This window comes from Nicotiana attenuata, unplaced genomic scaffold (genome assembly GCF_001879085.1).
Source record: "Nicotiana attenuata strain UT unplaced genomic scaffold, NIATTr2, whole genome shotgun sequence".
NCBI lineage: Eukaryota > Viridiplantae > Streptophyta > Magnoliopsida > Solanales > Solanaceae > Nicotiana > Nicotiana attenuata.
Window position 1 is genome coordinate 630,096 of NW_017670437.1, and position 68,078 is coordinate 698,173.

Genomic DNA, 68,078 nt, shown 5'->3' on the forward strand with positions numbered 1-68,078 from the left:
CTTCCACCTCACAGAACTTACAGTTTTTCTTTGAGCACAGGCACATTTGACGTAGAGATAGCATTCGCAGATACGTATACACAAAGCAAAGTCACTATTAACCCGACATCAGACACCGAATATATCTCCTGCTAAGAAATACACTACTCTTATTCTCTCTCTGCATGAGGCTAATCTCTGCCTCCACATTTGCATGAGGTCAATCCTTGCCTCCATATTTGCATGAGGCTAATGCTTGCCTCCATATCTGCATGAGGCCAATCCTTGCCTCCATAACTGCATGAGGCTAATCCTTGCCTCCCTATTTGCATGAGGCTAATCCTTGCCTCCCATACGCATGAGGCTAATCCTTGCCTCCATACCCGCATGAGGCTAATCCCTGCCTCCCTCCTTGCATGAGTCTAATCCTTGACTCCATACCTGCATGAGGCTAATCCCTGCCTCCCTCCTTGCATGAGTCTAATCCTTGACTCCGTACTTGCACGGGGCTAATCCCTGCCTTCCTACTTGCATGAGTCTAATCCTTGACTCCATAACTGCATTAGGCTAATCCCTGCCTCCCCATTTGCATGAGTCTAATCCCTGACTCCATGAGGCTAATCCTTGCCTCCATACTTGCATGAGTCTAATCCTTGACTCCCCATTTGCATGAGGCTAATCCTGCCTCCCTATTTGCATGAGGCTAATCCTTGCCTCCATATTTGCATGAGGCTAATCCTTGACTCCNAAACTGCCTGTCTTCTGTATACTTCACGTAGACATCATGCCTTAGGATACTGCTTAACAAAAGGCCCTTATTTGTGCTTGAGTTGTGCTGCCTATGTGTATTGTTTGAGGAGGTAAACTTTGACTCCGTACCTGCATGAGGCTAATCCCTGCCTCCCTACTTGAATGAGTCTAATCCTTGACTCCGTACTTGCACGAGGCTAATCCCTGCCTTCCTACTTGCATGAGTCTAATCCTTGACTCCATAACTGCATGAGGCTAATCCCTGCCTCCCCATTTGCATGAGTCTAATCCCTGACTCCCCGCTGGCATGAGTCTAATCCCTGACTCCACATTTGCATAAGGCTAATCCTTGCCTCCACATTTACATGAGGCTAATCCTTGCCTCCCCATCTGCATGGGACTAAGCATCGTCCCTCTTTGCACAAATATTGCTCTATTGCTAATACTATCTATTTGCTTTTCAATCGGGCTAAGCTCTGCCCTCCATTTCACAAGACTAAGCCTTGTCTTGTTAACATCATATTACTGCATATCATGGGATGAAATATCGCCTATCTATCCGAAGGCGTCATAGTCTAAAGGCATCATCCTCATAGCCGGAAGACACCATGCCATGGCCTGGGGATCTCTCAAACTTGCATATTATTATTCAAAGGCGTCATGCTTCGGAGGCACCATTGTCATGGCCCGAGAACATCATTTCATGGCATGCGAATCCCTAACTAAACAATTCATGGCCCAGGACATCATGGTCCAAGGACGTCGTCTTTAACCGTCCGAAGACAACCTTCATGGTCCAAAGGGAATTTGCATCATGTTTAAAATTTTCGCAAATACATGTTTGTAGCATCTTTTATCTGCAGGTAACCAGTAAGCAACCGCTATCCTAGCAGGAGCAATCTCGCACCAGTTCCCTCAACCGTCCCAAGTTTTAACCGCTCACCGTAGCCGCTTCCGCATCGCGTGTCCGTTCTTGCAGTAATTTCATTGGCATATTCCGCAGATGAATCTAGAACTACACATGGACTGATTCCTGTAAAACCAAGGATATGTAGGCAACTCGAAGACCAGAGTCCGACCTCTATCTTTCAAAGCATCCCGCCCGGTCAAAATTGGCCATCATTTCTTTACCCGAAAACTCTTTCACCCTTCCCGGGTAAAGAGGGGCAGCTATTGATACCCAATTTTTCCCTATATTTTTTATATGCACAAATACCTTCAAAATAGCATATATATCGATATATAAGCATGCACAAGATTTTATAATTTTTCCCATAATTTTAAGGATTTAATTGATTTATTTCCTTCCCTTTTATTCATAAAATCCCCAATAATTATCCCTCAAATTATTGTTGCGATGATTTGGTCATTTAATTTCTATATTTATGCCAAAATATGGTTAAAATATTTTTATGCATTTTTATAATTGCAATTTTGTATTTTTAAAACTAAATTGCATATAATTGCAATATTAGCCCATTTAATGTATAATTACGTTTATATGCATAAAATCGAACTTCTACATTTTTAAAATATTAAATATATATATATTTTTTAAATAATTTTAGTATACAAAATTATTTTCCAGAAATTAGCTGTTCTTTATTATAAATTATATAGGGGAAAATTGGCTATTGAAAATATAGCCAGATTTGCATTTCAATTGTAGCCCAATTTAAACGCAACCACAACCCAATTTCATATTAAACTACCCGACCCAAACCCTGAACCTGCCTACCCGACCCAGCATCAATTAAATCCTGGCCGTCGATCTCTCAGATTGACGGCCCGTATTAATCCCTTCCTTTTTTATTCCAAACGACCCCCTAACCCTATCTCATTTTCTAAATCTGCCGCCCCTGTATTCTCTCATCTCCTCTCCTCTCTCAACCACTCAACCTAACCCTAGCTCCTTCAACCGCCGACCTCCCTTTCTCCGGTCTTCTCCGCTGATCTCCCATCAAATCCTAAGCCTCCAATGGCTCCTCTATTGCCACGCTTGCCTTCTCTAAGGTCTTCAAGGGCCCTGGGCCACGCCAACCTGCATCTAGGGTTTGCTACTTGCCTGTTCTTGGCTACTCCGATGTGATTTCAAGCAAAATCACGCTGTATTTGGCACGATCCTTGAGATTCTATACAGGTTCTTTCATCTCTATATGGATTTCTTCTGAAACCCTAATTTCTTCCTGTATCTCCCAGATCTGTACAGGTCTAGGACGATTCGAGTTGGTTTCTTTAGTATTTTACACTGTTCTTGAAACTCTTTTACAAGAATCCTCGATTTCAAAGTGTTTTCACCTTTTTCTAAAATTAGGGTTTTCGGAACTTCTTCTAAAACCCTTGTTTAAACTGATTTTTTATGTTTAAACTTCTACCTCTTGCATATTCGACAGATTCTATGATTCTACTACCTTTTCAACTCGCCTATGTTGAAAGCCCTAAATTTCTAAGATTTCTTTGTTTGGTTCTGTGTGTTAGCATCACTACTCGATTCTTGTTTAAGTTTATGCGATTATCTTGCCTCGAACATGTTCTACTGAGTTTTCTTATGCCTAACTTATATCGCCTCTTTATGTTTGTGTTCATCTTGACTGGTCAATACTTGCCTCTTTGCATGATGTGTTTGGTTACTCCCATTCCACTCCTTTTATATGCTAAAACTCTCTCTTTGATTGACTCTGAACTCCTTGTTTCTTTGCCTGATTTGAAAACTTCCCTGTAAACTCTTGATTCCCCTGTTAACTTGTTTACTTGTTACTCCCTTTAAATCAGTGATTTCGAATCCCTGATTCCCTGATTTACTATGTGCTGATTGTCGATGATTTCCATACTCTGCAACTTTATTTTGTTTTATTACCTTATTTGGTGAACCGAGTACTTTACTGATTCTTCATTAGTTGTTTCCTTAATTAAACCCCTATATACTTACCCCTAACTGTCTATTTTATACCTTATACTCTATTTGATTTCTTTCCTTAATCATTTCTGCCTATTACCGTTGGTTGATTACCCCCTTAATTAAAGGGGTACTTACATTGATTTGATTCTGATTAGTTCAATAATTACTATGCTACTATGATTCTTGCCTTATCTTACCTAATTTTCGAACTACTATATATACACACTCTCTCATTAACACAGACACATGAACACTTTGGTTCAAAAAGCTCTCTCTCTCACACTTGAACTTTCTGCTCTCTCTTTGTGCTACTTGCTACTATTCTGAGTTAGCCGGCTGCAAGCCAAGGCTAACTATTGTGCTCCTGCTCCTTCACTTTTGTTCATTGTCTTCTTTACTGGTATGTTCTAATTTCAGTTTAAGTTCCAAAAATAATATGGTTCTTTTATTCCTTCAGTTCATCCTATTTATGGTTTGCTTTTACTTATGGTTTTGCTGTGAAACTTGCAATTAATATGATTGCATGATTAGCATGTCATCCCCTTCCTTAGAATCAGTACAAACATGTTACCCCCCCCCCCCCCCCGTGAAGTCTGTCTCCATGTGATTCTGCTCTATCTGGTTTCTGTATGAGTCTCCTTGTGAAGTAGTCATCACTCCTAAACTTGTATGGTTCTAGGATTGACCTAAAATCATGTGGATCCTATACTGAACCCCCTTAAGCGTTGCTGGTTCTGTGACTATGTCTGATCAGTTGTGTCTGAGCATGTCTGTACCAGTTTCCTAAGGCCTTTGCCTGTTATGTGTTTACAATCATGTGTTCTATGTATCCCCAATCCCCATCACCCTTGTATGTAGGTTCTTTCCTCCTGTTTTGGTCCTGTGAGTATTGCTGATGTGTTTTTAGACTCCATGTTTGATTTGCTGTTGTCTGATCATGTAATTCTCTCTTTTTAAAGTTGTTTTACTGCATGACTCCCTCTTTTGCTCCACAAATTATTTCAAAAAACAAACCCCCTTTTTAATACTGTTTTCCTACTAAAATCTTTCAAATTGTGTCAAGCACTCCCACTCTACTCCTAAGTCAATAGGTTCTGCCCCCTCTAGTATGTGTACTGCCTTGGGATCCTCTTGAGAACCCTCTGAACTCTGGCATACTGAGGTAGGCCCTTCCACACTGCACTCATTCAATTTTGGCTACCAAGTCTAGGTGTAAGCACTGCTCGGGATCCTTGAGATCCTTAGGGAACTTTGATGCACCTAGACTATGACATTGTCTATGGAATTTGGGCATTTGAGGCTATTGGAGGCTTTGGAAACCTGGGCCTAATTGAAGGCTCCCTATAGAATAACTTCTTATTTTCTTATTTACTTATGTAATTCATTCATATGGTCTGTAATAATTTGTAAACGAATATTGGGGTAATTAGTGAAAAGGGGTGGACAGCTACATGTTTGTGGAGTAATACGGGTAGCAACCATGCCTATTTGACTTTACGTTTTGATATGATTGCCTTACCAAGTAGAAAACATGCCTATAGGACTTTTACATCTTGCCATGTTTGTCTCACCATGTTAGAAATCATGCCTATAGGTTTCAGGTGATTCCACAATAGAAATCATGTCTATAAGTCTTAAAAATCAGTTTCACAAGTAGATGTCATGCCTATAGGATATAATTTAATCCAGCTTCTCTTATAACAAGTGTTTACATGTTTTTTTATTTGTCATCATGCCTGCAAAGTTTCTGAAATCAGTGTTAAACAACTAGATACCATGCCTATAAGGAACGCCACCAGAAATTCTGCCTACAGATCTCAACTAGTTTAGTTTGAATAAATCCATTCGATTAACGATTAGCTCGCTTTGAAACTAGTTAATTAATGGGTCTATTTTCCCTAAAACAAGTTCTTTCAAAAAACTGCCTAAATCTATCATTAGACAGCATGCCTATAGGGATCAAAAGAGTCCTTTTTAAAGACCTGCCTTGTTTCACCATGTAAAATGTAGTCATCAGTATTCCGCGTATAGGCAAGCCTATAGGACGTTTTCAATCTTGCAACTCTGAAACTATTTCTGTGACTTAATGTTGTTCTGGTTTAACAGGTCTTAAAAATAATTCAGTAGGCAACATGCTAGGGTCATTACTTCTGAGTTTACAAAATAAACTGCCTGTCTTCTATATATTTCACTTAGGCATAATGCCTTAGGATACTGCTTAACAAAAGGCCCTTATTTGTGCTTGAGTCGTGTTGCCTGTGTGTATTGTTTGAGGAGGTAAACCTGAGCCTCTAATTGCTCCCCTTTTATCTTATGTGCTAAAGTCCTAATTGTTCTTGCTTGTCGCCATAGTATTTTCACCTTTAAAACCTTAGGGGTATATCTAGAACCACCTATAGGTAAAGGTCCTAAATCCCTCCAGGACCATTAAGAAGGGACGGGTAACAGCACACAATAGAAATAGTTGTCCTACACTCACTTTGAATGACCACTAAAGGGATGGTAAGGGTAGATATGGGATATGATGACTACGCGCTAATGTCACGTGTAGCCCCTCATTGAGGAGTGTTTACCGGACATTGTGTGGGGTGATCCTATAGGCTAATCAACCTAGGACTCCTCCTTTTCAAAAATTCCTTTTTGTTTTATAATACAACTTGTCCAAAACCTATGTCTTATTATTTGAGTTATACAAACATGCCTTATTCGTAATTATTTGTTTTCAAGTATATGTTTGGACTAATTCGTAAATATAAGTTCGGCCGGGACCCACAGTTGTGGACCAGAGGGGTGCCTAACACCTTCCCCTCGAGGTTATTTCGAGCCCTTACCCTAAGTCTCTGGTAATGCAAACAAATCCAAGAGTTAATCTCTCTAGGTGCCCTAATGCACCATAACTCGTTAGGTGGCGACTCTTCAGAAACCCAATTCCCAAAAGGAAAAGAGTTATTTCCACCATGAAATGTCGAAACCCGGATCTCTCTCCGCGGAGGAGGAAAAAGGGGGCGCGACACATGGGGTCGGTTGTACTGATACTGCACTCTGCACTTTTTGTGCAGATTTCGGTGCCGGACCTTGTTAGTAGATTCGAGGTTGTTGCCTTCACTCCAGGGAGACCAAGGTAGATCTGCTGACGTTCGCAGAGCCTGAAGTCCCCTTTCCCTGTTTTAGTTTCTTCTGTCTCTTCTATTTTGAGAACAATTGTACTTCTTTCAGACTTATATTTGTAGTAAATCTTAGTTGTTCGTGAATTGTGACACCAGATTAGTTGGGGTAGTTATGTATTAGAATTGTTGGATTGTTATATCACTTCCGCATTTCATGATTATTTTGTTTTAGTTATTATCTGTTCCTGTTTGAGTTAATAATAATGGTGGTAAAACTGTAACTGTTGGCTTGCCTAACTTTCACGAGTAGGCGCCATCACAATTCCCGAAGGTGGGAAATTCGGGTCGTGACATGCAAACACAAGGTACCACTGCTGAAGCTCTTCTCTTTTTAGATTCGTATCATGTACTTCTTCTGTGATTCCGCCATTGAGAGAAAATTGATTTTGATCGCATGCACATGCAGTAACCTAACACAACCCTAGCTATATAGTTTTAGTTTTACTCCCTCTGTTTCAAGGCCGATTAGATAGTCGAAATAGTCTTATTGGGCTAGGCTTAGTTTTGGTCCTTATTATATATACTCCGCACAAATACAATTTATGTAAACCAAAATCTATTTGGGATCAAATAAGGTTTTTTTTATCTTGTTTTTGTAAATATTCTTTTTTAAAATATTTTGAATGGTTAACTATTGTGATTTGTAGTGCTTTTTGTTTAGTTCTAAGTAAGCGTTTGACATAAAAATTGTTATTTTTGAAAGAAAAAAGTAACTTTTGGAGTTAAAGTTGATAAAAGGTATTTGGATTTTTTAGAATTATGTTTCGATATGTATTTCACTTGAAAAGATGTTGCAGTTTTGGGAAATAAAATAAAATTTTACATGAACAAAATAGTAAAACCCACTTTTTATAATTTGGAAACTCATTTTTTTCTAAAAAAATTCATTCTAATGTATAACCAAACAAGTTTTGAAAAAAAAATTGTATGAACATATATCAATTTTATTTCAAAGATTTTGAAAATTCTATGTCCGTATTTTCTATCAAAAGTTAGTCAGTTTGACCCTCGTGCTCCAAAAAGGTTCACATAAAATAACTTTGCAAAAAATAGGTCACTTTTAGTTTGGAGCTAACAAAACCTAAGAGAATATAAGAAAAACCTCAAAATAAGGTTAAATCGAATGCCACGGGATAAGTAAACTTCATAAAAACAAAAAACGAAACGAATGAAGAATTTATTTTCTATGGACAGTAGCTGAAGAATTAATTGAAGTTCAATCTTTCTTTTTTCCTATCTCTATCACAATGACACGAAACTAAAGCTCTTATTTTTTGTTGAATAATAGTTCAAGTAAGCCTTGAATAAGTCCCCTAAAATAAATAAATAAAAATTTACATCTCCAGGAGTGTAAGTGTGGATTAAGTGCATAATCACGGGTTTGAATCCTATTCGAAATAGATGAATAATATCCATGAGTTAGGAACCCTTCCACTAAACTACTGCTGAAGAATAAATAGTGCATTATTAGTAGCAATTACTATAAATATACGATTGTGTAGAAGTAGTAATAATAATAAGTAACAAGAGAGGGGACTTCAATCACTTATTTCCTAGCAAAGAAATGGCTCTTCTTGTTACTTCTTTGAGAACATGAAAGCCGTAGCTCTGAAGTATTATTATTTGGCGGCTCCATAATGTTTTCCCTACTACTTATAGGGGTCGTTTGGTAGGAGGTATTAGAAAAAATAATACAAGCATTAGCTCTGTGCATTACTAATATCTTGTTTGGTATATTTTTTCAACTTGTGTATAACTAATACTTGTAATACCATACTTGGTATTATCCTATGTATAAGTAATGCATAGAAAACCATGACATTAGTAATACCAAGGCTATTTGTAACGACCCGACCGATCGTTTTGCCTTTTAGAACCCTGTTCCCCTAAATAAAGCCTCCCGTACTTGCTTCAACTAATTCACGACTTGCGGGGACGAATGGTTCGGAAGTTGGAAAGGTTTAGAGCAAAATATGCTCAATTGCTTCTTTAAGATTTTCTTAAAAGACCAAGTTTGACTTCGGTCAACATTTTGGGAAAACGGACCCGGAATTTTAATCTGACAATTTTTGAGGGTCCGTGGGAAAATATGGGACCTGGGCATATGCCCGGAATCGAATTCTGAGGTCCCTAGCTCGAGTAATGAATTTTTATCCGAAATTGTTTAATTGAAGCTTTAAAGAATTAAAGAAACTAAGAAATCATGATTCCCTAGGTATCGGGCTCGGATTTTGGTTTCGAAGCTTGGTACAGGTCCAAAATGTCATTTAAGACTTGCCCGTAAAATTTGGTGTCAATCCGAGTAGTTTAAGGGTGTTTTGACCCGTTAGAGGAGAATTAAGAACTTAAGGATTCAATAGTTTGATTCATTTGGTTTAGGGGGTGATTTTAAGATTTAGCGTTGTTTTGGGAGTTCCGAGGGTTCGTGTAGGTACGCCTCATGATTTTAGACTTGTCGGTATGTTCGGGCGGGGCTCGGGAGCCCCGAGCGTCAAACAATCGAGGTTCGAGCGAAGTAGAAAACTTAGAAAGGGCTGGAGGTTGCTGCTTCGTCATAACTGCATCTGCGGTTCTTGAGCCGCAGAAGCGGGACCGCAAATGCGAAAAGGGGGAGGCCCAGGGAAAGCCGCAGAAGCGGCCCAGGGACCACAGAAGCGGTCCCGCTTATGCGACCCCCAGACCGCAAATGCGGTCCAGCTATTCAAGGCCCAAGCCGCAGAAGCGGCTAGGTAACCGCAGGAGCGATTCCGCATGTGCGGGCTTCAGACCGCAGAAGCAGTCCAACCCCCCCTCGCCCACTTCCCCAGATGCGACCACCTTTCCGCAGGTGCGGGACCGCATATGCGGTCCTCTAACCGCAGAAGCGGAAATCGCTGGAAGGCAGTGAATGCATTTAATCCTAGTTCAAAGTCATTTACCCCATACCTTACTCCTCACTTGGGCGATTTTGGTGGTTCCAAAGAGAGGGTTTCAACATATTATTGCAAGGTAAGTAATCTCCCTCCATTATAAGTTAAATTACATGAACATTAGGTGGATTAAACACTAAAATTTGGTAAGAATTAAGGGTTAGAGCTAGACCTAGGGTTTTAGCAAAACTAAGATTTAAGCATGGAATTTGTTATGAAATGGACTAGAAATCATATATTATTGATCCTTAGGTTGTAGAGAACAATTTTCTTCGAAAAATATCGGCATCCGGGAGCGTGGGCCCGGGGTCGGAATTTAGGAAACTTGTGGAAAAGGTTGGGAAATTACTTAAATAGATAGAATTCGACCTTTTAAGCCTTTATTGACCAGTTCTTACTTATTTTAACTATTTTGCGATCGTTTGGCTCCGAATTAAGGGCTTGGGCTTGTTCTTGATATTGGAAGTGCGCTTTGGAACGTGGTGAGTCTCCTTTCTAACCTTGTAAGAGGGAATTGTCCCCATAGGTATAATAATTGAATTATTTGTCATTGTATTCGGGGGCTACGTACGTACTAGGTGACGAGGGTCCGTGCGTAGCGACTATTATGCTAAGTTCGGGTAGTTTAGGACCCATGAGCATCTTTACGTGATATTCTAGTATAGTTGAGTATCTGCGATTTAATTAACTCTTGTGATTAAGAAGAATGAAATTAGAGAAAGACCCTTAACCTATATGGTTCTTAAAAGAAAATAATTGGCATTTCTATGCACGGTCACCCTCATATGTGTAGTGATTGTTGTTATTGCGTGGCAATGAGTCATTTCTATTTGACCGCGTCGCACGGTTGATTCGCGAGCGGGGTAATAGATGTATCTATGATTCGCATTTCCCTCTTTTATTCTCTCACAGATGGTGAGAACTCGTGCCGTCGGCGTTCCGGACCTGGGAGGAGCTTTTCCCCCCGTTGCTAGAGGCCGAGGTAGAGGCCGGGGGAGGGCATCGGCCCGTGGTAGGGGACGAGGCATCCCAGAGCCATTCCAGTTGCACCACCGGCAGATCCTGTGGAGGACCCTATTATGGAGGAGCAGGGCGAGTTGCCCGCAGCTGAGCCTACCCCGGCGGATTTCATGACAGCACCGGGATTTCAGGAGGTTATGGGCCGCATGCTACGGTTCATGGACACTATGACTCAGGCTGGTTTATTTCCAGCAGACCCAGCCACTTCACAGGCAGGAGGGGGAGCCCAGACCCCTACTGCTCAGGCTCCAGGCCATGCAGCTGCAGTATATCAGACTCCGGGTGCACTACCCGCAGATGGGGCTCAGCCAGTTGCTGCAGTGGCACCCCAGCCCGGGCCAGCTGTGGATGGTAACCCACAGAAGCTATTAGACAGATGAACTAGGCTCCATCCTCCAGTCTTCGGGGGTGAGCGTCATGAGGATGCTCAGGACTTCATAGACAGGTGCAGGGACAGGCTGCACAACATGAGGATATTAGAGTCGCATGGAGTTGACTTCACTACTTTTCAGCTTGAGGGCAGAGCACGTAGATGGTGGCAGTCCTATGTACTTGGTAGGCCAGCAGGTTCTCCTCCCCTCACTTGGGGTCAGTTCACTCAGTTATTCCTAGATCGATACATTTCGCCCTCTGAGAGGGAAGAGCTGCGGTATCAGTTTGAGCACCTAGAGCAGGGTCAGATGTCAGTGACCGACTATGAGGCGAGGTTCTCTGAGTTGTCTCACCATGCACTTATGATACTTCCCACAGAGGCAGAGAGAGTGCGGAGATTTGTTGCGGGGTTACATCCCACCATCCGGTCTGGTATGGCTCGAGAGGTAGAGATGGGTACCGGCTAGTGGTTGAGATTGCTCGCAGGATAGAGGGTTATCGTTTGAGGGGTAGAGAGCAGATGCAGCATGATAAGAGGGCCAGATTTTCAGGAGAGTTCAGAGGTGCCCCAGCCAGGGGTAGAGGCCACTTCGGGAGGGGTCAGCCCACCAGTTCCTCACACTCAGCACCACCACCCCCTCCCCGAGGTGCCCCAGCAAGGCCTTATTTCAGTGCAATGCCGGAGGGTTCTTACCGCCCATCAGCTACTCAGGGTTCCTCCGGCGGGTATTTTAGATATCAGGATTCTTCTAGTGCCCCTTTCAGCGCCGTGCCAGAGAGTTCCTATCGTCCACCAGCTATCCAGGGTTCTTCCAGTGGGTATTCGGGTCAGCAGACTCAGACTTCAAGGCAGCAGGCTATGGTGCCTAGAGCATGCTACGAGTGCGGAGATCCGGGTCACCTGAAGAGGACCTGCCCCAGACTTCGGGGTAAGGCAGTACAGCAGGGTCAGCAGCCCCAGACTCCGACACCAGCTGCCCAGCCACCTAGAGGTGGAGGGCAGACGGGTAGAGGCCGTCCTAGAGGTGGAGGCCAGATAGGGAGAGGTCAGCCAGCTACTCCCCAGTCAGGTGGAGGCCAGACAATCGGCGCTCCAGCTAGATTTTATGCTCTTCCAGCCAGGCTAGATGCATTGGTCTCAGATGCCGTCATCACAGGTATTATTTCAGTTGGTGGTAGGGATGTTTCGGTATTATTTGATCCAAGGTCTACTTATTCATATGTATCGTCTCTGTCCGCTCGCTCTCTGGTTGCTTCTCCTGAGCCTTTGGGTGTTCCTGTTCATGTGTCCACTCCTGTGGGTGATTCTGTGATCGTGGTTTCGAATTTACCGGTCCTGGACATGATCGATTTTGAGGTCATCTTGGGCATGGATTGGCTGTCTCCATACCACATCGTCCTTGATTGCCATGCCAAGAATGTTTCTCTAGCAATTCCAGGGTTGCCGAGATTGGAGTGGAAGGGGTCCACAGTTGACATGCCTAGCAGGGTTATCTCTTTCCCGAAGGCTCAGCACATGGTTGGAAAAGGGTGTTTGGCTTACTTAGCTTATGTTCGGGACACCACTGCAGAGTCTCCGACGATTGATTCAGTGCCAGTAGTTCGAGAGTTCGCCGATGTATTTCCTTCTGATCTTCCTGGCATGCCTCCGGATCGTGATATTGATTTCTGTATTGATTTGGCTCCAGGCACTCAGCCTATATCTATTCCTCCATACTGTATGGCTCCTAAGGAGTTGAAGGAGCTAAAGGAGCAGTTAGAGGAGTTGTTAGCAAAGGGGTTTGTCAGGCCCAGTGAATCACCTTGGGGCGCACCAGTGCTATTTTGTGAAGAAGAAGGATGGGACCATGCGGATGTGCATTTATTACCGCCAGTTGAACAAGGTCACCATCAAGAACAAGTATCCGTTGCCTCGTATTGATGATTTGTTCGACCAGCTGCAGGGTGCTAGGGTGTTCTCTAAGATCGACCTGAGGTCAGGATATCATCAGCTGAAGATTCGGGACTCGGATGTTCCGAAGACTGCATTCCGGACTAGATATGGCCATTATGAGTTTCTAGTGATGTCCTTTGGCTTGACCAATGCACCATCAGCATTTATGGATCTGATGAACAGGGTATTCAGGCCTTATATTGATTCCTTCGTCATCGTCTTCATTGACGACATATTGATATACTCACATAGCCTGGGGGAGCACGAGCAGCATTTGAGAGTAGTGCTTCAGACCTTGCGAGAGCAGAAGCTGTATGCTAAGTTCTCCAAGTGTGAGTTTTGGCTTGAGTCAGTGGCATTCTTGGGGCATATTGTGTCCGGAGAGGGTATTAAGGTAGATCCCAAGAAGATTGAGGCAGTTCAGAGTTGGCCACGTCCCACTTTAGTGACCGAGATCAGGAGTTTCCTGGGGTTAGCAGGTTATTATCGGCGATTTGTGCAGGGCTTCTCATCTATTGCATCACCTTTGACTAAACTGACCAGAAGGGTACCCCATTCATTTGGTCCGATGATTGCGAGGAGAGCTTTCAGACGCTCAAGATAGCTTTGACTACGGTGCCAGTTCTTGTGTTGCCTTCCGGTATAGGGATGTATACTGTGTATTGCGACGCTTCACGCGTTGGTTTGGGATGTGTGTTGATGTAGGAGGGACGAGTTATTGCATATGCCTCACGTCAGCTGAAGATTCACGAGAAAAATTACCCCGTACACGATCTGGAGTTGGCAGCGATTGTTCATGCTCTTAAGATATGGAGGCACTATTTGTATGGGGTGCCTTGTGAGGTGTACACCGATCAGTGCAGCTTACAGCATTTATTCAAGCAGAGGGATCTCAATTTGAGACAGTGCAGGTGGCTTGAGCTGCTGAAGGATTATGACATTACCATTCTTTATCATCCGGGCAAGGCGAATGTGGTCGCGGATGCCTTGAGCAGAAAGGCGGAGAGTATGGGTAGCTTGGCATTCGTTCCAGCAGAGGAGAGGCCCCTAGCTCTGGACATCCAGTCCTTGGCTAACAGACTTGTGAGGTTAGACATTTCAGAGTCCAGCCGAGTTCTAGCATGTGTGGTTGCTCGATCCTCGCTATTGGGGGAGATTAAGGCTCGACAGCTTGATGATCCACATTTGGCGGTTCTCAGAGAGACGGTACTTCTGGGAGGTAACAAGGAGGTTTCTATTGGCGAGGATGGCGTTTTGCGACTCCAGGGTCGTCTATGTGTTCCTAATGTTGATGGTCTGAGGGAAAGGATTCTAGAGGAGGCACACAGTTCGCGGTATTCTATCCACCTGGGGGTTACGAAGATGTACCGTGATTTGAGGCAGCATTACTGGTGGCGGGGGATGAAGAAGGACATAGTGAGGTATGTGACTAAGTGTTTGAATTGCCAGCAGGTCAAGTATGAACATCAGAGGCCAGGTGGGCTACTTCAGCAGATGCCCATACCGGAGTGGAAGTGGGAACGCATCACCATGGACTTCGTAGTAGGGTTACCGCGGACTTTGAGGAAGGTTGATTCAGTGTGGGTCATTGTGGATAGATTGACCAAGTCGGCCCATTTCATCCCAGTGGCGACTACTTATACAGCAGAGAGGTATGCTCAAATCTATATAGGAGATAGTCCGACTGCATGGTGTGCCGGTGTCCATCATATCAGACAGAGGCCCTCAGTTCACTTCCCATTTCTGGAGAGCCGTGCAGAGTGAGTTGGGGACTCGTGTAGAGCTTAGCACAGCATTCCATCCTCAGACCGACGGATAGTCGGAGCGGACGGTGCAGATTTTGGAGAATATGCTTAGGGCATGTGTGATCGATTTTGGAGGGCAGTGGGATCAGTTCTTGCCTCTAGCAGAGTTCGCATACTACAACAGCTATCACTCCAGCATAGAGATGGCCCCATATGAGGCTTTATATGGTCGACGTTGTCGTTCTCCTATCGGGTGGTTTGAGCCTGGAGAGGCTAAGTTACTTGGCACAGATTTGGTAAAGGATGCCTTGGATAAGGTGAAGTTGATTCAGGAGGGGCTTCGCACAGCTCAGTCCAGGCAAAAGAGCTACGCGGACCAGAAGGTGCGGGATGTATCATTTATGGTTGGCGAGAAGGTTCTCTTGAAAGTCTCGCCCATGAAGGGCATTATGAGGTTCGGGAAGAAGGGCAAGTTGAGCCCAAGGTTTATTGGCCCCTTTGAGGTGTTGAGGCGAGTTGGGGAGGTTGCTTATGAGCTTGCTTTACCCCCTAGTTTATCGGGAGTTCACCCAGTTTTTCATGTTTCAATGCTTCGGAAGTATCATGCCGACCTATCCCACGTGTTAGACTTCAGCACCATTCAGTTAGATGAGAGTTTGGGCTATGAGGAGGAGCCAGTTGCTATTATTGATGGACAGGATCGCCAGCTGAGGTCCAAGAGGATTTCTAGGGTAAGAGTCCAGTGGAGGGACCAACTGGTCGAGGAGGCGACCTGGGAGTCCGAGGAGGACATGCGGAGCAGATATCCCCACTTATTCAGCAGTCCAGGTACTTTTCTATGTCCGTTCGAGGACGAACGTTTGTTTAAGAGGTGGAGAATGTAACGACCCGACCGGTCGTTTTGCCTTTTAGAACCCCGTTTCCCTAAATAAAGCCTCTCGTACTTGCTTCAACTAATTCACGACTTGCGGGGGCGAGTGGTTCGGAAGTTGGAAAGGTTTAGAGCAAAATATGCTCAATTGCTTCTTTAGGATTTTCTTAAAAGACCAAGTTTGACTTCGGTCAACATTTTGGAAAAATGGTCCCGGAATTTTGATCTGGTAATTTCTGAGGGTCCGTGGGAAAATATGGGACCTGGGCGTATGCCCGGAATCGAATTCCGAGGTCCCTAGATCGACTAATGAATTTTTATCCAAAATTGTTTAATTGAAGTTTTAAAGAATTAAAGAAACTAAGAAATCATTGATTCCCTAGGTATCGGGCTCGGATTTTGGTTCCGAAGCTTGGTACAGGTCCGTAATGTCATTTAAGACTTGCCCGTAAAATTTGGTGTCAATCCGAGTAGTTTAAGGGTGTTTTGACCCGTTAGAAGAGAATTAAGAACTTAAGGATTCAATAGTTTGATTCATTTGGTTTAGGGGGTGATTCTAAGATTTAGCGTTGTTTTGGGAGTTCTGAGGGTTCGAGTAGGCTAGCCTCGTGATTTCAGACTTGTCGGTATGTTCGGGCGGAAACAAACGAGGTTCGAGCGAAGTAGAAAACTTAGAAAGGGCTGGAGGTTGCTGCTTCTGTCATAACCGCATCTGCGGTTCTTGAGCCGCAGAAGCGGGACCGCAGATGCGGTCATGTCATCGCAGATGCGAAAAGGGGGAGGCCCAGGGAAAGCCGCAGAAGCGGTCCCGCTTATGCAATCCCCAGACCGCAAATGCGGTCCAGCTATTCAAGGCCCAAGCCGCAGAAGCGGCCAGGTAACCGCATGAGCGGTTCCGCATGTGCGGGCTTCAGACCGCAGAAGCGGTCCAACCCCCCCTCGCCCACTTCTGCAGATGCGGCCACCTTTCCGTAGGTGCGGGACCGCAGATGCGGTCCTCTAACCGCAGAAGCGAAAATCGCTGGAAGGCAGTGAATGCATTTAATCCGAGTTCAAAGTCATTTCCCCCATACCTTACTCCTCACTTGGGCGATTTTGGTGGTTCCAAAGAGAGGGTTTCAACATATTATTGCAAGGTAAGTAATCTCCCTCCATTATAAGTTAAATTACATGAATATTAGGTTGATTAAACACTAAAATTTGGTAAGAATCAAGGGTTAGAGCTAGACCTAGGGTTTTAGCAAAACTAAGATTTACGCATGGAATTTGTTATGAAATGGACTAGAAATTATATATTATTGATCCTTAGGTTATAGAGAACAATTTCCTTCGAAAAATATCGGCATCCGGGCGCGTGGGCCGGGGGTCGGAGTTTAGGAAACTTGTGGAAAAGGTTGGGAAATTACTTAAATAGATAGAATTCGACCTTTTAAGCCTTTATTGACTAGTTCTTACTTATTTTAACTAGTTTGCGATCGTTCGGCTCCGAATTAAGGGCTTGGGCTTGTTCTTGATATTGGAAGTGCGCTTTGGAACGAGGTGAGTCTCCTTTCTAACCTTGTAAGAGGGAATTGTCCCCATAGGTATAATAATTGAATTATTTGTCATTGTATTCGGGGGCTACGTACGTACTAGGTGACGAGGGTCCATGCGTAGCGACTATTATGCTAAGTTCGGGTAGTTTAGGACCCATGAGCATGCTTTACGTGATATTCTAGTATAGTTGAGTATCTGGGATTTAATTAACTCTTGTGATTAAGAAGAATGAAATTAGAGAATGACCCTTAACCTATTTGGTTCTTAAAAGAAAATAATTGGCATTTCAATGCACGGTCACCCTCATATGTGTAGTGATTGTTGTTATTGCGTGGAAATGAGTTCATTTCTATGTGACCGCGTCGCACGGTTGATTCGCGAGTGGGGCAATAGATGCATCTATGGTTCGAGCCGTTCGATCCTCGGCAGTGCACAATTTACTATTTTTTATGTTGGATCGGGCCATACGTTCCTCGGTGATTATATGCGCATGACTTATGTGACCCTTTTTACGTGGGTTAGGCCTCACATTTACTTTCATGTATAGATGGACACTCGTAATGACAACTTTAAGGAAGAATTGATGTTTTGTACTTGCTAATTCCTATAAACTGAGTTATTACTGCTTATTATAAATTCTTCTCATTTTACTTGACCTTAGTAAGTATCAAGTCGACCTCTCGTCTCTACTTCTTCGAGATTAGACGGGATACTTACTGGGTACATATTGTTTATGTACTCATGCTACGCTTCTGTACTTAATTGTACAGGGTCTGAGGCAGGTGGATCTGGTTATCACTCTGGTGCGCATTCGTGAGCGGATTTGGGACTTCTACGAAGAGCTGCTTTCCCTCCATGTCGATCCGCAGCCGAAGAAGTCTTTCTTTTGTATTATTATTTTCTGTCTATTTGGATTCAGACAGTAGGGTAGTGTGATATTCTTTTGGATGTATATTCTACTAGTTGCTCGTAGCTTGTGACACCAGGTTCTGGCACACACTTTGGTAGACGATTATTTTGGGGTTGTGTAATTATATTATTACAGTATTCAGCTCTTCTGGTTTAAATTCCAAATTGAGTGTTCATTTCACTTATTCTAATTGAAAGCAACATAAGAATTTTAGTAATGTTTCCGCAATGGCTTGCCTGACAAGGGTATCAGGCGCCCTCACAACCTACTGTGGAAATAGGTCGTGACACTATTAATGCATGCATTAGTATGGTTAAAGACAAAATTATCCTTAAAGTCCTCTAAAGCTAGAGAATATGGAGGGCATTTTTGTAAACAGCTATTTTCTTAAAAATCATGTTATGCATTATAATTTTTATTACACCACACCAAACAGTAGATAAGAAATAATATCTGCATAACTAATCCATGCATTACTAATCCCTGCATTACTAATACACCTTATTCCGCACTATTCTTATACGCCCTACCAAACGACCCCATAGGGTGTTTGGCTAAGCTTATAAGCTGGTAAAACTAGTCTACGCATTTGGTATAGTTAAAAGTGCTTATAAGCCAAAAATAAGCCAAAAGCTATAAGCTGGTCACCCCCAGCTTATGAATTTCTAGCTTATAAATACTTTAAGTTTGACCAAGATTTTTACCTTTTTATCCCTAAAATATTTTATCCCTACATCGATACTCACTGCCTCATGTATTTTTGTAACCTAAAACCCCGGCCTCTTCAAGTCTGCAATTCTCATTGGCTATTTGAGGTAAGCAAATTCTCTATTCCTTTGCATATTTGTATGTATATGATTGTGTATTAATCTTTGAGTTGTATGTAATAAACGAGGACATATCAAATTTTTGGTGTATTGGTTTCGAAGTGTTGGGATGATGAAGACAATGTTTCTCTTCAAATATTTTATCATATTTAGATTTATTTTTTTATTGAGAAACTTTTATTCATTTATTTATTATTAGTATAACTTATAAATATATGCTTACATAAAATAAATAATATTTATCATAAAATTATCTTCTCTAATCACATTTCTATTTAAAATAAAATGACAAATAGAATATTTGTATTCGAATCGATCTGGAATCTAAAATTTTGAAGAAATTACATCCTTATAAGTGTAAACAGTTTTAACGTTACTCAAGTCATTTTAACATAAAAAAAGAGCTTATCGGCACTTTTTATCAAATACTGCAGCAGTTTATTATCAATTTCAGCACTTGTATCCAAATACGTAACTGCTTATTTATTAAATCAGTTTCAATACTTAAAAGTGCTTTTCAGCACTTAATGTTTATCAGCTACTTCAAATCAGCTAATCCAAACGGGTTCTTAATTTTTAAAAAAAATTATGGTTAGCCAGTAAATTACAAGCATGATAGAGGCCTTAGTGGACAGAGTTAATAACACGTATCTGTCACGATCCGGATTTTCCACCCTCGGGAATCGTGATGGCGCCTACTAATGAAAGCTAGGCAAGCCAACCATTTGAAATTTTTACCTTTTTCCCATTTAATCCCTTAACAATTAATAGCCAACATCAAATAACACAGCGAGATTTAATAAGCGGAAGACTGAACATAATATATCAATAAGGATGCCAATACCAATCCATACATAAACTACCCAAGATTGGTGTCACAATTTCACAGACGGTCTAGGAATACTATAATTAAAGGTCTGAAGAAAAGTAATGCAACACTGTCTCTGGGAATACATGAAAGAAACAGGATAAAAGATAGAAGGAGACGCCAAGGCCTGCGGACGCCTGCAGGACTACCTCGGGTCGCCTGATGAACAAGAAGCAGCAATCTCACTGCGGTCCGAAAGCTATAGCACCGGGATCTGCACAAAAGAGTGCAGAGTGTAGTATCAGCACAACCGACCCCATGTGCTGGTAAGTGCCTAGCCTAACCTCGGAGAAGTATTGACGAGGCTAGAACCAGACTACCAAATAAAGATGTGCAGTTAAATCATATACAGCGGAAAATAAAGGCGGAGCTTCACAATTAAAGATAAGAAGGGGAAATCATGCTGCGGGGAACAACAAGTATCAGCAGAAAACCAACAGTTAAATGTAGAGAAACCATAACTCAGTTATCAATAAAAAATCAGGAAATCAAAGACAAGTGCACGGCATCACCCTTCGTGCTTTAACACTCTCTCACCAAAATAATGCACGGCATCACCCTTCGTGCTTTAACATTCTCTCACAAATATCATGCACGACATCACCCTTCGTGCTTTACACTCTTCCTCACCCAAGCAACAATCAAGAGCAATTTGGGCAAGGGAATCAATAACATCACAATAAGATCAAGTAACAACAGGAAATCAGTAAGTAAACGTAAAGAACACCATAACTCAGTTATCAATAAAAAATCAGAAAATCAAAGACAAGTGCACGGCATCACCCTTCGTGCTTTTACTCTCGTCCTCGCCATAAAAATTAATATAATTGGTACGACATCACCCTTCGTGCTTTTACCTCACATAATCACTCATATAAAGGCACATAATTGTACATCATGCGGCACAACATCACCCTTCGTGCTTTACACTCTTCCTTACGAAAATCATGCACGGCATCACCCTTCGTGCTTAAACACTCTCTCACCAAAACAATGCACGGCATCACCCTTCGTGCTTTAACACTCTTCCTCACCCAAACAACAATCACAAACAATAAGGGCAAGGAAAATAAATGAAATCACAATAAAAATCCTGGCAAGGAAACAATATCCAAGGCAACAACATCCCGGCAAGGAAACAATATTAAAAGCAACAACATCCCATCAAGGGAACAATATTAATAGAAACAACATCCCGGCAAGGGAACAATATTAAAAGCAATAACATCCCGGCAAGGGAGACAATATCATAATCCTCTTCTCTTTTTCAGATTTACTTCACAACTCAATTTGCAACTCGAGCCAACGCTCCACCATGCTCAATTACCAATGATACTTTCACATTTTGATTCACGACTTGAGCCAACGCTCTAAAATGTTCAAATGCCAATGATACTTTCACAAATCTTGTTCAACATTAGGACTATCACCTAAGTCATGAACAATACAAAACGGAGTCACATTAGTCATAGTATAAGACTCGCTGCATGCTTGACACCAACGTATAGATACTCGTCACCATGCCTATACGTCGTACTCAACGATTAACACATAGCAAATAAGACATGACTCCTAATCCCTCAAGCTAAGGTTAGACCAAACACTTACCTCGATGCCACGAATACAATTCAAGCCTCAACTATCGCTTTACCTCTTGATTCCCACCAATTCGCTTGTATCTAGTCACAAGTTACTTAACTATATCAATAAATGCTAAATGAATCATTTCTAATGCATGAAAATAGGTTTTCTAAAGTTTTTTCCAAAAAGTCAAAAATTGACCCCAGGCCCACATGGTCAAAACCCGAGGTTCGAACCAAAATCCGATCACCCATTCACCCACGAACTCAAATATATAATTTGTTTTGAAATCGGACCTCAAATCGAGGTCCAAATCCCCAAAATTTGAAAAACCTAAGTTCTACCCAAAACACCCAATTTCCCCCATGAAAACCTTTGATTTTGAGTTGAAATCATGAGAAAAGATGTTAAAGATTAATAAAAACAAGTTAGAAATGACTTACAATCGATTTGGAAGATTACTTGTCTTTGAAAAATCGCCCAAGAGTGTTTTGATTTTGAAAAGGGTTTGAAAAATGAAAGATTTTTCGCTAAGTTATGAATTTGCAGGTCGCAGATGTCGCTATTGCGACTAGGGTTCGCAATTGCGAACCCTTCAGGACCTGCTACTCTCGCATTTTGCGACCACTGTTCGCAATTGCAAACTCGCATTTGCGATGGGGGAGTCGCATTTGCGACAAAGGGGATTTCTGGGCCTCTTCGCATTTGCGAAGACATGATCGCATTTGCGATCAGCCCTGCCCATGCCTTCTCTCGCATTTGCGATGGGTTGTTCGCATTTGCGAGCCATGCTTCGCAAATGCGAAGCCTGCAGACCTGCAACATACCAGTAATTCCTAAGTCCAAATTTCACTCCGTGGCCTATCCAAAACTCACCCGAGCCCTCGGGGCTCCAAACCAAACATGCACACTAACCTAAAAACATCATACGGACTTGCTCGTGCAATCAAGTCACCAAAATAACATCAACAACTATGAATTTAGCATCAAAATCAAAGAAAATCTCAAGAACTTTCAAAGTTTCAAATTTTACAACTAAGATTCTGATTCACGTCATATGACCTCCGTTTTTTACCAAACTTTACAGGCTCAACTTAAATTACATATAAGACCTGTACCGGGCTCCGAAACCAAAATACGGGCTCGATACCATCAAATTTCAAACACATTTCACTTCCAAAAACTCATATATCCTCCAGAAAATAATTTTCTTTAAAAATTCATTTCTCGGGCTTGGGACCTCGGAATTCGATTCCGGGCATACGCCCAAGTCCCATATTTTCCTACGGACCCTCCAGGATCGTCAAATCACGGGTCCGAATCCGTTTACCTAAAATGTTGACCAAAGTCAACCTAAATTCATTTTAAAAGCAAAATTTATTATTTTTCACGGATTTTCACATAATGGCTTTTCGGATACACGTCCGGGCTGCGCACGCAAATCGAGGTGAGGCAAAAAGGAGGTTTTAAGGCCTCGGAACACTTAATTTATTTCTAAAACAAGTGATGACCTTTTGGGTCATCACAGTATCCCTATTGGAATAGTCGAGTTGCGTACAAGCTGCTGGCAGTGGCAAAGTCACATACAAGTTGTTGAAATTATTTTGATAGGTAATATTTTCTTTAATGTATGTATACTATGAGAAAGCACGGGAGAAAATATTATTGATTATCTAAAGTGTTGTACAACGCCCTATTTATATAGAGTGATTACATAATAATAGATATCTACTTCCCGTTGTGGGACACTATACATTACTAACACTTAACTCTCCCCCTCAAGCCGGTGCATATAAATCATATGTGCCAAGCTTGTTACAGATGTAACCAATACAAGAACCAGTAAGAGACTTAGTGAAAATATCTGCTAGCCGATCATTCGACTTCACAAACTTTGTAACAATATATCTTGAGAGTATCTTACCTCTGACAAAGTGACAGTCGATTTTAATGTGTTAAGTCCTCTCATGAAACATCGGATTTGACGCAATATGAAGAGCAGCTTGATTATCACACACCGGTTCCATCTTGCTGATTTTTCCGAATTCAACTCCTTGAGCAATGCTTGACCCAAACTAGCTCACACGTTGCCGTAGCCATGGCCCGATATTCGGCTTTGGCGCTAGATCGAGCAACTACATTCTGTTTCTTGCTCTTCCAAGAGACAAAATTACCTCCTACTAGAACACACTATCCAGACGTAGAACGTCTATCAGAAGGTAATCATGCCCAATCAGCATCTGTGTACCCAACAATCTCCTCGTGGCCTTGATCCTCGAATAGTAATCCTTTGCTTGGAGCTGACTTTATATACTGAAGAATGCGAACAACTGCATCCCAGTGACTATCACAGGTAGAATCCATAGACTGACTTACAACACTTACCGAAAAAGAAATGTCAGGTCTAGTCATTGTGAGGTAATTCAATTTGCCAACCAACCTCCTATTTCTCGTAGGATCTCTAAGAAGATCCCCATGTCCTGGAAGAAGCTTAGCATTCGGATCCATAGGAGTGTCAACAGGTCTGCAGCCCATCATTCCAGTCTCCTCAAGAATATCTAAGGCATACTTCTGCTGTGAAATAACAATACCTGAGCTAGACTGAGCGACCTCAATACCTAAAAAATACTTCAATCTATCTAGATCCTTGGTCTGGAAGTGCTGAAAGAGATGCTGCTTCAGATTAGTAATAACATCAGGATCATTGCCAGTAATAACAATATTATCAACATAAACCACCAGATAAATACACAGATTAGGAGCAGAATGCCGATAAAACACAGAGTGATCAACTTCACTACGAGTCATGCCGAACTCCTGAATAACTGTGCTGAACTTACCAAACCAAGCTTGAAGGGACTTTTTCAAACCATATAGTGACCTGCAAAATCAGCATACAAGACCACTAGACTCCCCCTGAGCAACAAAATTAGGTGGTTGCTCCATCTAAACTTCTTCCTTAAGATCATCGTGGAGAAAAACATTCTTAATGTCTAACTAATAAAGAGGCCAAAGATGTACAACAGCCATGAACAAAAAGAGACGAAGAGATGCTACTTTAGCCATGGGAGAGAAAGTGTCACTATAATCAAGCCCAAAAATCTGAGTGTAACCTTTTGTAAGAAGATGAGCCTTAAGCCGATCAACCTGGTCATCCGGGCCGACTTTGACTGCATAAGCCCAACGACAACCAACAGTAGACTTATGTGAAGGAAGAGGAACAAGCTCCCAAGTGTAACTCGCATGTAAAGCAGACATCTCGTCAATCATAGCATGTCGCCCTCCTGGATGAGATAGTGCATCACTTATAGACTTAGGGATAGAAACAGTGGACAAAGATGATATAAAAGCATAATGAGGTGATGACACACGATGATAACTTAAACCGACATAATGAGGATTAGGATAAAGAGTGGATCGTACACCTTTACGGAGTGCAATTGGTTGACTAAGGGGAGACAAGTCCGCCGTAGGTGCAGAATCTGATGCAGTACGTGAATCACCTGGGCCTGATGCTGGACGTGGACGACGATGATAAGTCAAGAGTGGTGGAGCTGCAGAAGATTGAACTGGACTAGATGGTAGAACTGGAGCTATAGGTGGTGGAGCTACAACTGTAGAGGAAGATGAATGGGAGATAGTGACTGAATCTCCAAAAGATAAAACTGGTAGCACCTCAGAAATATCTAAGTGATTACCTGGACCTGTGAAGTATGATTGGGTTTCAAAGAAGGTAACATCTGCGGACATAAAGTACCGCTGGAGGTCAGGAGAATAGCATCGATACCCCTTTTGCGTTCTCGAGTAACCTAGAAACACGCACTTAAGAGCACGAGGAGCTAACTTATCTTTTCCTGGAGTAAGGTTATGAACAAAACACGTGCTTCCAAAGACACAGGGTGGAAGAGAGAACAAAGGTAAGTGGGGAAATAGGACAGAGAATGGAACTTGATTTTGGATAGCTGAAGATGGCATACGATTAATAAGATAGCAAGATGTAAGAACTGCATCCCCCAAAAATGCAACGGAACATGAGATTGTATGAGTAAGGTACGAGCAGTTTCAATAAGGTGTTTATTCTTTCTTTCAGCTACCCCATTTTGTTGAGGTGTGTACGGAGAAGTTGTTTTGATGAATAATCCCATGAGAGTTCATAAATTTCTGAAGGGGAAGACAAATACTCTAGGGCATTATCACTACGAAATATGCGGATAGAAACCCCAAATTGAATTTGAATTTCACCGTGGAAGGTGGAAAATAGAAAACAACTCAGATCGATTTTTTATCAAAAATATCCAAGTGCACCTGGAATAATCATCAATAAAACAGACAAAGTAGTGGAATCTCAAGGTAGAACTGACCCGACTAGGACCCCAAACGTCTGATTGGACTAAGGTAAAGGGTGACTCTGCTCGATTATCAAGATGCCGAGGGAAATAGGAGCGGGTATGCTTACCAAGCTAACATGACTCACACTCTAGAGTGAACAAGTGAGATAAACCAGGTACCATTTTCTGAAATTTTGACAAATTGGGATGTCCCAATGTTTATGTAATAAATCTGGTGAATCAGTAACAAGACATGTTGTTGAAGGAAGACAAGATATGAGTCCGTGTGATTTAGCAAGGATAAGGTAATAAAGTCCATTTGATTCACGCTCGGTACCAATGATCCGCCCCGTACTGCTTTCCTGTATAAAAACAATGTCATCAAGAAATAAAACAGCGTATTTAAGTGATTTGGCAAAGACTAACGGCTATGAGATTAAATGATAAATGGACATCGGCCTAACTCAACCCAAAAGCTAGCTTATGAGGTGAGGATTGTCCAAGACCATATAAGGAGACCAAGGACCTCAAATCCCACTGATGTGGGATAACTCAACAACCCCCTCACGCCCCGGCCTGCAAACTGGAGCGTGGACAACATAAATGGGGGCCCAACATCGGTAACAATAATTGGGATGGGTCTGGCTCTGATACCATGTGAGAAAGCACGGGATTATCTAAAGTGTAGTACAAGGCCCTATTTATATGCATTGATTACATAATAATAGGTATCTACTTCCCGATGTGAGACACTATACATGACTAACTACTTAACATATACTATGTATTGAATCCCCTTAAAAAAATTTTAAATTGTGACACCCTAATTAAAAATTCTAGCTCCGCTTCTGACCTATTAAATATTACATAGAAGACACATAGCAGCAGCAACAGAAAGAAACAGGGGATACCTTTAGCTGGGTTATGTATGCATAGTTGAAGTCTTTATATCATGTGGTAGGATTCTGCGATGTACTATATAATTAGCATCTTTTATAATTTGACAAGAATGCCCTTAGTAATTATATAATTAAAGGATATTTAATGGAATATCAGAATATAAAATATATAAAAATAAAGATAGTAGTAGCATCTTATTATTTCTGATTTTTCCAGACTTGTTCCATTCACTAGATAAATTGTTCTAAGGACAGTTGAGTTTTGATGAAATGAGGTTCCCTTTTTCTTTTGTCACAACTTAGAGGAATGCATGAGGTTTCACTTCAAGATACAAAATCGCAAATGAAAAAGAAGACCGAGCAGTTGATAAGATTTAAAAACACAACTAAATGCAGGTCAAATCTCAGTTCTCCAAGGCAAATAAAGAGGTTTAATTTTAACTACCACTGCAATCATCGGTGATTGGCGTAACTGGTAAGTTGTTGTCATGTGACCAAGAGGTTATGGGTTCAAGCTGTGGAGACAGTCTCTTGCAAAAATGTAGGATAAGGCTGCGTACAATAGACCCTTATGGTTCGGTCCTTCCCCGGACCCCGTAGATTGCGAGAGCTTAGCTGCCCTTTACTGCAATCATCGGTTACCCCACTATAATATATATAGCAAGCAAGAATCCAGTGGCCATATATATGCATTTACTTGTAATTGTTGAAGTGATTATAAATTATAGTCTTTTGGCAGAAAATAACTTAAAATAAACTCCTTGTAATAATTACTTTATTGACTTTGTTTAGCCTTCATTTTAAAGGCATCTCAAAAACAAAAGAAAAAAAATTATTTGGGGCGGAGGTGTAGTTGTTATTGTAGTAGCTTAAAGTTACAACATGCATGAGCTATCTCTTCAACGACAACCCAGTATAATCCCACAAGTGGGGGCAAACATGAACTATCTCTAATAAGCTTATAGCCTGTTTGGCCAAGCTTCTTTTGAGGCAAAAACACTTTTTTGGTTCAAAAGTGCTTTTTTTCTAAAATTAAGGTGTTTGGCCAAGCTTTTGAAAGGAAAAAAAGTGCTTTTGAGGAGAAGCAAAAGCAGTTTTGGAGAAGCAGAAAAAAGTAACTTCTGTCCAAAAGCACTTTTTTGAAAAGCACTTTTGAGAAAAATACACTTATAGCCTGTTTGGCCAAGCTTTTTTTGGGCCAAAAGCACTTTTGGCCAAAAATTGAGGTGTTTGGCCAAGCTTTTGGAAGAAAAAAAAAGTGTTTTTGAGAAGAAGCAGAAGTAGTTCTGGAGAAGCAGAAAAAAGTAGCTTCTCTCCAAAAGCACTTTTCTGAGAAGCACTTTTGAAAAAAATACACTTAGAAACAGTTTTCAAAAGTTTGGCCAAAACACTAATTACTGCTCAAAAGTGCTTTTCAAATTAACTAGCCAAACACAAACTACCTCTCACCAAAAGCACTTTTTTAAAAAGTACTTTTGAGAAAAACACTTCTCAAACTAAGCTGATTTTAGAAGCTTGGCCAAATGGGCTATTAGAAGCAGTTTTTTAAAGCTTGGCCAAACACTAATTGTTGCTCAGAAGTGCTTTTCAAATTAATTAGCCAAACACAAACTGCTTCTCACCAAAAGTACTTTTGAGAATAGCACTTTCGAGAAAAAACACTTCTCAAAATAAGTTGATTTTTGCAGCTTGGCCAAACAGGCTATTGGTAACCTGAAAAATCAGATAAGTAACCTACTATTTACACTGTCTGGTGCATATAAGTTAAATCCAGTTGGCATGTGTTTACAGGCTCCTATACCAGTCACCTTGAGCCAAAGAAGGAGAGTTATAATTAAACCTACCATACCAGAAAGATAAAGCTTTCCATGTAAGAGCCTTACAAGCAGTGTACAGTGATAGTCATTGGGAAAACCAGAATTGAAAAAATATAGAAGCTAAGCTAACTCCATAACACCAGAAGTAGCTAATCTTCTTTCCCATGTTTTACTTGTCCACCTTTCAGGAACCTCATGAACCAGTAAGCAGAAGATTTCATATGCCGAGTTAGCCCATTCTTGAAGTCCACGTATATCAAACCAAAGCGTTTTGTATAACCCAGACTCCACTCAAAGTTATCCAGCAATGACCAAGCGAAATAACCTCTCACATCAGCACCGTCCCTGTTGAGAATCCATCATCCACAGACAAATGGAAGTCAGCATAGCCATTAAGTCAAATTGATTAAAGGAAAATAACATTTGATCCCATTATAGTAGAATCAAGAATCATGTAGCAATAAGCCATTCAAAAATGATCAAGAATTTAGATGTGAATGCGAAAATATCATATGCATCAAAAGCTGGTTCCTCCTCGTATGCTGTAATATTCATTCATTATGCTGAACTAATTTCCATCAGTTTTTTTAAAAAAGACCTAGAATAACCGTTGATGCCAACTGTTTCAGTAGAAAGTGGTTAAGAAGAGACAAGAGTAGAACTCATATTTTCTTTGCAGCTGCCTGAAGTTTCCCTATCAACGTCAAAAATCCTAAAACAGAATGGGGAATGAACCAGAATATTTCAAGAGGCAAGTAATTCCTCTAATCTGGATGATTGACAAAGAATGAATGCAGCCAAGACAATATGCCGAACAAATGATGAGCTACTAAGATCGCAGGAATCAGCCGATATTTGTTATGCATGTTGATGCCAATACATGTTTATAACACGAGGCCTGTGAAACACGGGTTTGGGAGCACGCACAAGATTGCCTGATGAATAGCTGCAAGGTACGCCTTGAAGTAAGAAACTCTCAATTTGTCATCCAACATCTCATGGATAGGAGATGTGTCTTCACCTTCATCATCCATACCTGAACATGAAAAGTGAAATTGCAATAAAAAAACTAATTGGGTTATCACCTCATATAAATTATTAGAAGCGTTGATCAAAGTGTTAGTAGCAAGTTTGAAAATGAAAATATTCTTTAGGCCACACAGTTATTTAAACAGTTGGAAAATTAGTTTATTAGGAAGCTCAAATAGCAGCACTTTCCTGTTTACAAGGTGCTCTCAGGTCTTCGTTCTTGAGACATTGTCGAATGCTATAAGTGTGTAGAGAACAACAATTTATTTGTTTTCACTACACCGCTTTGACCTCATAACACATCGTCGTTGCAGGTTAGGCCATAGACATATGATTGTCCAGCGAAACAAGAATGACAACGGAAGTGCTCTGGGCATATTCTGAAGTGTTGCATTCAGCAGAAATCATGCTCAAGTTCATCATGTAAACATGCAAACATGGATTTTACAGAACGCCAGAACCACTAGACGGACAAGAAAAGCACGTGTCTTTTGCCACCAGGTCAGCTACACGCAAAATCCTCTTGACTGACTTTCTTTCTCTAAAAAAAAGAAGAATTTAAACTGACCCTCTTTCCTCCATGAAGGATGGGACAGAAATAATTACTCCCTCCATTAAAAAGAATTCACTCTTGCCAATATGGGATATTTCAAAGTTGTCATATTTTTGATTAAATCCTTTTCTTTAGAAGAAACTTCAATTTTAAGCAAATGGAAATTTCTTGGGAAGACATTTTTATTATATAACGTCAATACTAGTATAAACATGAAATATTTCGTGTTCTAATATTGTATGAAAAAGCTTAAACAATAGTAATATTTTTGGGATAGAGTAACACACACACCCATACATATATATAGATAGAGAGAGAGAGCGAGTAGTTGTATTAAGCTAAACAAGTTGGACAACACCAACGAAAACCTATATACTACACCCTTTCAAGAACCTCATCTCGATGGGTGAAAAGCAGCAGCATTACCGTTCTCAGTGATATAGACTGGTGGATTGCCATATCTCTCTGCAATATAATTAAGAACTTTCCGAATTCCCCAAGGAACAATGTAAAGCCATGAAGATGCCGCCTGCAAAAAAATTCACATTTCAGTATATGATGTCCGATATATATATATCCAAGGAATTGGAAAAAAAAGATCACCCATACTTTCTCACCGATCACCTCTCCTCCTTCCCATTCAGCTATGACAAAACAGAGAAAGAAACAGAAAGATAAGAAAAGAAAAATTAAAACGAGTCAACTTAAGGAAATGCTCGTATGTTTATGGACAAGAAACACTAATAAGGGGCAAAAGTTGTTAAGTCTCACATACCAATTATATCCACATCCTGTATTTTATAGAAGTCATTCTCTTCAAAATTACTTGCCGCATGACCAACAAATCTTGAAGTATAGTGGTTCAGACCAATGAAGTCCAATGAATGTTTAAGCAAATCCTTTTCTTGCTGTGAAAATTTTGGAAGCCAATCTCCAAGTCTTTCACGCATGCTTTCAGGATAATCTCCAAAGAATATAGGATCCAGGTACCTATTAGAATTGTTTGTTTAGAGATCACAAAAAAATAGAAGTAAACAACGAAAAATTCCTTTTATCTGGTACAGCTTCCGCCTGATATACCCCTCCAAAGTCCAAATGACTCCCCAAACATAAAAGAATAAGCTGAGAGTTGATACCTTATTTCATTATGAACATGCTTTCGAAGATAATGCATACAAGATTTTCAGAAAGATACATAAAAAGTTAGACGATACAAAGAACTTCTAGTACTTTTTATGTTTATTTATATTTTATTCAATATTGGTCTGAAATGAGTTTAAATGGAGTGACATGGTCGGAGAGGATTCATATAGCCGACCCCAACTTGCTTGGGACTGAGGCGTAGTTGTTGTAACATAGAAAGTTAGAATCTAAAGTACAAAGTCTAGCTCAAGAAGGCAAAGTTTCATGTCATTTTTTATGAAGGTATTTCAAAGAAATTCTGACTCGAACATAGTAATAACTCACAGCAAAGATAGTGAATGTGACATTTACTCCTAATGCGTTGATGACAAGGTCCAGAATTTCATGGATTTCAAGCCAAAATATTAATCTCCCACACTACGTGATTCACAAAAATGATGATAAATTGACTAATGAAATGACTCATTTTCAACCTTTCATTTGGAAAGAGAGAACGGAGAAAGATACATTCCTTTCAGTCAAGTTTTATTTCCTCGTTCCTCTTAAATTAAATGGAGTAATTATTTTTAGTGCACCATAGACTGCTAATCAACTTTTACGATACTGTTTTTCTTCTCTATATTGTTGTGACTTGTGATTTTGCATGCTTGCTTCGAGCCGAGGATCTATCAGAAATAGCCTCTCTACTTGTACAAGGTAGAGGTAAGGTAGCATACACACTACCCTCCCCAGACCCCACTTGTGGGATTACATTGGGTTTGTTGTTGTTGTCATAGACTGCTAATCAGGACAAGAGTTATTCAATGCTTGAATCTGTGAGTGGTGCACAAGAGTTGTAACTTCCTTCAATTGGGTGACAGTACAGAAAGACAAAGTTATTTGTCGGATTGTTGGTTGGAAGAGGCATCACTTAAAAACTAGGTTTGAAATCTGTATAGTAATGCAATCACAGCAAGAAAGTAACAATAGCAGAATGTCGACATGAAAATGAATGCAATCTAAGGTTCTTCCAGGACTGGGAGGTGGAACAGGTAAATCAATTTTCATGTAAGATAAAGGAGTTCAGGGATTCACTACAGAGCAGTATACTCTAATGGGAAAGTCAGAAAAAGAAGTTTTCAGTCAGTTCATGCTATGAGATTCTTAATCAGATAACGACAGAAACCAGGCAGTGTCTTGAAGCACTTTATAAAAACAAACCTCGCCAAGAAGTGGCATGTTTTGTTCGGACAGCAACTTATGAGTTAGGAGACTTGCCTTACACAAGACGACTTGCGGAAGAGGGGCTTTAATCTGAGCACTAGATGTTATTTATGTGAATATTGGTGTGTGACATTTTTGTCCTTTTGGTGCGGAATGAACATTGCGGGAGAGAGAGGAGAGACTGCTAACCAGGGGTAATAAACTTGATGTTAGATGGATTAATGTAGCTCTTGATCAAAATTTTCAGTTTAAGTGAAATATGTTAATCCTTTTATTTGGGTAATTTTCTTGGTAAGTTTGTGAGATATGTTATGCTTTCAACTGCACGACTTGAGATGATAGATAAGGACTTAAATACATTCTATCTTTGCAATCAATCTTAGTTAATTATTAACATGGACTTCCTTCACGAAATAAATACTGTTAACCAAGTCATTAGTGGTTAGTTCCATATGCAACAGACAATAGCTTTTATGTTGATGATACTACAGGTTTCTGTCTTCAGCCAATATGTACTACCTATTCTATCATATATCTGGAAAATCACTGAGGTACAGTTTTTATGACTGACTGGAGTGTTGGGTCTTTCCGCTTTAAGCTACCCTTTATAATATAAACTTGCTGACCACAGCACTGATATAACAATAGGTACCATCCAAGCTGAAAATCAAGGCGTCTTGTTGCAGCAGCTTTGTCTTCCAAATTATCTGATAAAGGCTCAGGCCATTCACAATCCACAACCAAGCCTATTTCCCCTCCTTGCTCATCCTGTAAATATTATGCCCATCAATATCATCACCAATTGCAAAGGAGAAAATTGCCATCCCCAGCTTCTTTGGAAGCTTAAGTCATGAAAGAATAATATAAGTAATCACAGAAACTTTAGTTACAACACCTAAGCCTATCTATCTGTGAGATAGAGAAAACTCTCAAACAATAAGAGCTACCTTAAATTTATTTCTGTATATAGAAACAGCTTCTGCATGTGCCAACAGCTGATTATGTGCTACCAAGAATGGTTCAGTAGAAGAACTTTCACTTCTTCCGGGGGCATGTATACCAGTACAATATCCATTCACAGCTGTCTGAAGAGGTTCATTAATTGTAATCCACTTCTTCACTCTATTGCCAAAGCTAGCAAAGCAAGCCTCTGCATAGATGGCAAAATATTTTCTAGATTTGCCACGAAAAGCCAAGTTAATTGTTAGGAGGTGACTGTCAACAAATTATTCCACAAGAAACGTGGATAAACAAACTTTAATAGCAGCTTAAATGAAAAGGAAAAGGCCTGCCTTCTTCAAAAAAGGTAATTAAACATTTAAAAGAATGACTAGCTAACTTCAAGTGTTTAGGTAAGGGCAGAAAATCATAAGCAGGAGATATAAATAAAACTCCACAGACATTCTAAAAAAAAGAATAAGGTGCATGGTTTCTTGTGTCAACACAGGTTCATAGACGTTCACTGAGAATAACATTACAATCATAATCACATCAATCAGGAACTGATTGGAAGCGGCAGATCCTCATATAATATCCCTTCAGAAACCTATGACTAACATAGATCAATTAAACCAAAAGTGTTCAATGAGATTTAGAGAACCCATGAATGGTACACTTCATATGGAACTTGATTTAAAATGGAACTACCATACATTTGTTTTACAGCATTTTCAGCAACCAGAGACATCAGAGTTCCATCGGATCTAATAATAGCAAAAATCATGTTGAAAGAGTTTATGATATAGACTTCGAACTCCATATGCACCACCCACTCCGTTATAAGCATCAAAAAAATTCGCAACGTGTTGATTACCAGAGGAAAATCAAAGGACTGGAGCTTACACAGTTTGTTCATCTAACCAGCCACCACAAGATTCCTGAAGATTCAAAGGAAGATCCCAATGGTACAACGTTATGTAAGGCTCAATGCCTGGAAAGACAAGGCAGAAATTCATCATTAAAGGACAAAACAAGGAAATGATTAATCAGTATAAAAACCTTCACTTCATCTTTATGTTTACAGAGTAGAAGAAGCTGGTAGATTTTTATACGTAAAACCAAAGGCTAAGTATTATTTGCTTTAATATAAAGAATAATATTCTTGATATTAAAGATGGGGAGCAATAACATCTTACCCCTCTCAAGAAGTGCATCAATAATAGCATTGTAGTACTTTATGCCTTCATGGTTGATTTTGATCCCCAAACCATCTACATAGGTGGAGAAGACCTTATCAAAAATCTGTAAGATATTGCAGTGGCTAAGTATATAGATATCTAAACATAAGATCTGAGTAGCCGCCAGGCATAAAAATCATGTATTGACTAAATGTAGGTATGATAAATTGGCTGCAGAAGTTATTGAAGCTAACTGAAAAATGGGATAACACATATTAAGCATGAAATCAGAATGCACTAACTCGCACGATATCTAGCACAACTGAAGCCCCATGCTATAATAAGTGTAGGTAAAATTTGTCAGCTCATAACACAGATATTCCACTACATAATTCCCCAAGAAATGGTTTAACAATTAGAAAATGCAAGGTCGGAACCTTATAATTTACAACTAGAGAGAACAAAGGTCTCACAAGATATCAAGCATAACTGCAATTACTGACAAATTTTCATGAAAACTCTTTTCACACTTTTCAATCTTTGTTTAAAATGGAACAATCTTAGTTTGAAGAGAACAGTTCAGGGAATGAGCTACAGACCAACATCTTCTTTGTGGAAAATATGCTTTTTGAGTTGTACTGCTAAGTTATCTTAGAACTCCTTTTAGGCAGGAACAACTCCTCTAGTCCTTAGGGACTTCAGTAGTTCTTTACATTATTAAACTACATGCATTTTCGCTTACATCAGCATATTCTTGGTGCTATTTCTTATCCAAAATAAGAGCATTACTGCAGCCTAATATGTTTTTGATTCATGTGGCACACTGGAAGTTATTCCTTCAGATTCTTTGCCTTTTCTTTCTTATCCTTCTCATGTTATGCATATGTAAGTCCTAACCTTCAAATATAATGAAGACTTTTCAGGGTTTATCATCTAGACATTGTTCTCCATCGACATCATCAACTAAAAGCACATTTCTTATGCATCCATCTTTTTTATGCATATGCATTTCTTAAAGCATGTAGAACCCTCTTGTGGGAAACTACTGGGTTTGTTGTTGTTGTTGTATGCATTTCTTAAAGCATGTAGAACCAGCTTCTTACTCATTCCCGAGCTCTTTGCTTTGTTATACATATGCATTTCTTAAAGCGTTTAGAACCAGCTTCTTCAACTCATTCCCGAGCTCTTTGCTTTTAGACACTAACCTAGTTTTAATTTTTGCCAGATATTTTCAGCCACAGAACAAACTAAAGCCTGAAAGCATAACTTCAAATCCGCACATGACTATAAGTTGCTTGATCACAAAAGGAATACCCTCACATTTGTTTGACATCCATACAAATCAAATCTTTTTGAAGCAATTCATCACTTGTTCTAGAAAACCTTCCTGATTTAACAGTTCCTATTTCCTTTTTATACGATTTCAGATACTTATAACTTTAAAAATGAAAGCTTTTTCTTACAAAATCCACATCGTAAATTGGAGAAGGGGAAAGCAGCTTCCCAGCAATAATGTTTTCTTATATTGCACAAGAAAGTCGTGTTTACTTTTAACAGAGATTATGGAGGTGGTCTATGTGAATGAAAGAGACAAAAAGAATTAACAAAGGAAAAACTTCATACCAGGATAGATGCGACTCCATGATATTGAAAAACGATAAGCCTTGAAGCCCAACTTGGCTATCAACTCAATATCTTCCTGTATTTAAAAGAACAAGTTAAACCCAGAAAGAAAGAAATCCACCATGAATAATAAGACAACAAAAGTGAAGTATATTGACAAAAGACTCATAAAACACAAAGCATATATCGCTTTAACACCACCTACAAACCAAACATAAAGTCCAAAAAAATAATACCTATCTTCCCTTAAAAAATTATTCTAAACCCAATGCCAAATCAATTTTCTTTTTGCTCAAAAAGAAAATTGACAAAAAAATATAAATAAAAAAGGGAGAAATCTACCTTGTAGCGATGAAACTGATCAACAGCCATATCCCCACTGCTTCCATCACATATTTTGCCTAACCAAAACAGAACTTCAAAAAACAAAAACAAAAAAGATTAAAAGAGAACAGAGAGAGTTGACGATTCACCCTGAGTATGTGAAAACGAATCCCATATGCTAGGTCCCCTTCCTCCCTCTTTACTTCCACCTTCAACCTTTTCACCATTTACCAAAATTCAAATAATAACTCATTATAAAATGGGAGATAGAGAAGAAAATAATACTATTTGTGTCCCAATTTATGTGATGCACTTTTATTTTTGGTCTGTTTCAAAAAATGATACATTTCTGTATTTAGAAATAATTAATTTAAATTTTTCATTTTACCGTTAATGACAAGCTAGATTCGGCAAAACTTGGTAGCTTTAGTCCAAACCTTGTGTTTTTATTAAGAACTCAATCAATATGAACAAAAATTAGTTTCAGAAACTAACTACTAACACTTGATACCATTATCCTCTAATTTAGAAACATAGAAGAAGAACTATCCTAATTAGCCGCTCATCCAACCGCTTAAACAAAAAATAGCCTGCAGATGTATAATATGTGTATATGCGTGTATAGTTAGTGTATAATCTGTATATACCGGCAACAAAATGTAAACAATGAATCTGGCCGGCTATTTGTGAAAAGATCCCAAATATAAAATTCAAATCTTAGCTCCGCCTCTACTAAATAATACTATGATCTATAGCCATACAAGTATCTACCATTTATTTTAGATCACAAAGTTCAAAAGTTTTTCTTTCTTTATTAAACTCTCTTTACAATCAAAGTGCATCATATAAAATGAAACGGACCGAGAAAAATGAGAGGAGCGGTGAAATAGAAGAAACCTGGTAAGCAGAAGTGGCAACACCGAATATGAATTGGGGAGGGAAGTCAGCACGAGAGAGTTGATGCTTAGAGCTGTAAATGGAGTTCCATTCTTCCTCTATTTTCTTCTTCTTCTCTAAACCCATTAGTTTTCTTGAATTTGTTTCCATTTCTATTATGGAGTTTACTTCTAAAATGATTTTTCAGAACTTTAAACTGAACGAAAATGGAAGTGAACTGTGAAATAGTGGAAGTGAAGAGAATACGGCGGAGTGTGTCAACTCTCAACTGAACCTTTTCTTTTTTGTTTTTCCTTTTCTTTTCTTTCCAATCTACATAGTACATTGCAACGATTTAAATTATAATGGTACTGGGTTATTTCGATGGCAAGTATAAATTTGTGCAAAAATTTCTACTCCTACTAAATTATAACAAATAATATATATATATATATATATATATATNATATATATATGAATTTATAACTTTATAATATAACGTATTCAATACTAAAAAAAATTAAATATTAAACTCATAGGATTTGAATTTTAAATATATATGAGTAATATAAAATCTTTTACATTATGAATGAATTTTTAACTTGCATAATCTTTTAGATTATGTGGTATCATATACAGACTATTTTGTTTGACGTTATATATACGCAATATTACGAATAAATATCAACAAACTCCAACCTTTAATAGTTGAGAAGCAATACCCTATAACCTTTGGAATGGGACAAATAACCGCAAAAATGACAAATGCAATCATACTAGCACTAATGCGCTATATCTTACCAGTAGTTCAAAGTAAAGCGTGCTTTGATTAGAATGATACTAGGATGGGTGACCCCTCTTTTACTCAAAATTCAACAGGTAAAATCTTGATTTCAATATCACAGCGAACAATATATCTTTATCTCAACTAATTTATTGGATACCTTTACATCTTCAATATTCTTTTGTATTCTTTGCCTCTACTATGATTTGAACCTAATAATCTTTGCCTCTACTATGATTTGAACCTAATAAAATCGCCGCCCCCCCCCCCCCCCAAGGTATTACCTGGACGTGGAATACTAACGAACCTAATCCAGTACCATTACAGGCGACATACAGGAAATCATTGAAAAATGGTTTTATTTAGTTTTCAAACTTTAATTGTTCATCCTTCGACCAAATCAAGAACATAGCACAAGGCATAATCCCTCCAAAAATGAACAACTCGATAGTACAATGGGCTGCATAAACGTAGTATCTTCAACTGTTACTTCACTAGTCACTACCTATATACCCCGCTGAACATTCTTGGAGAACAATCAAATCGAGGATTCTGAGGAGAATTGGCCATTCAATCTTGTGAAGTAGTCGAGACTGGAACTGGAAAAGAGATTCTACTATGCTCTACTAGCAATCATCATCTAATTTGCAACTACAACAACCAAAAAAACCAAGAACAAATTCCACCAAAAGGAAAGGTAACAGAAATAAGGTAACTAGCTTATGAAAAAGACGGGCAATCCATTGATGCCTCCATGCTTTTGATCTCTCCTTTGCTCATGCTCTGCCAAAACAAGAGAAACAGCTAATTAGTCCAAAACCTCAAAGAAGAAAAGTTCAAACTTCAAATGCCAGACTATTGGATATATCAAAGATCAGATACACTTATATCATTGAACAAATTTATAAATTTACATAACCATTTTCCACCAAGTACTATGATGAATCTAAGAAGAATCTAATGTGTGGATAGCGGCAGGACAAAGGACGAATGGAAAAATATGACAACCACAGGAGACTAACAGAACTTCAAGTTCTTACCTGCTATAACAAAAAATGTGCCTATTACAATAAGTATGACTCGACGACAGTTCGCCCAAACTTTTCTTCAACATCCTTGGGTGTCTCAATCTAATCCAAAAATAATCAGGAAGAAGTCAAAGTTAGAAAACAAAAAAATGGGGCAGAGTAGAGAGTAGCATCAGAACATAAGCAGAACATTTGACTTACCGCATTTAGAGCTTTGAAAAGAGCCTTAACTGTGTTATGTGGGTTCCTTGAGCCAACAACCTGCCGGAGTATGATGTTACAATGATGGGCACGGAATAAATACCAAATTTCAATATTATGTGAACTGCTTGATAAGAATTATAATACAATACCTTTGATTTTACATTCCTGAAACCGGCTAAATGCAAAATTGTTTGGACGGTTCTACCTGCTTTCATCCCTGTTTGAGTAGGAGCGGGCCACAGATATACCTGCATTGAGGTGCAAGTAAGCAAAGGTTCAAGACCAAAGAGTCAAAAAATGAAAAATAGAGAAACTTTACCCTTTATAAACAGAAAACTAAGACTCCTTCTTTTTTAGGTATGCATAAAGAGAAAGTCACGATGCATTTCCTACGTGTATGAGCAAACAAAAACTTAACAAAAGGAAGACTAAAATTCACACTCCAAATAGTTGGCACCTTGGTCTTTTTGTAGTTTGTTTGAACTGCATGCGAAATTGTATGCTCCTCATGCCGTTCGACATAATGTAGGTTCTGAAAGCATTTCTCATATGCCTGCACAATTCATTTTAAAAACAAAAGTCTTGTCTTAGAAGAGTTGCTGAAAGACCAATCATCCAGTCCAAGGCATTGATTAAAATGAAAACATGCTTTAAATTGGAATGGTCAAATAATAAACAGACTCCTGTACCTTTTGCAGGGCAATGGGAATAGCTGGACCTTTTGCTTTTGCGAAACCAACAACTCCGTGATAGTTCCCACAAGCCAACAAAGCAGTATACTTGACAACTTGTCCCCCCTGTATCACATTTCAGCCATAATTTGTGAAATTGTTTATTCAAGGTCCATTAAAAAAGAATGAGAAATCCATTGGAATAGCCGCATTACCTTAGTAACCTTACATGTCCTATTGACATCAATGAGTTTCACATCAAAACCCTGCCATTGTCAAGAAATAATAAGTGAAAATGAAAGAATGATCGCGTCCAATTCCGTGAAACACAGATTTTACGAAATAACTTAGAATATATACCCATAAGAATCATAGACATAACATCAGAGAGTGATTTGTTAATGTAACGCTCTTGAGGAACTAATAAGAGTTCTCAACATAGAAACAAATATATGCAAATGTGGAAACAGGGTTCCCACTTCACATTTCACTTGAGGGTCTTAGGAATACCGAAGATACTACTCCCTCCGTTCCAATTTATGTGAACCTGTTTGACTGGACACGAAGTTTAAGAAAAAATGATGATTTTTGGAATATGTGGTCCTAAACAAGTCAAACAGGGGTCCAGAGAATTTGTGTGGTTATAAAAGCTTCTCATTAAGAGTAGAATTGGAAGTTTAAGCTAAATTGTTTCCAAATTTAGAAAGGGGTCATTCTTTTTGGAACGGACTAAAAAGGAAATAGGTTCACATAAACTGGAATGGAGGGAGTAGCATATATAACAAGCTCTCATTACTTGGACTTAACCGAGAGTAACTCTCGGATGAGCTACTTCAATAACGATTACTTGTTGAATTTGCAATTTGCCGGAGGCTTCTCGGATGGTCCCTCTTATCAGACAACTAAATGTATACTGCCCATTTTGTTTGGTAAGAGAACTCTTAAAGGCAACCAAACTAGATGAAGTGTTTTGGAATCACCTAGTTTTCCTTTCTCAAAATGAAAGGTTATTGAGAGCACCAGCCAAGAATGAGAATTGATTAGTCCATTTCGTGTCAACATCCACTCTTCCTTATTCTATTTCTTGATTTTTTGGTACGGATAGTTTATCAGAAAAAAGAATGTCAAAATGCGCTATTTAGCAGCGTCTCAACGAAAAGTACTCCTACCATAAACTAACACGGAAAGAGGGGCAACACGCACCTACTTCCCCCAAACAAAAAGAGGGGAGAGTTTTCAGCTACAGACCAATCTACTGGACATAGAAGTTTTTGTCCACTGCATGGGCACTAAAAAACAAAACAAAAAAAAGATATATATATATCATGCTTCTACTTTCCGGCCAGCAGATTGGAATCTGACCTTTAATTAATAAGATTCTCATTCTTGCCATACAGCTTAGGAAAATTTCATTACTTGCCAGATAACTTCTATCAAAATAAAATCGATTATTACTCTGTTCCTCTAACAGTATGAAGAACACAACCAAATGTTTGCTTTTGGAGAACCAACACAGTTAATTTTCCTAACACCACAATCATTTCAAGGAAGCCATACAGGGAATTAAATCAAGAAGCTGAAGTGATATAAGAAAAGTGATTAGTTAAAAGCTATCCCTATTCCCTTCCATATGCTACGAACCAAAATATTAGACACATGAACATAGTGCATGTGTGAGTCTGGCCTCGAAGTATTTGGTACCATCAACATGCTTCTTGTGATTTTACTTCATTTTATTGCCAGAAATTTTGCAGGATAAACGTTTTCCAACTAAAACGACTTTCCCGAAAGTTAAGTCTCATTTGCAAGAAAGTTAAAACCAATGCTTTCATATTATAACCAGCATAAGACTTGGCACTTACTTTTCTGTACAGAGGTCTTCTTTTCTTCTCTGTCAACGAGTTCCTTTCTTCAGCAAGATCTCTGATTTCCTCTTCTAAGAGCTTACCCCTTTTCCCAAAGGTGTGGTCCAATTCAGCCAATTTCTCTTCAAGTTTCCTATCAATGGCATTGAGCTTCTCTAACAATATATCATCCTTCTCTTTCATGTCATCAAACTCTATGTCATCGTCGTCATCTCCTCCTTGAATCATCTCCTTTTCCTTTTCAAACCCAGCATGTTCTAAAAGATCTACATTTGGTCCCACCTGCTCATGTTGAATGATTCCATAATTCTCTGGGTCATTGGGATCATAAGCTTCCTTCCACTGCACCATTCGCATGGCCCTATTTATCTTCTGCTGCAAAAGAAATCTTTCCTTACCCTCAGCCACTTTAAGGCGGTTCATCAGTTCACCAATCACACGATACTCTGGTCTCAACTGGAAATGCTTTTGCTCAAACTTGTCAATTCTATTCATCCACTTGAATGCATCATCAAGAGTCTCTGGTCAAAACTTCCGTAATTTGTCAATTCCAATTCAACAACAAAATGCTATCAATTTGTTTTGCAAGTCCTTTCACATAGTTGACTTTCACATATATATGCACAGACAAACATAAGTCTAACAATATGTGATTATTTTCTCATACATATTCCAACCTAACCCCCAAGTAAAACTTACCCAGCATCACATTTACACTAATGAACTGACATTTTTGGTCGTATTGTTCACGTCCATCCTATAAACAACATAAAACCTGAGTGTAACTTCTAATCCCACCAATTATCAAGCTTTCTTTGTGTTAATAAAACTAACACTATTTTCCTCTTCTCTCCTCCGCCATTTCCTTATGAGAGAAGTCATAAGCAAATACACATTTAACCTCTAGGAAAATGCCACTTTACTGCAAAAAAGATCATTTTTTCCGTTTACTCAAAATCGAAAACCTCTTCATCTTACTATAATACTTGAGTTCTAGAAATATTTACACAATCAGTTCACTAAAAGGTAATTAAAAAGTAATTGCATGTCACTCTATTTTTTTGATAACCATATGCATGTAACTCTATTTAATAGCATTCATTAATAACCGAGAAAAATTTGTAAGTAACTTGTTATAACACATTAAAGGTACAGCGGCGGTGTAAAACATATTACAATGTCAGTGTATATAACTTAGACCCAAGCTATTGATGTTTCAATAACCTATTATAACACGTTAAATTACCCATATGGCATACAAAAATTGAAGCATTGGTGTATATAATTTAAATCCTAACCAGTAATGTCTCAATAACATATCATAATGGATTAAATTACACATGTGGTCTAAAACAAATATTATAGTGCCGGTATATATAACTTAAATCCTAACTATTAATTGTCTCAAAATGGCATAGATGAAAATTAAATCATCATACCTGCATCAGTGAAGTTCTTAAGGAGCTCTTCATGTCGCTTAAACTTTTTTTCAAAAGTATCCCATCGTTTATTAATAGCCTCAGCAGTCCACCGTTCATCATCATCATCAGAATCCGAATCCGTAGGCTCATCAAAATAGCTAAATTTTTCTTCCTTAAGCTTCTTCTTCTCGAGCTTCTCAATTAGTGGGCCCACGCCCATGAAATCCTCATTTTCCTCAGCATCAATATCCGCTGTATCTAATCCTTTCTTCTTTCTCTCTTCCCTTTCCCTTTGCTTGTCCCTTTCGACGTCGAGGAATAGCTCTCTGATTACCCTATCCGCCTGCGGTGTTCGGTATGATGCGGAGGAGAATGAACGTACGGAATGCGGAGGCGGCTGTGGATGCCGGAAAAGTGGTTGATTTCCTGCGCCGGCGGCGGAAGATGATGAAACGAACCGCAGTTGATTGCGGAGTAGTCGAACCCAAAACGTCGTCGTTCTGCTACTCATTTTGATCTGCTTTTTCTCCTCTTTGAACTAATGGAACTTCATTTCATTTGGTTTCAAACAAAAATGGTGTGGAGAGTGAAGAAGGAAAAAGTGGATGCAGGGTTTAGGGTATTACGTAACTGGGTCGGGTTGGGGTTGCGGGTCACTAAATACCTTTTTGCCTTTTTGTTAATTTTTTTTTCCCCTTTTTGTTCGTATTTTGTGTTGATCAATCTTTTTCCGGGCGAAAATTATTTACCCTCCTCAACTTTGTGTTAAAAATCAAACTCCTCCCTCAACTTTGAACAATAATCATTCTCCCCCTTTATCCTACACAATACTTTTTTTACCATTTGAATTTTCAATTTCCTCCTCAATTCAATATTTTTTTTATGATTTTAGCTATAACTTAAATTATGTAAAATTTAGTATAAGTTGTAATTAGAGTTCATTAAAATTATAAGTAGAATAAGTAATCAGAGTCAATTAAAATTACCTTATCTTTATGATTGTTATTTTAATATAATGCATATTAAATATATATTTAAGTTATATTTTCTTAGCGACGAAGCTAGAAATTCATACAAGAGGGACCCCAATTTTTTTTAATCTCGGATTGAACTTGTGAGCTAAGATAACTTGGGCTGTTTTTCATATAAGAGGATTGAAAAACATCCCAAATTATCGTAGCTCCTAAGTTCAATTCGAAATAACTTTAAAAAATGGGGTATTTTTCAATCCTCTTATATGAATTTCTAGCTCCGTCGCTAAAAAAATATAGCTTAAATATATATTTAATATGCATTACATTAAAATAACAATCATAAAGATAAGGTAATTTTAATTGATCGACTCTAATTACTTATTCTACTTATAATTTTAATGAACTCTAATTATAATCTATAATAGGTATTACATAATTTAAGTTATAGCTAAAATCATAAAAAAAAAATTATATAATAAAAAAATATTGAATTGAGGAGGAAATTGAAAATTCAAGGGCAAAAAAGGTATTGTGTAGGATAAAGGGGGGAGAATGATTATTGTTCAAAGTTGATGGGGGAATTTGATTTTTAACATAATATTGGGGAAGGTAAATGATTTTCACCCATTTTTTTTCACTTGTGGTTTTTTGCATTGCATGTATACTATTACCAACCAAGTATAATTTTTGATTTAACTCAATTAACGAAGACAAACAACAACTATTACAACCACGATTTCAGTTATACATGAATCATCATTGACTATTACTTTATTCAAATCGTCTCATTTCAATTAATAGTGATAATGTTAACAAATTTTATAGCATTATTTTAAATTTTAAACCACTATTGTATTTTATCCTTTATTACAATAAATTACTAATAGTCAACTTTACAAGACTTATAACCTCAAAACCTAATGGTTTAAACTGCTGCCCAAAAATGCCATCAGCTACATTTTGATTTGTTTCATTTTGGTGGTTTGAAACTATATAAATATTTAGGATCGTCTTCTCACTGATTCTACGATTGAGTTGAAAGTGTGTCCTTCAATTTAGTTATTTCTTTTGAACTTAAGTTAGTTTACAAGTACATTTATTTATAATCTATTGATGTGTATAAACCACAAGAGTATATATCATTTTTTGAGGAAGTTAAAATATTTATATATTAATATTAAAGTTGGTTAATAGCAGTACAACCCATAGATATTAATATTGGAGTATATGAAATAAGCCTAGTAAAATGTGTTACTTCTCTCATCAAATACTAGGCTTGAGAGAGAGAGCCAAGTAACAAACCAAAAAAGATTGTCTCTCTTTCTCTTTAGGATGAACTCCCAACCTTTTGAAAGTCAAACCACTATCCCCAAAAATCACCCGATATAATCCATCAAAACCCACCAAAAGATGTTTTGGAAAATCCAATATCCTTCAAGGATAAATTGTTGGAATCTAACCCAATGGATTTTGCTCCTATAATATAACAAGATGAAATGCTCTACACCACCAACTCAACGGATGAGAAGGAGGTTGAGCATGATCCAGAAGTAAAAAGGAAGGTGTCATAAAAATCTCCCTTTCAACGGAAGATAGACAACGTATCTATGAACCGTGGAAATTTTCTATCATAATCAAATTAGTAAGAAAGCGTATGCAACATCATTATTTAAAAAGGAAAATTCAAGATCTATGGAATCCAACGGAAGACTTCTCTCTCATTGATCTTGGAGAAGACAATTATATTATCAAATTCAAGAAGAAGGAAAACATGGACAAGGCTATCCACTTAGGTCTATGGTTTATAAATGGCCATTTCCTGTCCATCTCCAGATGGAAACCAAATTTTGTGGCCAAAAATAAAAAATTAACTACCTCAGCTGTATGGATTAGGCTTCCCCAATTGCCAACAGAGCTTTATGATGGTAAAATCCTAGAAAAAATTGGCAATGCAATAGGACGTCTACTAAAAATTGACACATGCACATCAACTACCCTAAGAGGTCGATATGCAAGGATATGTGTCGAAATTCTTGTGAAAATCCCAGTCCAACCCTACCTTTTTGTTGGACAACATAAGCAATATATTCACTATGAAGGGGAAGACTTTCTTTGCAAAACTTATGGTCGTTTTGGTCACACAATGAGGCAGTGCAATTACATAAAAACAAAAAAAAGCACTAATCCTCTCCATGCAGGGCAAGCTCATCAACCAATGGCTACAAATGGAGAGAATGAAGGGGAATGGATTAGTGTTTCATTCAACAAAAAGAAAAATCAAGGTAGAAAACCTCCTCCCCAACCTACCATCAACCAAGATAAAAGCAGCCATGGTCTAGGTATTTCGGTTAAACTCTTTAATGCTAATACGTGTAAATACTTGGACACTCAACTGCTTCAATATAAATCTAAAGATCATCATTCCCCTAATCAAACCTCAAAAGCTACTATCCAGCCTATCAATGCGAAGGAACAAAATAATTCTCTACACAAAAACCACTACATAGATAAAAAGCAAATGGTTTTGCCAAAAACCACTATGGCTAATACTAATTTTCTTAGCAAAAATAATTTTTCTCATTTAACTGATGACTTGGCATTAGAGGGCATCGACACTTGTATGAGTGAATCCGCCGTGGCACCAAATGATGCTAACCAATTAGATGCTATCGATGCCATGCAAAATGGCTCTACAATGGACACTTCTAACCCTCCCATTAACCCTATCCCTACTGCCCTAGACCCACCCCTTAAACAAAAATCTACCCAAAATATTGTGTTATCTAAAGGATCTCAAAAAGATCTTTCCTTAAGATATGGCAAGATTACTTCCACCATGCATGTTTGCCAAATGGCAACGGAAGCAGTAAAGGGTAGCCAAATGGACACACCTTTAGATAACCTAATAGAAGCAATTAAGTGTCCTATAAATCAAGACATAGAGCACCCAAAAGACACAAACTTGAAAGAAACAATCATTGGTTCTTCCACTAATCGACTAGCCCTTTCTTCTACCCAAAATCCCACGCCTACTACCAGTGCATTAAATACTTCACACCTTACCCAAAATGCCAAGAGTTTCTTCATCCCTAAGAAGAAGGAATCGCCTCATTCAAATCCTACGACAACACAGACCTCTCAACATGGAAAATCTCCCCCCCCCCCCATCCTCAAGAACAACCCCAGATAATTTATGCACAACCACCTCAACCCCAAGACTACCAACTCTCCAGTTGGATGGAGCTAGGCCTCATGGGCCATGCAATATCCTTCACAGTCCCAATCAGTGGCTAAGAGGCTATTGTGATCCTCTACAACACCCAATATCTAGCGCAACTCATTACGGAGGGAATGAGATTGGCCATGAACAACTACCTCAATCAAGTATGGCTCAACAATATTATTCATCTGATGACTCCATCAATGAACCCTCAAATGGCTCATGTAATGAGGGAACATTGGAGCATGCCTCCATAGTTCAACCCCATAAACCCTCAAAATGCCCCGTTGGATCTTCCCTTCTTTCCAACAGAGATGTACACTCATCTCAATCCCATCTTCTCCCTTGGGACACCAACTAGGGGAACCAAGAGATGTCAGCCCCCCCTCCACCCCCTCCAGTGCCCCCACATCAACAATAAGTCGACCCAATACCAGGTCCAGTGGAGGTAGAAATGGAGGAGGAGGATGTCCCTCTAAACCTACACTTAAGGCCAACCCTAGAAATCTCAAGCCTATACGGAATAAAAAAATTTCTCTTCACGGAGAGGCACGAGAAGAGGCATGTGCTCAGTTGTCCGTTAGCCCTATACAAGTGCTCGATGGATATCCGTCCTCCACATGACCCAACAGTGGGCAACAAGGCGATGATTCTAGTTCCTTCGATGAGAAGAAATTCTGTCCAAATGGGAGGGATAAGGGAGAATGGAGAGATGGTCAACCCTTGTGATGACCCGACCCGTCGTCACATGAGTTACCGCCCCGTTTCCCCTATGTTATGCTTCTTCATGTTTCATTATCAGTATTTGATGTGTTAGAGTTGGTTTGGAATGGTTTTGATAAGAAATGAGACACTTAGTCTCTTTTTAGAAGGCTTAAGTTGGAAAAGTCAACCGGATGTTGACTTTTGTGTTAGAGGGCTCGGATTTGAATTCCGATGATTTGGTTAGCTTCGGGGGATGATTTGTGACTTAGGAGTGCGATCGGAATTGATTTTGGAGGTTCAGTGTATAATTAGGCTTGAATTGGCGAAGTTAGTATTTTGGCGAATTCTGGTTGGTAGGTGAGATTTTGATCCGGGGGTCGGAATGAGATTCCGAGAGTTGCTGTAGCTTCGTTAGGTGATTTTGGATGTGTGTGCAAAATTTCAGGTCATTCGGAGGTGTTTTGGTTGGGTTTCTGATCGAATGCGTGTTTCGGAAGTTTTAGAAGAACTTAGGCTTGAATTCGATGAGAAATGATGGTTTTAGTGTTGTTTGAGGTGTTTTAATGATTAGAGCAAGTTTGAATAAGGTATTGTATCATGTTTGTATTTTTGGTTGAGGTCCCGAGGGCCTCGGGGTGATTTCGGATGGCTAACGGGAAGTTTTGAACTTTGGAGATTGCAGAACCTGTGCTGCTTCTGGTATTTTCGCTCCTGCGGAAATGGGACCGCAGAAGCGGTACCGCAGAAGCGAGTCAAGAACCGCAGAAGCGACAGGAATCGCAGGTGCGGAGATGCTGACCGCATCTGCGGAGTCGCGGATGCGACAGTAGGACCGCAGATGCGGAATTTTGGAAGGCTAAAGGAAACCGCACCTGCGTAAAAGGAATCGCAGATGCGAGACCGCAGAAGCGGTCTAGTAACCGCAGAAGCGGTCTTGTCCGCAGAAGCGGCTCCCCATCGCAAAAGCGAAAGTCGCAGATGCGGAAATAACTGGTCAGAAAGGGTTTTAATTCCCTTCGCAAAATATTTACAGAACACATATTTTGACTTCGGACTTGGGGTGTTCTTGAGCGAATTTGAAGAGGAAATTCAAGGACTTCGATCAGGTAAGCATTCTTGGACTTAGAACACAATTTTATCATGCAAATACATGAAATTTCACTGAAAACTCAAGGAATTAGGGTCAAAAATGGTGGTTTAGGGCTTGAAACCTAAGAGAACAAAAATGGGAATTTGAGGGGTCATTTGGACTCCGATTTTGGTGTTCTTTATATGCATGGACTCGTGGCGAGATAAGGAATCCGGTGATGTGAATTTTATAATTTTTCGAGAAGTGGGCCCGGGGCTCGGGTTTTGCCAACTTCGTGTTTTCGATGTTTTTCGAGTCTTTTCGATTGGGTTATATTCCCTTAGCATATTGTGACGTATTCGTTGTGGTTTTGGTCAGATTCAACGCCCGAAGAGGTGAATTCGAAAGGCAAGGGCATAGCAAGCTAGGACTTTGGCCGGCTTGAGGTTAGTAATAAATGTAAATGCTGTGTTGAGGGTTTGAAACCCCGAATTTGCACATCGTAGTGTTATATGAGGTGACTTGCACGCCGGATAACGGGCGTGGGGTAGGGCACCGTCAGGGACTGTGACTTGGTCCGTCCCGCTTAATAAAATTGGTACCTATTTTATTGTAGATTTGTAATATCCTTATAAAAATGGATTAATTGTCATAATTGGGCTTCGTGCCAACTACTTGAATCCTTCAGGGATTATTTTAATGGTTTCTTACCATATTTATAAATATTAAACTCAGTCCTGGTATTTAATACTGTGTTTGAAATCTCAGCCTTTTTCTTAAATTAGAAATTAAGTTAATATTTTTAAATGAAGTTTGGGATGAATATTTTTATACTATTGTGTGATTTTTGGACTGAGTATGGGATCGGGCTGCACGCCGCAGCAGTATTATAATGATATTGATATGAGGCCAAGGGCCTGTTTGATGCCACGAGATGGCTTATTATTGCGCTTGGGCCGTAAGGGGCCCCTCCCCGAGTCTGCACACCCCCAGTGAGCGCCGTCAACGTTAAATAAATGGAGCGGGCTGCACGGCCACAGCGGGGTACTGGAGGTACCGGTTTATGTGTTGCATTGCATATTTAATTGTTATTTATTCTCATTCTGGTGTGACTTTATTATAACTGTTTTTAATGTTTACTGTATTATGCTATTGGTCCACGTTGTTGTATTTATAGTTTTACTTTGTGTTTATTTAGGATTTCTTATCCTCAGACTTTATTTATATTTATTACATTCTAGGTTGGAAGTACTCACAATACTCCCTGCACCTTGTGTGCAGATTCAGGTACACCACAGGGTGAGTAAGGACTTGTTTAGCGGAGCAGTAAATATCCGGGAGTATCGAGGTAGCTGCATGGCGTTCGCAGCCTTGATCTCTCCCTTCTATCTTTTATTATTTTATTCGTATATTTTTCTTAGTCGGACTTGTAATAGGTGAATAATCTATTTCTAGAGGCTCATGTTCGTGACACCAGATTCTGTGGGTTGATTAGTACTTTGTTTTTATTTTGGGATTTTCGAATGTTAGAGATTATTACAAAAATTCCGCATTTAATTTGGTATTTTAGCAGGGAACATTTATTTATTTATATAGATTATTTGGCTAAGGTTGTGTAAATGGTCGGGCTTGCCTAGCAATGTGTTGGGCGCCATCACGACCGGGGTTTGGGTCGTGACAAGGTGGTATCAGAGCCTAGGTTACTTGGTCTCGCGAATCATGAGCCGGTTTAGTAGAGTCTCGCGGATCGGTACGGATACGTCTGTACTTATCCTCGAGAGGCTGGAGAACCTTTAGAAAATACTCCATATCCTTGAAACTCTTGTCGTGCGGCTTTGTTGAACTGTGAACTAAATCTTTGTTATTCTATTCTCTCACAGATGGTGAGAACACGAGCTACCGAACGTGACGGACGACCACCAGTGCCACCTACTGAGGCCGCCAGAGGCCGTGGGCGCGGTCGTGGTCGTGGCAGGGGTAGAGTAGCCGGGACAGTACCTGCTAATCCTACGATTGTCCCAGCTCAGGATCAGGCTCCAGCGGTGGAGACTCCAGCAGCACCTGCTCAGGCACCAGATGTGCCTATTGTGATTCCGGGTCTTCAGGAGACCTTGGCACAGATCTTCACGGTCTGTACTGGTTTGGCTCAAGCAGTTTCAGCCACCACAGCAGCAGCAGCTACTTCACAGATCGGGGGAGTCAATCAGACCCCCGATGCCCGCACACCTGCGCAGGGAGTGCAGGGGCTACAGACACCGGAGGCACCTCTAGCTCAGCAGGTTGCACCAGCTCAGGGTTTTGTGGTTCCAGCTATGCCAGACGATGAGCAGCGTCGTCTCGAGAGGTTTGGTAGACTCCAGCCTCCGACATTCGGTGGTGCTGACGGCGAGGATGCCCAGAGTTTTCTCGATAGATGCCAGTGTATGCTCCGTACGGCAGGGATCCTTGAGTCGAGTGGTGTGGCATTTACTATTTTTCAGTTCACGGGGGATGCTCTTACTTGGTGCGAGGACTTTGAGAGGCGTAGGCCTGCCGGTGCAGCACCTCTAACTTGGCAGCAGTTCTTAGCTCTTTTTCTGGAGAAGTATATACCTCAGTCCCGCAGGGAAGAGTTGCGTAGGCAGTTTGAGTGGTTAGCACAGAGAGACATGACAGTGACTCAGTATGAGGCGAGGTTTTCCCAGCTGGCTCGTCATACTACTTGGATGGTTCCAACAGATCGCGAGAGGATCAGGAGATTTGTGGATGTTCTTAACTATCATCTCCGTATTTTGATGACTAGAGAGAGAGTACTGGGTGCTACGTTTGAGGAGGTGGTAGACATTGCTCGTGAGATTGAGTCAGTTCGCCGTAGAGAGCGAGAGGAGAGGGAGGCTAAGAGGCCTCGTGGATCGGGCAGTTTCAGTGGTGCTCCTTCGAGGGGTCAGTTCCAGCAGGGTAGAGGTCGCTCTTTCAGGCCCGCTCAGTCAGCTCGTCCAGAATATCGTGGGAGATCTTCATGCCGTGGTCATCATGGACCCCAGCAGGGTCAGACTTCACTCAGCGCTCTCCCAGCTCAGAGTTCATCTCATGCCGAGTGCATCTGCTGGTCACTCCGGTGTGAGAGGTTTTCATCAGTCCCCATCTTCAGTACCGGGCAGCTGCTATGAGTGCGGAGAGTTGGGTCATTTCAGGAGGCAGCGCCCTCGCCTTCGTGGCAGACAACATCAGCAGAGGGGCCAGCCCTCGACTTCTGCTCCAATTACTTCACCACCCGCCCAGTCAGCTAAGGGTGGAGATTAGGCAGCCAGGGGTCGCCCCAGAGGTAGAGATCGATCAGGCGGTGGCCAGGCTCGTTTCTACGCGATGCCGGGCAGGACAGATGCTATTGCTTCAGACGCTGTCATTACAGGTATAATTTCAGTCTGTCACAGAGACGCCTCAGTATTATTTGATCCTGGTTCTACCTATTCATATGTATCTTCATACTTTGCTCATCATTTAGGTACGACCCGAGGGTGTCTTGCCTTACTTGTTCATGTGTCTACCCCGATGGGCGACACTATTATTGTGGACCATGTATACCGGTCGTGTTTGGTGACTATTGGGGGTCTGGAGAACCGAGTTGATTTATTGCTACTGAATATGGTAGATTTCGATATTATCCTGGGCATGGATTGGTTATCTCCGTGTCATGCTATTCTAGACTGTTATGCTAAGACAGTCACTTTGGCTATGCCGGGTGTACCGCGGATCGAGTGGCGTGGTGTGACTGACTATATTCCTAGCAGAGTTATTTCTTTCTTGAAGGCCCAACGTATGGTTGAAAAGGGTTGTCTTTCCTATTTGGCGTTTGTGAGAGATGTGGGAGCTGAGACCCCCAACATTGAGTCGGTTCCCGTTGTGAGGGAGTTTCGCGATGTGTTTCCTGCAGACCTGCCGGGTATGCGGCCGGACAGGGACATTGATTTTGGCATTGACCTGGTGCCGGGCACTCAGCCCATTTCTATTCCACCATATCGCATGGCACCAGCGGAGTTGAAAGAATTAAAGGAGCAGCTTCAGGAGCTCCTGGATAAGGGGTTCATTCGGCCTAGTGTGTCACCTTGGGGTGCACCAGTTCTATTTGTGAAGAAGAAGGATGGCACGATGAGAATGTGCATCGATTATAGGCAGTTGAACAAGGTAACAATTAAAAACAAGTACCCCTTACCTCGCATCGATGATTTATTTGACCNAGTTATCGTTTCTCATGTTTATGTGAGTATTGTTAGTCAAGCATTCAATGATAATTACAGTCCTTGTAGGTTGATAGAGTAATGTCGTAGTCAGCTGAGGTTAATTACAGTTGTTTTGTTTTGTTATTTTATGAAGTTAATCAGCCGTAATAAAGTAGTAATGAAGCTGTAATGCAGTTCTATCATGAAATTATTTCAGTAGACATGAAATGTTGTCTAAGTTCAGAATGGCAGTACAATCTGATGTGTGGTTAAATATAGATGAACAATTAAAATATTGGTCTCACATGCATGTTTAGTCTACTAAAAGGCGTTTGAGCTTAAATAATCCATTACCTTGTAGTTCTTTTTAAAATCTGGCAATCACAGGTTTAATTCACAAATCAGTCATCACCATCACACAATTTTAGAGATCAACAAAAATAGAAATCATAGTTACTTTAGGATTTTCCCTCTCAAATAAATAATAGATGAGACGAGCCGCGCCGAATAAAGTACAAATTGCGGGGCCCTCATTCAATGTTTCACTAAAAATACCTAGACTTCGGGATGGACCGTTTAGCGAATTTCACGGCCTTCCCCAAAGATAATAACGCGATAGTCTCTTTAGGCACACACTTTAAATAATTTTACATTCCTAAATACGGGTGCACATTTATGTGACCCAAATTCAAATCTCAACGAAGTCGAAATACGTCAAAAACCACGGGTGCATTTATATGATGTGGTTCGAGACGTATTGTCACGACGTTGCAAGTCTCTTAAAATAAACATAATAATAAAGGCGGTTCAAAGCTAAAGACATAAATCCCAAAAACATGTACTAAAATCAAATAAATAAGCCGAATATGACAGTTGAGCGACCGTGCTAGAACCACAGAACCCGGGAATGCCTAGCACCTTCTCCCGGGTTAACAGAATTCCTTATCTGGATTTCTGGTTCGCGACTGTTAAATAGAGTCAAACCCTTTCCTCGATTAGGGATTCAAACCGGTGACTTGGGACACCATAAATCTCCCACGTGGCGACTCTAAATCTTAAATAAAACGAATCCCGTTTTGATTGTCCTTTAATTGGAAAAAACTCCTTTATTATGCCCTTCACGGGGTGTAGTAAAAAAGGAGGTGTGACACCAGTGAGCGTAGTCGACTATAAATATATGGACCAGACTGCATGCCGCAGCGATATTGATATGGATCGGGCTGCACGCCGCAGCGGTTACTATAATTCTCAGGGTTATGAGATTAAATGAGCCGAGTGCTGAGAGTGAGTACCGAGTGACTGAGAGGTTGCCCGAGGGGCCATATTCTGAGTGATCCTTTGCTTGAGGGGCCCTGTTATGATGTTTCCACTGTTTTTCACTCTTCTTATAAATAAGCCTCTGATGGATATATTGTCAAATAACTAATTTCAAAGTTTTAAACTGAGATTGATGAAATTATGACAGAACTGTTTCTTTTCTTTTTAAGTTATATGTTTTGAACTGCTCTTCACTGCTTTCAGTCCATTATTTACTTAGTTACTTACTGAGTTGGAGTACTCACTTTACTCCCTGCACCCCTTGTGTGCAGATCTAGGTGCTCGAGCGGCCGAGTGAGAGCTTTTCAGTTATTCAGCATTTGCCGGGGATTTCGAGGTAGCTGCATGGCGTCCGCAGCCCTGATTTCTCCCTCCTATTTTGTTATCTTTTCCGCATTTCCTAGACTAGTAATGTAGTAGATGATTCAGACTTGTATTAGAGGCTCTAGACTCGTGACACCAGATCAGTGTGGGCTGTGTAGTTTCTATGTCTTGTTGATTTCTGCATATCTTTCTTATTGTTCTAAAACACTTATTATGATAATTGGTAATTAAACCGTGTTAGCAAATGATTTATTAAATAATAATGGGTTGTGGTTTGATAGTTGGTCTGGCTTGCCTAGTAATGGGATAGGCACCATCACGACCGGTATTTGGGGTCGTGACAGGTTGGTATCAGAGCCTAGGTTACATAGGTCTCGCGAGTCATGAGCCAGTTTAGTAGAGTCTCGCGGATCGGTATAGAGACGTCTGTATTTATCCTCGAAAGGCTGCAGAACCTTTAGGAAACTTCACATTCTTGAAATTCTTATCGTTCGGGTTTGTTGATCCGAGTACTAAACTTCTGTTGTTCTATTCTCTCACAGATGGTGAGGACACGCGCTACTGGACAGGGTGGACGACCACCAGTGCCACCAGCTGCGACCACTAGAGGCTGAGGACACGGTCGTGGTCGCGGTAGGGGTAGAGCAGCGGGGGCAGCACCTGCAGATCCACCAGCTGCCCCAGATGTGACGACCCGACCCGTCGTCACGTGAGTTACCGCCCCATTTCCCCATGTTATGCTCCTTCATGTTTCATTATCAGTATTTGATGTGTTAGAGTTGGTTTGAAATGGTTTTGATAAGAAATGAGACACTTAGTCTCTTTAAGGAAGGCTTGTTTTGAAAAAAAGTCAACCGGATGTTGACCTATGAGTTAGAGGGCTCGGATGTGGATTCCGACGATTCGGTTAGCTTCGGGGGATGATTTGTGACTTATGAGTGTGATCAGAAGTAATTTTGGAGGTCCGGTGTAGAATTAGGCTTGAATTGGCGAAGTTAGTATTTTGGCGAATTCCGGCGGATAGGTGAGATTTTGATCCAAGGGTCGGAATGAGATTCCGAGAGTTGCAGTAGCTTCGTTAGGTGATTTTGGATGTGTGTGCAAAATTTCAGGTCATTCGGAGGTGTTTTGGTTGGGTTTTTTATCGAATGCGTGTTTCGGAAGTTTTAGAAGAACTTAGGCTTGAATTCGATAAGAAATGATGGTTTTAGTGTTGTTTGAGGTGTTTTGATGATGGGAGCAAGTTAGAATAAGGTACTGGAACATGTTGGTGTCTTTGGTTGAGGTCCCGGGGGCCTCGGGGTGATTTCGGATGGCTAACGGGATGAAAATTTAAGTTGGAGATTGCAGGTTCATATCTGATATCTGGTATTTTCGCTTCTGCGGAAACGGACCGTAGAAGCAGTTCCGCAGAAGCGTGAGGAGGGTCGCAAAAGCGGCTTATGGCCTAGTAGGGTAGTTTCGCAGAAGCGGAACATTTTCCGCTTAAGCGAGTCCGCAGAAGCGGACAGGCGAACGCAGAAGCGGTTTTTGTGCTGGAGAGTTAGTTCCGCAGAAGCGGACATTATGTCGCAGAAGCGGCCTTGGATTTTTAAATGAAATTCCGCAGAAGCGGAAAAATTACCGCAGATGCGGTAGTCGCAGAAGCGACAAAGGACCGCAGAAGCGGAAATAACTGATGAGAAAGGGTTTTAATTCCCTTCGCGAAATATTTACAGAATACATATATCAACTTCGGACTTGGGGTGTTCTTGAGCGATTTTGAAGAGGAAATTCAAGGTCTTCGATCAGGTAAGCATTCTTGGACTTAGAACACAATTTTTATCATGCAAATACATGAAATTAGGCCGAAAACTTAAGGAAATAAGGTCAAAAATGGTGGTTTAGGGCTTGAAACCTAAGAGAACAAAAATGAGAATTTGAAGGCTCATTTGGACTCGGATTGTGGTAAATTTGTTATGTATAGACTCGTGGCGAGACGAGGAATCTGGTGATGTGAATTTCGTAATTTTTCGAGAAGTGGGTCCGGGGCTCGGGTTTTGCCAACTTTGTGATTTTCGATGTTTTTCGAGTCTTTTCGATTGGGTTATATTCCCTTAGCATATTGTGACGTATTCGTTGTGGTTTTGGTCAGGTTCGACGCACGAAGAGGTGAATTCGAAAGGCAAGGGCATAGCAAGCTAGGACTTTGGCCGGCTTGAGGTTAATAATAAATGTAAATGCTGTGTTGAGGGTTTGAAACCCCGAATTTGCACAACGTAGTGCTATGTGAGGTGACTTGCATGCCGGATAATGGGCGTGGGGTAGAGCATCGTCGGGGTTTGTGACTTGGTCCGTCCCGCTTAATAAAAAAATTACTACCTATTTGTTTGTAGTTTCGTGATATCCTTATAAAAATGGATTAAATTGTTATCATTGGGCCTTGTGCCAACTACTTGAATCCTTCAGGGATTATTTTAATGGTTTCTTACCATATTTATAAATATTAAACTCAGTCCTGGTATTTAATACTGTGTTTGAAACATCAGCCATTTTCTTAAATTAGAAATTAAGTTAATATTTTTAAATGAAGTTTGGGCTGAATATTTTTGTTCTCCAAGTGTGATTTTTGGACTGAGTATGGGATCAGGCTGCACGCCGCAGCAGTATTATAATGATATTGATATGAGGCCAAGGGCCTGTTTGATGCCACGAGATGGCTTATTATTGCGCTTGGGCCGTAAGGGGCCCCTCCCGGAGTCTGCACACCCCTAGTGAGCGCCGTCGACGTTAAATAAATGGAACGGGCTGCACGGCCGCAGCGGGGTACTGGAGGTACCAGTTTATGTGTTGCATTGCATATTTAATTGTTATTTATTCCTTCATCTGTTATTATATTTTAATGTTTACTGTATTATGCTATTGGTCCACGTTGTTGTATTTACAGTTTTACTTTGTGTTTATTTAGGATTTCTTATCCTTAGACTTTATTTATATTTATTAATTTCTGGGTTGGAAGTACTCACAATACTCCCTGCACCTTGTGTGCAGATTCAGGTACACCACAGGGTGAGTAAGGACTTGTTTAGCGGAGCAGTAAATATCCGGGAGTATCGAGGTAGCTGCATGGCGTTCGCAGCCTTGATCTCTCCCTTCTATCTTTTATTATTTTATTCGTATATTTTTCTTAGTCGGACTTGTAATAGGTGAATAATCTGTTTCTAGAGGCTCATGTTCGTGACACCAGATTCTGTGGGTTGATTAGTACTTTGTTTTTATTTTGGGATTTTCGAATGTTAGAGATTATTACAAAAATTCCGCATTTAATTTGGTATTTTAGTAGTGAACATTTATTTATTTATATAAATTATTTGGCTAAGGTTGTGTAAATGGTCGGGCTTGCCTAGCAATGTGTTGGGCGCCATCACGACCGGGGTTTGGGTCGTGACAACCCTGAAACTAATTTTGCCATGAATCATCCTACAAATTTTATAATATGGAATATTCGAGGAGGGAACAATGAAAATTTCAGAAGAAACTTTAGGGAGATGATTGATACACATAGGTCGTGCATGGTGACACTGTTGGAAACAAGGATGGGAAATCATGCAGCCATGGTTTGGGTTTTCTGAGATGATTGAAGTTCTATCGGAGGGTCAGGCAGGAGGCATGGTAATGATGTGGAAGGATGATATAATCAATGTTCAAAATGCTGTTCGTAGGAATCAATAGATCCATGCAACCATAGAGGTAATTCCAATACGTAAACCTTGGCTTTTTACTTCTATATATGCTAGTACTTGTATTCACAATAGAAATATCATGTGGGATCACCTAGAAAATATTAGCAATTCTTTTAAAGGACCTTGGCTAGTAGGTGGTGACTTTAATGATATTTTAGCCGCTAGTGAGAAATTTGGTGGCAAACCTATTAAGGATAGTAGAGCTAGATACATATGGTCCAAAATCAACAAGTGTAACTTGATTGATCTAGGCTTCAAAGGAAGCAAATACACTTGGACAAACAAAAGACATATTAAGAAGGGTCTTATATTAGAAAAACTTGATAAAGTTTTCGGAAATGAGGAATGGATTGAACTCTTCCCAAAAAGCTCCATTATCCACTTGCCTAGAACCCACTCTGACCACAACCCTATCCTTATAGAATTGATCCCAAGAAATAGGTCTCCCCATAAAGTCCCATTTAGACTAGAAACCTTCTGGTGTAAGCATCCGGAGTTCCAGACGATTGTAAAAAATAATTGGAATGATAGTGATTACTTCAAAGCTAGCCTTCATTTTATAGATAAGTTAAAACCTTGAAAAGATAGCACTTTTGGTAATATTATGGGAAGGAAGAGAAAATTGCTAGCCAGACTACAAGGTATCCAAACTTCCAGTAGCTATTCTACCAGCTCTTTCCTTCGAACTTTAGAATTAGAACTTCAAAACGAGTTCAATGATATTCTAAAAATTAAGGAAGATTATTGAAAACTTAGGTCTAGGATCCTGTGGCTTAATGATGGAAACACTAATACGAAATTCTTCCATGTCTCAACCACCAATAGGAAAAGAAGAAACAAAATTAATTTCTTCAAAAATGACGCGGGTGATTGGATAAATAACCATAGCCAAATTATGTCTCATGTTCAAAATTATTTTACCTCTACATTTACTTCTTCTCACTCCTATTCTAACTGGGCTAACCCCCTAAATCCCCAATTCAGAGGTAACAGGATTAATCTAGACAATCTAGATACCCCCCTTCTAGACAATGAAATTAAAAGAGCTGTCTTCTCGTTCAAACCATTTAAGTCTCCTGGACCAGATGGTTTGCACCCTTTCTTTTTCCAAAAATATTGGTATCACATAGGACAATCAGTTAGCAATCTTTGTCGTGACATTTTTAACAATCAGGAAATCCCTCCGGAAATTAACAAAATTTTTCTCTGCCTCATTCTCAAATTCCACAATGCCAACAGTATTAAAAATTTCAGACCTATTGGATTATGCAATACCATCTATAAACTAATCACTAAGATTCTAGCCAACCGTCTTAAACCTTACCTAGATCAATTGATCAGTCCATATCAGGCTAGTTTTACGAAAAATAGAAGGGCGTCTGATAATGCTATCATCATCCAGGAACTAATTTCTAAGTTTACCAAGCTGAAAGGCAAGCAGGGCCATATGATTCTTAAAATCGACTTAGAAAAGGCTTTTGATCGTTTAGAATGGTCCTTCGTTCGCCACACCCTTGATTACTTCAAATTCCCACCAAAATTTTCCAAATTATTACTGAGTTGCATTCCAACAAGTAATATAGCAATATTAGTCAACGGATCTGTTACTAATTATTTTTAACCAAGTAGAGGAATTAGACAAGGAAACCCCATCTCCCCCTATATCTTTATCCTCTGCCTAGAAATGCTCACCAGATATATAGAACATCAAGTGGACATCAAGAATTGGGATCCTATATCCTTAGGATATAAATGTCCAAAAATCTCTCATTTATTATTTGCTGACGACCTTACTCTAATGGCTAGAGCAAATGCTAAATCATGTCAAGCCATTAAAAATGGTCTTGAACAATTTTGTTCTCTCTCAGGTCAAAGCATCAACACCACCAAATCAAAGTTACTACTCTCCAAAAATTGTGACCATACAATTATCAGAGATATTACCACTATGTTAGCAATTAAGAGAAGTAACAGAGATATTACCACTATGTTAGGAATTAAGAGAAGTAACAGTTTTGGGTCATACCTAGGTTTCCCTATCTTACACCATAGCCCAAAACCTAGGGACTATCAATTCCTAATCGATAATATGAGAACTAAACTTGCCTCTTGGAAAATGAAATTCTTTAGTTTGGCAGGAAGAACAACCCTTGCAACATCGTGCCTAAATTCTATCCCCAACCACTACATGCAATACACCCTCCTTCCCAGAAAAACCCTAAAAGAGATTGATAAAGTCCAAAGAGACTTCATATGGGGTAGGCTCTATAGAAAAAAGGAAAATTCACGTGATCAACTGGACCTACCATATGCCAACCCCCAAAACCATTGGTGGCTTAGGCATCCACAATCCTCTTAATAAAAATCTATGCACCCTAGCTAGCCTAAGTTGGAGACTTCTTACAAATACATTAATCCTTGGGCCAAGCTTATCATCTCTTACTATTGTAATAGTTCCTCTCTAAACAGATCTTCCTTCGTTTGAAAAGTATTTGCAAAGGTTGGGAAATTTGCCTCCAAGGGTATCATATGGTCCCCACACCTTCATTCAATCTTAACCTCTGGGAGACAAATTGGGTCCCAAAATTTGTATAACCTAAGGAATCATGTAATAGGCCCCCTTCCCGCTAAGGATACCTTAACTAAAAATCAGAGATATCTTTGATGGCTCAATTGGAATTTAGACAGTTTTATTCCCTTTCCCTTTCCTCCGGGATTATTAGCAAGTATCACTAAAAGTAAAATTCGTCATAAGGGTCCCTCAATCGACTTACCTATTTGGTCTCTCACCATTAAGGGAATTTTTACTACCAAATCTTGTTATAACGCTTCTGGAATCTCCTAATAACACTAACCTAAGATTTTTACTGGATTTTGGGAAATTAGACTGTCCCAGTAAATCAAATTCTTCCTATGGCAATGCCTTCACAATCGAATCCCTTGCAGAAAATACCTTTCACAGATTGGGCTAAACATTGACCCTAACTATCCCATCTGTAAGAGTCCTAATGAAAGAATCTATTAAGCATATCTTCCTAGAATGCAAAGCTGTCAACAAATTTTGGGACGACCTTATAAAACCCACCACGTTAACCAAAATGGGAAACACTGGCTTATCCAAATAAAGGACCTTAACTACCCTTTAATCATGCTTTTCTAAATGGAATCACTTTTTCCCCACTATCATTTGGCACATTTGGGTTAATAGAAACAACAATATCACTTATAACACTACCAAACCTGATTAATGGTACTCAATCAAGCAGAGGCCATAGAATTAAATTTCTACGGAAAAATATCTCTATACAACCCTCTCAAATTACTAATAAAAATCAATTGGCACAAACCTCCTAGGGGATGGTTCAAACTGAACGTTGATGCCAGTTTTCATAGTTATAACAAAAATTGTGATTTAAGTGGTGTTCAGAAATGCAAGTGGTAGTTGGGTGGTTGGTTTTACAAAAATCAACCCATGCAAATGGCTCACTAGCAGGCATAATTGAAGCTCTACGGAGAAGGTCTAAGGACAGCAAAGGAGTAGAAACTCTTCCCACTTGAATAAGAGACAAGACCGCTCAGAGGTAATCCGAGCTTTACAGGTGGGTAAACACATTATTAATAAAATTGTAATGATTGCAGGTCGTTAATGCACCAAGCAGAAGGTTACTCTCCAACCACACTTTCAGGCAGGGAATAGGATTGCTCGCAATCAACTAGCAAAAAGGAGCCTAGGAATGGATAACCAAGTTTTTGGAGCAGCTGGAAGAAGTAATGCTCAGAAGATCAGTAAAAAAGTTTTTGTCGTACCACCCAGTGATGTAATAGATTTTGTGGAAAGTTATAGACTAGAAACTACTACTCATGAAAAGCTTTTATGTAATGAAGCTTGCCAACTGTTAGCAAGCTTAGGGAACCAATGTGTCCTTCGTGACGCATCTTTAGTTAATCATGTACTAGACGTTCCTTAGTTATTAATATATATATATATATATATATATATATATATTTCATGTTTGCTCAAAAAAAAAATACTAGGCTTCAATTAGTGGAGGTGGAGCTGCAACTTATCATTTTATTGTGATAGCAACTTATCATTTTATTGTGATAGCTCGTGTTTTTCTTTTATCAGCAAGATAATTATATATATTAACTAGCTACTTGACTGTTTGTTACAACAAAACCACGTGGAGGGGTATCACCCCCACAAAAAATATGTAGTCTTTCGCTACACTAGAAATATTACAACCCTTGATCTATTTTTTTTAAATAGTTCCTAGATGTTTACCCATATTGCTTCATTGGCAAACACCGGATGAACTACCAAAAAGTTTGTTGTTGTTTTTATCATCTTGCTTGCTTCCTTGACAGTTTATCCGCCACCTTATTGGCTTCTATGTAGTTGTGATTTACTTGAGGATGCCCCAGTGTTGTTAGGAGTGACCTGCATTCACATACATTAGTTTCATAAATTAGATTGCCTTTGTTGATATTGTGTATCACCTCAGTTAAGTCTGTGTTAACCTCCAAGGGCATAAAGTTGGTTGATATTTACATTCTTAGTCACTGCATTAGAACGGTCAGTTTAGAGTGTAAAGTATTGGTGTAATTTATTTTTCCCATGAATCCTGTCACCCAATCCCCATTGTTGTTTCGAATTACTCCTTTGAATCCTCCTATAAAACCTTTTTGAAGAGTTGCCTCATCTGTATTAAGTTTATAGTGGCCTCTCCTGGGAGGATGCCACTTGATATGTAAAATACTGGTAGGAATGTGAGTGTATCCTCCAGCCACATGAATGAATTCAACAGCTCTAGATATGGCATTCTTACAGAAAACTGGCTCTCTTTTCCCATTGAACCCGTTGTTGTTTTTAGTGAGTCAAATCTCCCATAAGCAGAATAGGATCAGCTTCACCCAATTTTAGAAATAACTGGAGTTTTGTTGTGGCTTGTGTTGGTGGTGCATCCCCAATTATTCTGCTTATTCAAGAGGGTGGTGATGCATAACTATTGAGGCTCATAAAGGTATATTGTCCCAAATATATTTGGCATTGTCACAATTGACTATGACATGGTCAATGAAATCCTCTTATTTGTCACAAAAGAAGCAACTGAGTTGAGAATGATTCCCCTGTAGTGTAGGTGTTTGGTGGTAGGTAGTATGTCATGGGTCAGTAGCCACATGAAGTATTTTATCTTGTTTGGTACCTTTTTTGACCAAATCAAATTGAAGTCCATTTCTGGATTATGGTACAGATTTCCAGATTGCTCAAGGACCATGGGGTAAGCAGACTTGGTAGAGAAAAGTCCATTACAGGTTCTGTTCCACACCATTTTATCTATTCTAAGAGGGTTAGCATTAGAAATGGTGAAGTATATGCTAGAAACCACACTGTCAGGCAGCTTGAAGGAAAGGCTGTTAGGATTCAAATGGCCATTAAGGAGACAGGTGGCGAGAGTTATGTTCTCCTCTCCCCTGTTAAGGGGTCCACTAATCAAAGCTCTAAGGGGTTCTAAGTTTTGTGTCCATCTATTATTATATAAGTTGATTCTATCACCCCTATGCACTATCCACGTATTGGCATCCTACACTTTCCACCCATTCCTAATGTTAGACCATGTTCGAAAGGCAATGTACCTCTTATGGTGATTGCTATGAAAGTACAAGGGGGGGGGGGGGGGGGGGTGAATTGTTTATTTTTATATTGTAATCGCTACAAGTTGACTAGTTTTCTAATTAGTCGACTAGATGTAATAACTTGATAACAGTAAAGGCAGGATTTAAGATACAGAAATAAAGTGCAGGAATTAAAGATACCGGAATTTTTATACTGGTTCGGATTCAATGTAAATCCTAGTCCAGTCCCCTTGGGTTGCAAGGGAGTTCTCTTTCAGTGAATGAGTTTCTCGAGTACACAGTAAATGGTGTGATCTACACCAATAGCTCAATTCCTATATCACTCGTTTCTCTTTGATACAATGCCTCACCAGTGTTGTTCTCTCTTTCTTCTCTAACTTGTTACACAACAGATCTAGTAGAGCTACAATGTTTGTTTGCAGTAGAACAAAGAGAGGGTATTTGGTTCGATCAAAGTATATTTGTCTAAGCCTTAAGGTTGTGTATAAATACTTTGTAGGAGGCCGTTTGCTGAAGAGATTTGACAACCCAATAGATTTGATCCTTGGAAGGAGATTGATTCTTTCCAGGAATAAGGTTATTTGCCGTTTGTAACGACCCGGCCGATCGTTTTATGAGTTATAGACCCGTTTTCCTGACTCTCTGCTTCTTTATGTGTTGTTCAGATATATTTAATCGTATCGTGTTTGGTTGGTTCGGGTTCGGAGTGGTATTGGAGTGGAATGAGACACTTAGTCTCCAATTTAGGAGCTTAAGTTGGAAAAGTCAACCGGACGTTGACTTATGTGTAGAAGGTCTCGGATGTGAATTCTGATGGTTCAGATAGCTCTGTTTGGTGATTTTGGACTTAGGAGCATGTTCGGATTGTAATTTGGAGGTCCGTGGTAGAATTAGGCTTGAATTGGCGAAATTGGAAATTTGGAGTTTCAGGTCGGTAGTGGAAATCTTGATATCGGTGGCGGAACGGAATTCCTGAAATTGGAGTAGGTCCGTAGTGTCATTTTGTGACGTGTGTGTGTGAGCACGTGATTTTTGCCCTATATGAATAATTCCTAAAATTTTTAAAATAAAATGATCTTTTCTCTATTTTTATAATTTTTGTGAATTTTGTGTCATTTTTGGTAATTGTTGCATTTTTATTTGTTTTTTTTTGTTCATATGGAAAATATAAAAATACATTTGGCATTTGCATTTAGGATTTAATTTCACATTTAGGATTAATTAGGGGTTAAGTTGTATGAAATAACAAAATAGTCTATTTTGCATTTTTAATTGTTAATTGTCGAATTTGTCTGGAGTTTACTTTAAATAGGACTTAATCAATTAGCTCAACTTTGAAGATATACTAGGTCTTTAATTTTTCATTTTACAAAATCAGGAAAAATATAAAAAAATATATATATAAATACAAAATGAAAAAGAAAGGAAAAGGGAAATATTTGGGGCTGCTTTAATTGGGTTAATTTTAATTAGTTAGGTCCAGTCCAAACATACCCCAGACCAGCCCAATCCACGCCCCAGCCCAGTCCGGTCCAGAGACGCCCAAAACGGCGTCGTTTTATAGTGAATCAATCTCAGCCTTTCGTCCATACCAATCTAACGGTCCAGAGTTGTCCAGGGAATTTACATAAAAATGTAATAATCCCTGTACAAAATCAGAGACCAAAATCTCTCTTCCTCGTACCAACTCCCCTCCTGTAACGCCGGTGCCGGCCACCCTAGCCCCACCATCTACCACCGTCCCTCCGCCGTCCGCCGCCAGCCGGAAATCGTCGCCGGCGGCGGCGATGCTCCGATCAACCCCAAAATTACACCACCGGTTCTCCTCGTTCCCCTCTTTCCAACCCTGCCTTTAGTTTCCCTCGAATCAACGCCGGGCCCTTCGAATATTAACTCAAAGTTTTCCGGCCACGACGAAACCCCACCCAAACCACCCCCAAATTACACCACCTAACCGCCTTCACCTCCTCTTTCAAACCCCCCAAGCCCCGTCCCTCGAATCTGTCCAGAATGTCACGAATCTAAAATTTCGATCCCGGCAGAACCCTAATTCAAAATCTTCGTGATTTTGGACCGCACCATCCTTAACCAGGTGTATTCTTGCGAAAACACACGATTAGGGATGTTGCGTGTCAAAAATCTTGAAAGATTCGAACGTCGTTGGTTGGCCAGAATTCCTAAAGCCAGTAAGTTTCTCTTCTCTGAGTTTTTTGTTCCTGTTAATTGTTAGTCAATTTTTATTTGTTTTCTGTGATTAGTTTGAGTGTTAGTTTGGTTAATTCTTAGTTTGTACTTCATCTTACCTTTGCCAGTTTATATATCCAAATGTTCGTTTAGGCCAACCAATTGATAGTTCTGATTTTCTTACTCGTTTTGATTCAAGTTGATATGCTTGCTTTTCTGATAATAAATCTAATTCTGACTCATTAGGTTAATAGGTTGATTTGTTGTTTTGGATCCGTATTTGTTCAATAGCTGTTGGTGCACGTCTAAAATTGGAGTTTTGGTTTGACTAAATGAACATGGTTTTTAGTTTAATTGGTTTAATTTCAGTTTGAGCTTCAAGTTCTTATTAATTAATCTTAATTAGTTTAGGCTAGATTAGTGGTTTGGTTATAGCTGGCGGGTTTAGCAATGGCCAGTAATTTCAGGAGGTTTTAAGGGTAGTTTAGGCATGGGAAAAGGGCAGTTTTATTAGATTTGGTAATTTTTAAAGGGGGGTAAGGATAGGATAGGGATTGTAATAAGTATAGAACTTTCTAGGATGGACTATAGTGTAGATTCTAATAAACTTAGGGTAGTTACTTGTGCCACAAGTCAGAATAAGAGGAAAAAGTCAGAAATCTAGGGACATTTTAGGCTAAAACGAAAATCCAAGAAGGGGTAAAGTGCAAAAACTGAAACCTACTGTTTGCCCTACTTGCCTTGCCTATAAAGGCATGTTTTCTTGCCTTGAAAGGGGTTTTTTTGGGGGGAGAAGATTCCGAAATCTGAGAGGATTAAGAACAAAATACAGAGCCTACAGATTCTGAAAGATGAGCACTAGAGAGCTAAAATATAAGAAAACACAGGAAGCATAAGCTACTACTGTTCTGTCGAGTCAGAGTTTGAATGCATCTTTTGATTAGAGTTGAGGTCCACCTTCTAGCTTTGAAATGGGTTGAAAGTCAGTCAACGATTTCCTTTGGGTGCTTTGGTTATTAGAATTCAGGATCCCTTGTTCAAATTGCATTTTTGGGGTTTTGCACTGTTGAGTTTACTGCTCCATCAGATTTTTAGCTGTTTGCTTTGCACTGTTGAGTTTACTATTCCATTAACATTAAATCTGGACTGTGTGCTGCTGGTTCATTCTCTGCTCAAATCTAGCTGCTGATTCTCCTTGTTCACTCATTTCTACCATTTCAGGTACACTACTTTGAACTACATGATGTATACATTGAAGCTCTAATGAGATGTTCAAGGATCTGTCTGTTTGATTGAAGGCCATTTGTGTTTTGTTGATATTATTCTATTGTATGTCTGGTAGTATGTATAATTCAGTAGACTTGTTTAATTTGAATAACAACATATGAACCCAGTAGTTGATTTGGTTGAGATGTTAGTCAAAAGTTCAACCTGTGAACTAGGTTGGTAGTATTTATTGTGCCTGAAATTAGCAC

General features: G+C 39.7%; 3 protein-coding genes across 5 annotated transcripts; all 3 read right to left on the reverse strand.

The window, feature by feature from the left end:
• Positions 1-23,590: 23,590 nt before the first annotated feature.
• On the reverse strand, positions 23,591-24,175 carry LOC109239388 (uncharacterized mitochondrial protein AtMg00810-like). Its single transcript, XM_019405941.1, has one exon. The coding sequence runs from the start codon at positions 24,173-24,175 to the stop codon at positions 23,591-23,593; it is 585 nt and encodes a 194-aa protein (XP_019261486.1).
• Positions 24,176-28,283: 4,108 nt separating this feature from the next.
• Positions 28,284-37,608, reverse strand: LOC109239403 (beta-glucosidase 42). Of its 3 annotated transcripts, XM_019405969.1 has the most exons (13): positions 37,301-37,608; positions 36,553-36,619; positions 36,422-36,480; positions 36,080-36,155; positions 34,475-34,549; positions 34,182-34,269; positions 33,287-33,512; positions 32,992-33,107; positions 30,769-30,983; positions 30,603-30,637; positions 30,420-30,522; positions 29,339-29,447; positions 28,284-28,756 (listed from the first exon to the last, which is right to left on the reverse strand). In XM_019405969.1, the coding sequence occupies exons 1-13, from the start codon at positions 37,448-37,450 to the stop codon at positions 28,561-28,563; spliced, it is 1,515 nt and encodes a 504-aa protein (XP_019261514.1). In that variant the 5' UTR covers positions 37,451-37,608; the 3' UTR covers positions 28,284-28,560. The 3 variants fall into 3 exon arrangements, with proteins under 3 accessions (XP_019261514.1, XP_019261515.1, XP_019261516.1); XM_019405970.1 differs by lacking the exon at positions 36,553-36,619 and having other exon boundaries at positions 36,422-36,495; positions 37,301-37,389; XM_019405971.1 differs by lacking the exons at positions 28,284-28,756; positions 29,339-29,447 and adding an exon at positions 29,642-29,981.
• A 797-nt stretch (positions 37,609-38,405) lies between these two features.
• Positions 38,406-43,872, reverse strand: LOC109239406. The gene is made up of 9 exons (XM_019405972.1): positions 43,271-43,872; positions 41,829-42,352; positions 40,182-40,232; positions 39,985-40,092; positions 39,753-39,848; positions 39,445-39,543; positions 39,293-39,352; positions 39,104-39,193; positions 38,406-38,846 (listed from the first exon to the last, which is right to left on the reverse strand). The coding sequence occupies exons 1-8, from the start codon at positions 43,761-43,763 to the stop codon at positions 39,128-39,130; spliced, it is 1,497 nt and encodes a 498-aa protein (XP_019261517.1). The 5' UTR covers positions 43,764-43,872; the 3' UTR covers positions 38,406-38,846; positions 39,104-39,127.
• Between the last annotated feature and the right edge of the window lie 24,206 nt (positions 43,873-68,078).

Excerpts from the sequence above, each read along its gene's own strand:
- LOC109239406 (XM_019405972.1), bottom strand. The coding sequence starts at position 43,763 with ATGAGTAGCAGAACGACGACGTTTTGGGTTCGACTACTCCGCAATCAA. Across the intron at positions 39,544-39,752 it reads CAAACTACAAAAAGACCAAG|GTATATCTGTGGCCCGCTCC; the intron begins GTGCCAACTATT and ends ACCTCAATGCAG. Across the intron at positions 39,194-39,292 it reads TTTTCAAAGCTCTAAATGCG|ATTGAGACACCCAAGGATGT; the intron begins GTAAGTCAAATG and ends TTTTTGGATTAG.
- LOC109239388 (XM_019405941.1), bottom strand. The coding sequence starts at position 24,175 with ATGACTCGTAGTGAAGTTGATCACTCTGTGTTTTATCGGCATTCTGCT.
- LOC109239403 (XM_019405969.1), bottom strand. The coding sequence starts at position 37,450 with ATGGAAACAAATTCAAGAAAACTAATGGGTTTAGAGAAGAAGAAGAAA. Across the intron at positions 36,481-36,552 it reads TTCGTTTTCACATACTCAGG|GCAAAATATGTGATGGAAGC; the intron begins GTGAATCGTCAA and ends TGTTTTGGTTAG. Across the intron at positions 34,550-36,079 it reads ATGGAGTCGCATCTATCCTG|ATGGTTTGGGGATCAAAATC; the intron begins GTATGAAGTTTT and ends CCACCTATGTAG.